General features: G+C 40.2%; 1 protein-coding gene across 4 annotated transcripts; it reads right to left on the reverse strand.

The window, feature by feature from the left end:
- Positions 1-4,092: 4,092 nt before the first annotated feature.
- On the reverse strand, positions 4,093-47,932 carry NAP1L1 (nucleosome assembly protein 1 like 1). 4 transcript variants are annotated; one of them, XM_078376930.1, is made up of 16 exons: positions 38,844-39,087; positions 38,147-38,305; positions 35,236-35,274; positions 31,613-31,701; positions 31,116-31,218; positions 20,499-20,640; positions 20,267-20,347; positions 19,483-19,608; positions 16,631-16,702; positions 14,326-14,465; positions 13,117-13,262; positions 11,935-11,954; positions 7,143-7,265; positions 5,117-5,149; positions 4,913-4,963; positions 4,093-4,793 (listed from the first exon to the last, which is right to left on the reverse strand). In XM_078376930.1, exons 3-16 carry the CDS (start codon positions 35,250-35,252, stop codon positions 4,758-4,760), a joined length of 1,179 nt encoding a protein of 392 aa, XP_078233056.1. In that variant the 5' UTR covers positions 35,253-35,274; positions 38,147-38,305; positions 38,844-39,087; the 3' UTR covers positions 4,093-4,757. The 4 variants fall into 4 exon arrangements, with proteins under 4 accessions (XP_078233056.1, XP_078233055.1, XP_020660000.3 ...); XM_078376929.1 differs by having other exon boundaries at positions 19,483-19,611; XM_020804341.3 differs by lacking the exons at positions 38,147-38,305; positions 38,844-39,087 and adding an exon at positions 47,771-47,932 and having other exon boundaries at positions 19,483-19,611.
- Between the last annotated feature and the right edge of the window lie 24,157 nt (positions 47,933-72,089).

Below are 72,089 nucleotides of genomic sequence, written 5' to 3' on the forward strand. Positions count from 1 at the left end.
ACACTCAGAGACCATTGAGGAGGAGGAGGAGGAGGAGGACGGATAGGTGGACAAATATGCTGTAAACCTTTTAAAAACATTTTCAACGTAGGGTGCGAAAACAAACGGGAGGAATCTGAACCCAGTGGTTGGTAAGAAATAATAGCTGAAATGTAAACCTTGAGGGTAGAAAACACTAAATTTTGGTCAAAGAGGTAACTTAAGTATTAGAGGAGAGTATCAATACTCATGTTTCTTGATCTTGTAAATCTTAGGAAGCTATTCCATTTGTATAAAAGCTTTGTGGATGGTTTCCTGGCTTTCTCCAACACTTCTTTAATCACGGGAGAATCCTCCACGCCGTAAGGTGGAGAGTCCATGTCCAGGTGACAAATCCTGCCTGCATTTTGTGTTACTAGATGTGACAACTTTGGAAGCTTGATGAACTCTGATGCCATTAACTTGAGAGTGGTAAACCATGGCTGTCGCGGCCACCACGGTGCGATCAGAATGGCGTTTGCGCGAACCTGACGGACTTTGATCAAGGTTCTTTGAATCAAAGGAATGGGGAGAAACAGGTAAAGTTCATCCACTCCACCATGAAGGTGTTTAACGTTGTCTGTGTTGCTACCATGGCGTGATGAGATTGAGCAACTACGAGCCAATTGTCGATATAAGGGTAGATGTGAATGCCCTGTAGATGAAGATGTGCTGCGATCAGTGCCATGCACTTTGTAAAAGTCCTTGGAGCCATAGAAAGCCCAAATGGAAGGGAACAGAATTGGTAAGCACAATTGTTGAAAAGGAATCTTAGGTACTTCTGATGAGACAGGTGAATTGAAATATTTATTTATTTATTTATTTAATTTATATGCCGCCCACTCTACCCAGAAATATGGAAATATGCATCCTGAAGATCGATTACGACAAACCATTGCCACCTGATAGTTGGAGACATGGAGAAGAAAGGACTGTAAGCAATAAATTCTGTGGGCGAGAACATCCAACTTCCTGCCCTCTTTGTTGGTGGGGGAGATGGAAGATTTGCCCCTGGATTTTGAAAAGTTGGACTCGACAATGATGGAGTTAGGTAAAGGACGCTTTGCCAGGAATTCGATGTTTGGACCATGCGTCCGATATATGTTTTCCATATGCCTGTACATCTATAGATTAGTAGGTGGTTTGTCCCAGGCATCCTTGATGAGATTTAAGATAGACAGGATTAAGGCAAGCCTGAGAGGTTGGGATTTCTCTCGATTGATGTCGTCAGGTGAAGGAGGCTCCTCAACCAGAAGTTTCAACGCAGCAGCCATGCAGGAAATGAGATTAGAATAGGAAGAAAAATCCTCCGAAGGCAAGGGAGAATGATTATGTATGGCATCAGGAAATGGAGTTGGGATGTTTGCCGGTGATTCCTCAGAGGAATCTGAGTCCATGTCAGGTTCAGAGTCAGATGACGACAGAGCAGATGAAGATTCGTTCTGTGTCATAGTCTGGAAGTGAGACGGGAACTGAACAGTTACAGTCGGGGTCGGTGCTGAGAAATTTTCCTTAGGCAGGTGTTTGGAATGAACAGAAGGTTTGGAATGAGAAGCTGACGCTGATCGCTTTCTTGGGGCGGTAAACGTCAAAACAGAGCCCAGTTTATCGGGCTGATGTTTCTTTGACGGAGGTGGCTGATCCGTACACAGTTGGGTCATCTGAGGATATTGCTGCATTTGAAGTGGCATTGGGAACGGAAAGAAATTTTCCATGCCGAACTGCTGGAAGTTTGGAAAAAATGTGAAGGGAAGAAAATGTCCCGATTGAAGCAGATTAGGTTGTGTCAATTAAGGTAAATTAGTCAGTGTCGAAACGTGCTTTCTTTTTTCTTTTCTCTTCCGTGGAGGAGGGGTGTTCATCTCTGATGGCTCGCTTTCAGATGCCCGCCCTGAGATAGGGCTCGAATGGGCCGTGGCCGGACTGGATTGGCATTCAAGTCCTCAGATGGCCTGTCGAGAGGGGAGGGCTACCGGGCAGGATGGGAACCTGAGCCGATGGGATATGCAGCTCATCCCCTTCGAAATTCGAATCTCCTCTGGAAGACACCTCTAAGATGGGAGGCGGAGATTTGTCTCTGTGAAGATCAGTGTGAGCTAATTTAACTTTTTAAGGTTTTTTAACATCTTACTTTTCCTTGATGTATGCATAAACGCCATCCCGGATTTGGATGAAGTTTTAGACTTGGTAGACCCTTGCCTGGAATGAGGGGAAGAGGTCAATTGACCGGGAGCAGCTGTTGAAGGGGGCTGGAACTCGACTGATCCTTCTCACAACTGAGCCAGCATTGGTGCAGAAGTCGCTGGGTGCATAGCCACTTCCCAGAGGTGTGAGCGCAGTCTCTGGAACCTGTGTTTCAGTGCAGGCTGATGGTACCTTGCTGTTATAGCTCACACACCTCTTAAAAAGAGCTGAAGAGGCCATAAATGGCGGGAAAGAAGGGAAAAAATGGTTAAGAGTCCCAGGGAAGGGGGAACCACACGCGGAGAACTAAAACGAAACGACTCACAGGGGATCGCAAATTACGAACAGGCATAATTGAAAAAGGAAGCAGGCAATAAAGGTTGAGAAAAGACTCAATGAATCGCTCTGTCTTTCCGAAGAACCTTTCAGCACAGTGGAAAAAACGAACTGAGGGAGTGCTGGATGGGAGGAGCATATACCTCATGGGGGATCATGCCACAAAAATTGTTACTATTTGCTCTAGAATATTCCGAGATCAGCGCAGGCACAGACATAACCGGTTTGTGTGCATTCACAGAGGCCACAAAGAAGTGGAAATTTTGTTTCATACAATTCTGTCATATCTCCCCTTCTTTTCCAATCTAAAAAGCCCCAAATGTTGTGATTTGTAGGTGATTTACTCCAGTTCTCCTTCAGAGATCTCACAGCTCATATCCCTTCATTGTGACAACTGCCCACTTATCTCCACCCTATTTTCTGCTCTTCAAATCAAAATAGTTGATATAAAAAGTTTACACACCCATTAAAATATCAAGTGTCTGTGATGTAAAAAAATGAGACAAAGATAAATAATTTCAGAACTTTTTCCACCTTTAATGAGACCTATGAACTGTGCAACTCAGTTGAACAACAAACTGGAATCTTTTAGGTGGAGGGGAAGTAAAAATAAAGAACTCAAATAATATGGTTGCATCTGCATGCACACCCTTAAACTAATACTTTGTCGAAGCACCTTTTGCTTTTATTATAGCAGTGTTTTTGGGCATGGGTCCATCAGTGTGGCACATCTTCACTTGGCAATATTTGCCCACTCTTCTTTGCAGAAATGCTCCAAATCTGTCAGATTGCAAAGGCGTCTCTCCTGTACACAGCCCTCTTCAGATCACCCCACAGATATTCAATCGCATTCAGGTCTGAGCTCTCGCTGGGCCATTTCAAAATGTTAATCTTCTTCTGGTGAAGCCATTCCTTTGTTGAATTGGATGTATGCTTTGGGTCATGGTCATGGTGAAAGATGAAGTTCCTCCTCATGTTCAGCTTTCTAGCAGAAACCTGAAGGTTTTGTGCCAATATCGACTAGTATTTGGAACTGTTCGTAATTCCCTTTACCTTATGGTTCCTGCCCCAGCTGAACAAAAACAGCCCCAAAGCATGATGCTGCCACCACCATGCTTCACTGTGGGTATGGTGTCCTTTTGGTGATGTGCGATGTTTTTGCACCAAACATAATTAGGGCCGAAAAGTTCAACCTTGGTTTCATCAGACCATAACACTTTTTCCCACATGCTTTTGGGAGACTTCAGGTGTGTTTTTGCAAAATATAGCCGGGCTTGGATGTTTTTCTTCATAAGAAAAGGCTTCCGTCTTGCCACTCTACTCCATAGCCCAGACATATGAAGAATACGGGAGATTGATGCTTTGGAAGCTCTCTGCGGACCATGGCTTCTGCTGTAGGATGTGAATTAGTGCAGGAAGACAACTGTGTGGATGTGTGTGTGTGCAGATATTCCTGATGGAGTGGTCCTGATCAGCAAAAGCTTCCCACTGTAATTAGGCTTGCTGTTACATATTTACAAAAGGATTTTTTTAAAAATACAAGTACACAAATGGTTTCTGAAAATACTAGGTTTATTCACACCCCAGTGATAAACAACCTTAATATGATGTCTCTAGTTTTTCTGTAGGTCACCATCACAAAATACAAAAACCTAGAGCATAAACAAGCAGACAGTTATGAATGTTCAATGTGGTCTTGATGGAATTTAATGGATTATATGGAAGTAGTCAAGTTCAAAGATGTATGTCATCTCCTAATTAGTACAAGTCACTGCCATTTCTATAACAAAGTAATGAAGGCACAGCTAGTGCAAGCAGACTGAAACCCATTTAAACTACTGGGCTGAAAAAGACTTTGGTTGGTTCTTCAGGAAAGGATCTTTTCTAAACAAATAGTGGTCTCCATCAACAGTTCTGATATCTTCACAGCTGCAGTCTAATAGCTACATGACAACAGACTTCACAAGAACCAAACTATATATAGCAATGAATTAACTATTCATGCTTTAGGGGTTTACTGCATTCTACATATTGGCAGAAAGGTACTATTAAAATGCTAGGTACAAGGAACCTACATTTTAAACTGGTTCTGTCAGTTTGTTTTAACAAAATCTTTACTTAATTCTACCAAGATACAAAACATAAGGCTGTTAAGTAACTAATAGTTGTATTTAGGCTATTACAGTGCAGATAATCCTCAAGGCCACATACACACTGTTTCACTGCTGCTTGCATTCTGCTGGGTTTTGATCCTTCTGTTAAAATAAAAACAACATGTCAGTATGAAAACTGCAAATGCACTGGAAGAATCGGTACATTACAGATAATCTCCTCTCAGTGCAGCTATCAGAGAGCATGCATATTGACTGCTTACCTTTGGGTCATAATCTGGATCATTTTCTTCATCTGCTTCTTCTTCTCCTTCCTGAAATAAAACAAATTACACACAGACAACTGATCAGCATTAAAAGTCTACTGGTTTATTAACATACTTGTGTAATACTCTAACCACTGAAATTAGTTAGCAGATCAGTCAGAATCTTGGATATTTTTGTCTCTAAATGACCACAAAACTTACCTCGTCATCAGCCTCCTCACCCTCTTCATCATACTGAAAAGAGCAAAGAAATAACATTAGCAATACAATAGCATCAAGATCTTCATCTTAAAAATTGCAATCTCTGGATGCGATTGATTTCCAGATAATGCTGATTACACCAAAAATACTAAGCAAAATATGGTAACTTGAAACCATTTTTGCAATATTCCCCTCACTAAGGGTGCAACCCTGTTCATATTTAATTGGGAGTAAGCTTTAAATGAATGTAGATGGGATCTATGTTTGAGTAACCTTGACAGGACTGTGCTGTAGGAGTACAACTTAGTTCTATAGCACTGCTGCATAAACTGGGTCAAAGTTTGGATAAAATAGTTGATCTTTAGACAGTACCCACTAAGACCCTCTATGGCTCTGATGGATGGAAAAGATGAATGACCGAAAAAGTGTTCAATACACTCAGGCGTTTCTGCTAAAAACAGCATTGTCTGTCTAAGCCTGATCAGATCAAATCTGTCTAACATAAGCAAGGTTGGCATGATATTTATAGGGGCTGTAATGCACTGACTAGGATTTAAGGTATTAAAACTCTCTTTAAAAAAAAGTTTTAAAAAAGTTGTTTAAATACAGTACTGTATATTATTTTGAATAGAGCGATTAAAATGCACAGAATCATGCAACTACAATAGGCTAGGAAAAATAAGTATATGTTTATTTTGGATATTCCAACAGAGTTTCTAAAGCAAACCTCAGAAAACAGTTTATACTTAGAAAAGGTTACAAGTATAATCTTTGGCCCGAATCTTTTTTCTTTTTCTTTCTTTTTTTGGGGGGGAGGGAGGAAAGTGGGCTAAGATGGGTATAAACATCTTCTGAAACTCTTTCGGAGTATGGGAAATCTAAGAATTTGCAAAGAAGAATAGGTTCTTACTTACGACAAGATTGCAAAAAGCTCTGTAGTGTGTACTTTGCATACATGTACAGTACACTGAGAGCTTTTCACCTCCTCTAATCAGTACTTTGAGCCCTCCCCCAAGCAGACTGACAACACTTTCTTTAGAGGACAGAATGCCTCATGAGAATGACTCCCACCAAATATAGCAAAAACATTATCTTACATGGCTATGTATCTTTAAAAAAGCTACCTCAATATTCATACCTATGAAAGTTCTTCAATATTTACCCATTTAAAAAATCTTCCACATTCCTTCCACATGACACAACAGCTGAAATGCTTAGCATGGAAGTTACCCTGGAGTAGGCTCATTAAATCAATGCAGATTTGGTGAATCAACATCTCCATAAGTTCCACTGATTCAATGAGCCTACTTTAGTGTGGCTTACTGTGCTAAACAGCAGGATTTCAGCCAATGAGCCCTAGTGTGTTTCAGCTCTTGTTGTTATATTTATTTATTTATTTAACCTATATGCCACCCACACTACCCAAAGGTCTATATGCCTTTAAACTGGAACCAACTTATAGTGAATATAATGTGAGATATTTAAGAAGTGGTTTTACCGGTTCTACATCCACAGTGAATTTCCATGGCTAAGTGGGGATTCCCAAGTCCCAATCCATCATTCTATCCACTACACCCCACTGGGTACTTTAGCCCCTAGTTTTGTATTCAGCACCGTTAATACAAAATGATGGGCCACTAGGGCTCAAATCTGTCTGAAATTTGTACTCTCCCACTGGAGTTTTCTCCTCTTGACTATTAAGGAGGAAGACAATTCACTTAGAACAAGATTTTAAAAACTGCCCTGAAGATAAACAGAATTTTGGACTGAATTTTGTACAATTAAGCACTGTTCTGTACACTAAATTACTTTGGTGAACTACAACTCCTGACCTATGTTTATGCTTGCTGGAGGATTCTGGGGGCTAGAGATTAAAAAAGCATATTTTCTATGCTTTGATTGTATGTAGATTTCAAATACAATTAATGAAACCAGTGCACTGAATTACAGCTTACTTTATGACCTTACATAAATCAAACCAGTACCCAAGATAATTTTGACACTACTGAAAACAATTACCACTTACATCATCATCATCATCTTCAATGGCTTCTCCTGTGAAATACAGTACTGATCGTGGAACTATGCGCTCCCGTAGAAAATGACCAATTTCAAAATCAGCAGCAAGAACTGCTTCAGCATCATCATCCTGCACAAGTACATAAATTCATAAACATATGAATTTGTATTTTAAATAAAATGGTATTATTTTATCATACAACTTCATTTACTGCCAGATTGTCTCAATTAGTCTGTACCTGTGGCTGTGGAATACTATAATCAACTCTGTAAGTCTCTTATTAGCCTCCGAAGTAAGTGCTGAATTCTAAAGCTCAATAGCTGTTGGTCTGAACACTTAGAATGCCATCTGAATTCATGTAACACAATCACAAAACTGCATGGCTAGCAATCCACAAGTGGCCATTTTACAGGTGTGCAGCTACACCAACATCATTTGACACTGCAAATGGTGTAGCTTCACAGGAGTTTTCATTTATCCAGCTGTCCACATATGCTCATGTATAGCAAAAGCAAGAGCTACGACACTAATTGGAGGCACATTTTCATAAGGCCATACAAAGACAGAGGAACTCTTGTTGACAATCTAGACCAGTGATGGTGAACTAATGGCACGTGTGCCACAACTGGGATGCAGAGCCCTCTCTGTGGGCATGAGAGCCATTTGGCTAGTGGCTAATCTAGTACTGTGATAGCACCGACCCTGCCTTGGCTTCTCCCCCATTGCTGAGCTCTCTGCGTCCCACTGTGTTTATGAGTTGCCGCCTTCCCCTTTAAGCCACGCCACTTTTTCTCTTGGCTCCATTCTGGCCGGGGCTGCTTGCTTCCCTCTGAGGAATCAAGAGAGTGAAGAAGAAGATGCTGCCATTTTGTCTGTGTGTGAGCGACTAAGGGGAGGGTGACAGGGATTTCTAGCAAGTTAAAGCTCCTGGCCAGCCAGACCTGAGAAAACCTGAAACCTACTACACTTCTGACTCCTCCATCCCGGGATCTCTGCTGCCTCCATCAGGACAACCACCTCTCCTCCGCCTCCTTGTTCCTGCACAACAAGATGTGAAGCAGAGACTCCTGGAACTTGGCTTCATCCTCCTTGTCCTGGCTCCCTTTTTTCATTTTGTAGTTTATAATTACTTTTAAATTTCCTGTTTTACTGTTCTTCTGTGATTCTTTTATATTTTTGGACTTTTACAGACTACAGAAAAATAATTCAAAGTTTTAAGCAACCCTGCTATTTTAATAATACAGTATATACCGGAGAGTTAACAGTGATCCACAATTAACTAGCTAAATACAGTGGTGCCTCGCATAGCGATGTTAACTGGTTCCAAAAAAAACATCGCTATGTGAAACCATCGCTATGCGAAACACCATTTCCCATAGGAATGCATTGGAAACCGGTTAATCCATTCCAATTGGAACGGATTGCCGTCGTTAAGCGAAAAAACCCATAGGAAACATCGCTAAGCGAAACAATGTATCCTCCATTGGAATGTATTGAAGCTGACTCAATACATTGTAATGGCTTTGCGAAGTCAATTTTTGCAATTTTAAATGTGTCATACAAGGGTCAAAAATGGTTTTAAATGCTTGGATTAGCTTCTGCACCCTCTAAAACGGATGCAAAAGTTAATTTGGCTTTGATCTGACTTTTCATTAATTTATGGTGAATTTTTTCCCCCCAACTTTTGACAGCTGTCAAAATCTGACAGCTCCATTATTTCCTATGGGGGAAGAAAAAATTCACAAAAAATTAATGAAGACTCAGCAACTGTTCTAAATTCTTGGGTTCGTTAGAGAACCCCCTAAGTTGTGTGCAAACCTGATTTGGCTTTGATCTGACTTTTCGTTAATTTTTTGTAAATTGTTTTCTCCCCCATAGGAAAGCATGGAGCTGTCAGATTTTGACAGGTCCATTGGTTCCTATGGGCCAAAAAAAAAAATTCACAAAAAATTAACGAAAAGTCAGATCAAAGCCAAATCAGGTTTGCACATGACTTAAGGGGTCCTCTAACGAATCCAAGCATTTAGAACCGTTTTTGACCCTTCTAAGACACTTTTTTAATTGGAAAAAAAACATCGTTAAGTGAAGCAGGGGACCTAAAATCGCATTCGTTATGCGAAGCATGGTCCCAAACTTCGCTAAGCGAAAATCGCCCATAGGAAACATCGTTATGCGATGCATATTATTTTCTAAAAAACACATCGTTATGCGAATTCATCGCTAAACGAGGCAATCGTTAAGCGAGGCACCACTGTAATATTTGTTAGTTCTGTATTTATTTAACAAATAATTGACCAAATTAAAAGTTCTAATTGACAAAATGGGCAGGGTAAATTTGTGATAATTGTGTATCCAGCTCAAGCCCTGTCAATATGGAATCAAAGCTTTGTTAATGTCCTGTCCTTGACTGCTCTACTCAGCTCTTGCAAGCTGCCCAAAGTTTTAGTTATTGGGTGTTTCAGTAATGAAATAAATAAGTGAACAAACAGAACAACATATGGAATCAAAGAAAAGTCTTTCAGAGTATTAACTTACTTACAGAAGCTTACACTCTAATTTCCAGTTTCACAAAAAGTTCAATAAACAGATTACCCAAGAAACTGAGGTGCTGTGTCCTAAGGAAAACTAATAGTACTGTAGGATTATTTTGTTACTGTTGTGTACTGTCAGGTTGCTTTTGACGTATGGTGAACCTATGAATAAATTATTTCCAAAATGATCTGTCCTCAACTGCCCAGCTCAGCTCTTGTAAACTCAAGCCTGTGGCTCTCTTTATCTCGTGCTTGGTCTGCCTCTTTTCCTGTTGCCTTCCACCTTTCCCAGCATTATGGTCTTTTCCAGAGAATCCAACCTTCTCATGATGTGCCCAAGTAGGACAACCTTAGTTTCATCATTTTTGCCTCAGATATAGTGATAGTGACTCAGTATTCATGTTTTATTGCAGTGTTGGCACTTTGAAATAAATACAGTTGTGTTCAAAATTATTCAACCCCCACTGAAATTGAATGTTTTGGCCATTTTGACATTGATTTTGATCATTCAGTCATCTTGCTTACATTTACATGAAAGAGGCACTTGTAGGTCAGAGAAATATAACCTTAAGTTTATAATGAAATAACCACAAATGTCTTTTCTGTGCTCACATCATTATTAGTTTTTATTCAACCCCCAAGTGACATTCAATCTTAGTACTTAGTACAACATCCTTTTACAGTTATAACAGCTTTTAAACGTGAAGCACAGCTTGACACAAGTGTCTTGCAGCGATCTACGGGTATCTTCGCCCATTCTTCATGGGCAAAAGCCTCCAGTTCAGTCAAATTCTTAGGCTTGCGCACTGCAACTGCTTTCTTTAAGTCCCACCAGAGGTTCTCAATCGGATTTAAGTCTGGTGACTGCGATGGCCACTCCAAAATGTTCCAGCCTTTCCTCTGCAACCATGCTCTAGTGGACTTGGAGGTATGCTTGGGATCATTGTCCTGTTGAAAGGTCCAACGTCTCCCAAGCCTCAGGTGTGTGACGGACTGCATCACATTTTCATCCAATATCTCCTGGTACTGAAGAGAATTCATGGTACCTTGTACACGCTGAATCTTCCCTGTACCTGCAGAAGCAAAACAGCCCCAAAGCATTATTGACCCTCCGCCATGCTTCACAGTAGGCAAGGTGTTCTTTTCGTCATATGCCTTGTTCTTCCTCCTCCAAACATAGCGTTGATCCATGGGCCCAAACAGTTCTAATTTTGTTTCATCAGTCCACAGAACACTATCCCACAACTTTTGTGGTTTGCCCACATGACTTTTGGCATACTGCAGTCGACTCTTCTTATTCTTGGGAGACAGCAAGGGGGTGCGCCTGGGGGTTCTGGCATGGAGACCTTCATTACGCAGTGTGCGCCTTATTGTCTGAGCTGAAACTTCTATACCCACATCTGACAAATCTTTTTTCAGTTCCTCAGCAGTCACACGGGGACTTTTCACCACTCTACGCTTTAGGTAGCGCACAGCAGTCGAAGTCAGCATCTTCTTTCTTCCACGACCAGGTAGCATTTCAACAGTGCCCTTTGCCTTGAATTTGCGAATGATGCTTCCTATGGTGTCTCTTGGTATGTTTAACTTCTTTGCAATCTTCTTATAGCCATTGCCCTTCCTGTGAAGACAAATCACCTCTTCTCTTGTCTTCCTGGACCATTCTCTTGACTTCACCATGTTTGTAACCACACCAGTAAATGTCTAGAAGGAGCTGAGTATCACAGTCATTTTAAAGCTGCCTAATTGGTGCTTATTATGCTTGATTGGTGCTCGGTGACATCCACAGGTGTTTTCAATACCTGATCGAAAACACCTGAATGAACCTCTCTTCATCAGAGTGGTAGTCTTTAAGGGGTTGAATAATTGTGGCAATGAAGAAACCACAAAAGAAACATTTACTACTGTATTACATAAACAATTGATGTTATTTTAGTTGCATTTGGTTCTTTGAAACGTCCTTGTAGGATTTCATTCTGAATACAATTCCAAATGTACACTATAGTCCCTAAACCCCTTTACAGCATTGGGGGTTGAATAATTTTGAACACAACTGTAAGTTGTTTTTGTGTTGCAGTTTGGGCACTCGGGCTCAGAATGGTTCGCCATCACTGATCTAGACTATTAATTGAGTTAATTTCAACAAAGTGACAATACTTTTTGTTACTTTTGAAATACACCATTTCCACTGTATTTAATAATGCATAGAATTCAAAATATCCCAAGTTAGCATGTATCACTAAGAAAATAAACTTGAGGAAAGGACTTACCAAATCTCCACTTTCAGGAACTGTAAAGAAAGAATTAAGTAGGAAGTTTATATAAAGAAAAAAGTATTATTTTATCACATTTAAAAAAAAAAAAAAATCAAGCACCCAGATTTTCATTTTATGCTAACAAGGGTCTGGAGGTCCTAAATTACTGCTTGAACACATTTATAAACCAAGGCTTAACACAAAGCTTGGTAGCTGAGCAGACATTTGTGTGCATCCAGAGTTTTGGTACCATCAGTTTTGCAAGTCTGTGGGAAGCTATTCCAAGACTAGGAATACAGAGAAACAGCTGTGAGTGTTATGCACATGTAGCTCGTTTCCTATTTTTGGGTGGTATTGCCTCTACAGCCTATTTGTTCAGTGAACAGCATGATGACCAAGATACTTGAAGACTGCCAGTTACAAAAGTCTTAATGGTACTGGAAACTCTGGATACACACAAATGTATGTCTAATTACTAAGCTACCATCCCAGTCACAAAAACCCGTGAGCTTCCTGTGAAAAATCTTGAGGCAAGAATGGCCCAATACCCCAAAAATCACCTCATCAAAGCACATGTATCTCGTTTCATACTCTCTTGCTGAATTATGTCCAAGAAGACTGGTTTTTGTTAAGAGGACTCTTAAGTAAATCAAGTAGCCAAGAACCTTTTCACGGATCCTTTTCACCTGTCTGAGTTAAGTTGTTTACCTGCTTCTCATACACACTCTGAGTCCAGTTCAGTAAGCACCAGCCCTTTTGTACTTAACAGAGCAGATTACTCCACTATTCCTCTATCAAGGCACTTACTATGGACCAACTCTGTACTGAAACTCTTGGAATTGCCCAGGATCTACTTCACTGGTAGCCATATTTGGTCTTCCTTTTTTCCCCGGTGCTTTCAGCTTTTTCTGGCATTATTGTCTTTTCCAGAGAATCCTGTCTTCTCATGACTTCATCATTTTTTTACTCCAGAGATAGTTCAGTTTGATTTGCTCCAAAACCCACTTGTTTGTGTTTCTCTACTCTAGCACCATATTTCAAACAGATCAATGTTTTCCTATCAGCTTTCTTTACTGTACAATTTTCACACTCCTAAGAGATATTGTATTGTATGTCATCTGTATTGTAAGCAACACTGGCAGCTCTTGTAGCTGATAGGTATACTATAAATACTCCAAATAAGTAAAATAAATTTACCTTCAGGAGGACTGAAAAAATTGAAGAAAGAATCATTGGAAACTGTTTTTGTCACCGTTCTAACAGTTCCACGCCCCTTGTGTTTTTGCTTCTTTTTGATGGTTTTCAAAGTAACATTCTTCCCCTTTTTCCAGTCTATCTGGCACCTAGAGGAAAATTCTGTCATCAAACCAATCATATACTTAAACATATATCCTAACCAGTTACAATATTGTCAGATTTAACTGAAATGTGCTATCATGAGGGTTGAATCTAAAAACAGTAATTGAACTGCCTGGATAACAAAGGTATCTCAAAGACCATAGACAGCAAACTTGAATGAAATAAAAGACCTATACTTCTTTCTTTCAAACATGATTTGAAAATAGTTCTCCATTGTGGAAATTCTCATCATAGGATTAAATATATGCAACAAGCAATATAGCATATTTCAGCAAGAATTGCACTCACTAAGTGAGTAAGATGAAAATACAAGTCTAAGTATGTCAGAGCAATAGTATTTGTGGAAAGTCACTTACTTGTGAAAGTCATACACATCCCTGTTTTATAAGTGGTACTGTGCATCTGTGCAAATCATAAAACCATGACCAGTACCTCTTTTGTGTATGCATATTATGGAAGCAATCCAATGTGCACATATAAGGCATCAACATAGTTACATAGTTACAGATGAGAAGGGTTTGAAATTATTATTTTTAATTAAAAAGAATATTGCAAGGGTTTTAAATCTAGCTGGCCTTTAAGTCATGGTAAAAATGTTAGAATCTACTTGTGCTTTAGCTTAAATCTACTTGTGTTTTAGTTTATATCAGAGTTTAGCCTAGTCTCAAAAATCTAAAAAGGGAGGAGAGCATTTTAGTGGCACAAGTTGCCACTAAATTTTAGTGGCACAAGATGATGGTGTCATGAGCTTCTACCACAAGAAGTTATGATAACAAGATTTGGGCCATCATTTTTAATTGAATATTTAACACTTTTTACTGCTCAAAATCACCATTTTCACCACCATTAATTCAACAGATTTTGCACCATTTTCCTTTTTAGTGTGGTTCTTTAAAAATTATTTTTATTGACATGGTTATCTCGTGTCAATATAGTTTCAAATGATAAACTATAAACAAATGTGTATATAAAACAAGCAGGCTGTACATTCAACAGTAATAATTACATAAATCTAGCTTCTAAAATATATTAGAAGTTCACACTTACCCTGTACAACCCATAATTTCTGGTCCATCGAAGGAGAAAGGATCAGATTCATCAGGTTCTGATCTCATTCTATATGTTTTTGTCAGAACGTCATTCGTGAAATACTCATTAGGTTCGAAGTGAAATTCTAATGTAAAAGTCTTTTAGAAAATTACAAAAATTAGTTTACAATAGATACTGCACAATTCACCTTAATAACAAATCTTATACTCAAAGCATATTAACAAACTCACTCCACTGCTCTGCTAATAAACTATTAATGGCCCTGTGATTCTTTCCATCTCCAAACCTCTGGATGTCACTGGACTGCAGCTTTCATCATTCGCAGTCACCAAGAGATGCATTGGGAGCTAGTATTCTAAGCAATAGCACTGAAATACAATGCTATCTACATACAGTAAGTAGGAAACCCGTGGTCCTCCATGTGTGGCTGGACCCCAATGCCCTTCAGCCCCAGCTACCATCACCAATGCTCAGAGATGACGGTGAACTGGGCTTCAACATCCAGAAGACCATAGATATCCCACCAATGATCTAGACAATGTTCTGCTGCATCTCAAAACCCATGTCACACATTTACATATATTAAAAAAAGGAACAGTATTTTTACACATGGACAGTTACTTCACTTTTACTCATTTTTCACAGGACTTGCACTACTGACATTTACTTTCATACAGGACAACTTTCACCAACACAAGCAATACGGTGATAAAGAACTGAAAAGAGAAAACTTTACAAAGGAGTCCTTAAGGGATCCCCATGCAGTCATATTTATTAATCAGAGGTAATACAGACACCTTCTGGGGTCAGGAGTCAGCTATGCGACTGCAGGCTTGAGTAGGCAAAGAATCCTTGTAAATGCAAGGAATATCATTAGCCATAGTTGGATTCACCGTGGCAATCACTAATGGCCTAGATAATTGAGAATGCCACTACTGATAGTTTTTTTTAAAAAATCAATGTTTTTTTGATGTAGTCAGTTTACATATTCAACTAAAAAGCAAACTTTTTTTGCAGCATCACAAATCAAAATGCTAGATATACGTGACACAGTCCTTAGTTTTAGCAAGCAATTCTGACCCATGTAATAAATGTTTGTGGCTACAAGTACAAAATAAATAGCAAAATGTGCAAATACTATGTTTGATTAACTGAAACACACATTTTAGGGAATGTTTATATGTAGTCTTTATAGAATGTTTTAGAGTAACTCACATTACAACACAGGGTCATTAATGGGGGAATTTAAGTCTGTCGAAGTATCCTTAATGTCAGGTTAAGAAAATATATGAGGGAGTGTTTTCAAATATACATCCTGTTGTTTGGCTCATGTGATTATCTAATGCACTAGTTCTTAACCTTGGGTTACTCAGGAGTTTTGGACTGCAACTCCCAGAAGCTGTCCTGACTGGGGTTTCTGGGAGTTGCAGTTCAAAAGCATCCGAGTAACAAAGGTTAAGAACCACTGATCTAATGTGAAGAAAATGCTTCATATTCACTTGAGCCAGGATAATGGAAAATCTGGAATGTTCCTCATGAGAACAGCTTCCACAGGAATGAAAACTTCTATTGGTATGAGACTCTGAATTAGGTTGACAAGACCTTTCTCTGGCAAAATTAACATGACAAGATGTTTAGACAGCCTAAACTTGTTTGACCCTCTTATTCAGCTTTTGATTACAGGTTTATGGACTGCTTTCCTTCATCAACTCAAAATAAAAAACTCAAATACTGTTATGTTTATGATAATAGTTCTGTTATCCATTACCCAAATAAGTCTGAGGAGATTTCTGGGTAAACTAGAAAACACTTCCCATCTGTTTTTATTATGGCAGAGAGGTTGGTTTAAAGATACTCCCTTAGGCCCCTGGAAGACTTCAGCAGCAAAAACAGGGTCATTTTTGGCAAATAAGTTTTTTCAAACCTCATGGGGGAGGTCTGGGATCACCTTGGGGGCCCAAAAATACTAAAGAGGGAGGGATACATTCTCCCTCTTGTTGCCCTAGGATACTCAGTGGTGGTAATGCATTTACCATATATACAATTGTCTATATATAACAGCAGGCTGTACATTACTTGCTGACAGATTAAACTATATCCATCATACATAAATTTTCCAACTTTATATTATCAAGCTCAGAAAAAAAAATTCCTAAGGACACCTGCTGTGGATTGTTACTGAAATAACGTGTGAGAGGTCCTCCAAGAACATGGTGTTACTTCTATGCTAAAACAGCAGATGTACACAGAATATTATTCAACCATCTCAATATTATAATTCCGACCAAAGTCTAAAACTTACCATGGGCTGCCCTGCTTCTGAAAACTTCACTTTAATGTCTTTCAAATGTTTCAGAATAGGTTCATCATGTTCCTACGAAATAAAGCTGTCATTAACACTCTTCATATCTAATGAATATAATATAGTTATAAAATAGAGAAAACAAAAGTACAGTGGTGCCTCAACTTCCAACCGTCCCTACTTCCGACCAATTCAAGTTACGAACAGCTCTGGTCGCAAAATTTTGCTTCTACGTGCGATCGAAGCTTCCACTTACAAACAGAAAAAGGCAGGGGGAAAAGGCGGGAAATTCAAATTGCTTACTGTAGGTGGCGAAAGAGGCTGCTGCTTCTTTGTAGCTCTTTCGCCCCGACAGTGTGTGTATGATCCGAGGAGGCTGCCTGCTAAGGTATGGTGCTGCTTTATGCTTTTTAAAAACTGTTCTTGGTATTTTTGCATTTTGGCTGGGGGGGTTATGTTTCTGTGCTGTGATGGGTCTTGGGAGGGTTGTTTGTTTTTTGGTTCCCCCCATTTCCGAGGGGCGTTTGTGGTTGCTTTTTGGAGTGTTTTTTCCCATTTCTGATGGGTTTGGGGGGTTGTTTTTTGGTCCCCCCCCCCATTTCCGATGGGTCTTGGAGGGTTTGGTTGCTTTCTGGGGGGTTTTCCTCCATTTTCGATGTGTCTTGCATGCTTCCGTTGCTTTTTGATTTGTTCTCATTGCATTATTGATCTGCTCCCTTTGATTTCTTTGCTTTTGCAATGGTCCTGCATGCTTCCCTTGCTTTTCCTTTGCTTTCTGTGCATTTCCGACCTTGTCTATTCATTCTCTGTGCATTTCCAATCTGCTCCATTTTTTCTGTGTTTTTGCAATGGGTCCTGCATGCTTCCCTTGTTTTTCCTTTGCATATCCGACCTTGTCCCTCTGTTCTCTGCGCACATTTCCAATCTGCTCCGTTTGTTTTCTGTGCTTTTGCAATGGGTCCTGCATGCTTCCCTTGCCTTTTCCTTTGCATTTCTGTCCTTGTCCCTTTGTTCTCTGCACACATTTCCAATCTGCTTCATTTGTTTTCTGTGCTTTTGCAATGGGTCCTGCATGGTTCCCTTGCTTCCCCCCCCCCCTTTGGCCAGAAGGGATTAATCGTGTTTCTAATGAGTCTTGCAGTGATTTCCTATGGGAAATGGTGCTTCGACTTACAACCATTTAGAGTTACGACCATCATTCTTGAACGGATTAATGTCATAAGTCGAGGCACCACTGTATAACATAGAAAAATGGAATAGGACACCAAGTATCTAGGGCAAGTATAATATTTCTCTGATTCCGTTTACCCGGTGGTGGTAATGCATTTACCATATAAGTATCCCCATAAAACTGGAGTCTGCAAAGTACAGCCCGCAGGCCACATCCGGCCCGCCTTGCCTTTTTATCCGCCCCATACATGCGGGTGTATGCACGCACGTGTACTTCTGGCCCTCGAAAATATGGAAAATTATGTGTCCTTCACACTGAAAAATTTGGAGACCCCTGCTATAAACCATAAGAACAGCCTTATACAGAAATGCAATACATAACTTATGCCCAACAGTACATATACTCTGCAATTCTATGCAAATGCAGTATAGTTGTGGCATTTGCCCCTAGTCCCCCTTGGTTATTGTCCAACCACAGAGCACTTGAAGGCAAACCAAACTCCTCTTCACACGCTACCACCAGTTGATTACTAAATCAACATACTTTTCTAAAGAAAGATGAAGGTCCATTCATCAATGTCTTTTTAAATAAAACAGATTTACTGATTACAGATGTTTTGGTAATAATTCATATGTATCTTCTTCAGGTTTCTAAATCATCAATAACAATCTTCTATTTGATCTTACAGTTACTATACACTCTTGTGACTAATCACACCCCAGATCTCCCAAATATCACTCTCTCACTCCAATCTCATCTCTCCTTGACTCTCCACTCTGACTCTGACTCTGACTTCTCTATGCTCAGACTGACTCTGACTCTCTCTCAGGCTCTGCCTTTTTTTAACTCTCTCTGCTCTTCCTCTCAACATTAGCCTACAACATGAATAATGCATGACTATTTAACATAATAAGGGTGAATGCCACAATGGTATTGGGTGAAATGTTTGTCATAGCTCTGCTCACAATGTGTTAAAAGAACCACTAAGTAAAACTGATTGACAGTGGGCTCAGAATGCACCAAATCTATTATTTTGCACTTGTTAACCTGTAGAACTCCCTGCTAATGATGTAGCAATGGCCGCTATTTAAGACAGCTTAAACAGAGGATTAGCTGGCTAAATAGCTCAGTCGTTTAGGAATCTGGTGGAAGAGCCGAAGGTTGGGAGTTTGATTCTCAACTGTGCCTCGAGGGAGAAAAGCCAGCCTATGTGGCCTTGGGTGCCTCCAGAAAAAGGGAATGGTAAACCACTTCTGGGTATCGTCTATCTAGAAAACCATGAGAAGGGTTGCTATAAGTCAAAATTAACTTGATGGCATACAATTATTATTAAACAGAATATTAATATGTTCCCGAAGAATAGACTTATCAACTACTAGTAGTTACTGGATCTGACAAAAGTTTTCACGATTAAATGCAGTAAGAAGTAATGTGGAATGGCCTGCTTTTGAGTCTCCCAAGGACATTAACTGGTGGAATACTGCTGGAAACAGAACATAGAACTAAATATATCCTCAGTGTGATGTAGGAGAATTGTGTCATTCTGCTATAGTAGAGAATTTATATCACCAAGAAAGGGATCACTCATGCCTAACAGGCATGACTAGTAATCTATCATTGTATTTCAGAAAGTAGATTATAGCCAAAACATTCAGGAACTTAAAAGCTTATTTTTTTTTACCTGAACCATATCACTGAGCAAGTCAACGTTCTTGAATACTGTCAGCCAAAATTCAGGAATTCCTTTAGGATCATCTTTTTCTTGGTCTTTTTTCTCCTCTTCCAGCTTGGCTTTCTCTTTCATTTCCTCCTTGTTAAAATTAAGAAGTTACTCTTTCTAATATTTGAGCGCTGCACACTAATCAAGAAATTTAGTGTTATACTAGTAACATAATGAACGGGAAAACATTCAATTACAAACTACATTATTAGGCACTCCTATATTTAAAGTATCTACTCTTTCATTAAGAGTTGCTCAGAAACTCAACAAAAATCAAAATAGGATGTTAGAGTTCAAAACTGTATTATTATTGTTTAAGCTATGTCCAATGAAGGGTAATGATTTCCTCCCTTTTATCCCATAATTGTTTGATTTGCAATAATTTTTTGTAGAAACCGTTGAACAGAAGAGGGAAGTCTTCAATTATCAAAAATCTCCACTGAGGAAAGACATTACTGGCAGAGGGAGATTTTTAATAATTAAATAATTCCTTTTACTGTTGGTGGCTCCCACAGCTTCCACGAACTGCAGATTACTTGCAAGTCAGACAAACTGCATGACCCTGCCCAGTGATGCCATCACCTTTTCACAAATGTCAACACAATTTTGGCCAAAGTATGATTTACACATTACACAATTTGTTTGTATTTATTACTGAAACAAATTTACTCCCAGCTACTGAAGCACAGATATACAAAGTGTTTTCTGGTGCTGTTGCTGTTTTAAAGCATGTTTAGGTACTCACTGAAATTTCTTCTTCAACATCTGTTTTCCACTCACATTCTTCTTCTGTAGGTTCATAAACTGCATTGATGATTTCACTTCTCTAGAAAATCAAAGCATTGTTCTTTCAAGTTACCATAACAAATTGCTCATATTTGTGGATTAAAAAAATACAAAATGACTGATTCAATGGGAATTCTGCCCCACTTGTCACTTTCAAACACAAAGCAATAGAGGTACAGTACATGAATTACCTTGTCAAACAACGGCTGATAAAGAGCAGCATATTTTCTTTCCAGTTCATGAACTTCTTCGTAGAACTTTGCTTCTATCTGTGCACATTTAACTTGAAGATTCTTGAGTGCATTTACACGTCTCTTAACGACTTTAGGTAAGCTGGGGGCAGAAATATTACACAGTTATATTAATCGGGCAACTTCTGAAAAACAACTTCCTTCAAGTACTTTTTACATTCAGGACTAACAGTTGGGCACAACTTCCACCCACTGAACACTCTATACAACAGCCTTATACTAGTATCTAACTACTAACTGAGATTTCAGCATCATTTTAGAAAACTAAAAAGTAAAACCAGGCAACAAACAACAATCTTCCTATAAAAACATCTGAAGAGAATTCCATGCAGATCAAATATTAGTAGCCTTTTTGTTATCATTCACTGATGTCAATAAATAGGTGAGTGGCACATTGATGTGGGCCTCTAGGTCCCCTGGCTTCAAGACACAATTTGTCTGACTGTAAAACCATTGATAGTTTTTGTGTGCTGATTTTTGAAAATCCTCTTTTCTTAAGTAATTCAGCAGACATTAATGTAATAGTACTTTCTCACCATGACAGAGCACAGAGATAAAGACACATTACAGCATTTTGAGCTATAAATCCTAGTAACTGAAGAGTATCTTAGACAGAACCCAATTTGTGACTTCGTTCTTCCCTCTCATTGACCTGCTTGGCATTATAACATTTAAGCACTTGCTAAGTATTCATTCCATGCCAACTGTGCACAGCTCATAAGTCACCACAAAAATTTGCTATGGCTATACAAACACAACAAGCACAGGGAGAAGAATAACATAATCAATTCCTTAATGCCTCGAACACTGCTGTTCCATCACTGGAAGAGTGTCCAAGAGCAAAACTGTAGAATATCATATGGTATTGACATTTCAGACTTGTTATATTTTTCTTGCAGACAGGATAATCTGTAGTCTTTGAAAGACAAAAAAAGAACCCCATATGCATGCATGTGTGTGCATGCAACACACATACAAACAAGATAATTGAAGTAAAATATCTTATACTTTACTTAAAAATGTAAAAATCCACTGTAAAGACCTATAACTATCTCTTCCTATTACTGTTCTGAAGTATGCCTTCTGAGGATTTAAGGAGAATTAACACATTATGTCATTTAACAATGACACTTTCACAGCTTAATCTGGCATGAATCAGTAGACAGAGTTTACTGTAGCCAAATTTAAAGCTACCTGAAAGCAAGAAGTGGTACGATTTACATGTGTTTCAGCATATGAGCTACACAGATAAGAGAACAGCAATGTTTCAGAAAGAAATACTTTGGGGGGGGGAAGGAAAAATGCAAAGCAACACTAGTGGCAAAGAAAGAGTAACATGAGAACAAGTAAAATGAATTCAAGATTGGTTTTATTGATATCCCATTTCTGTAAGCACTGTCTGTACACAACTGAAGATCCCCTTTAGACCTAACATATCCTTGTGAAAGGTAGTCCAGGATGCCTGCTTGGTCAAGCATCATAAAAGTCGAATTGCTCACTCTACAGTTATAATCTATGCAGTCAGACTGAAAAAGATCCTAATCACAAAAGCAGGACATTTCATTAAATAACTATCTGGATCCCAAGCTTCTCATATTATGCAGTTTCTGGATAATAATTTGGAGGGTGAAATATTTTAAAACATGAAGTCCAAGTGAGAGGCGAAACCTGCACTAAAAGAAACTAACAACTGGGACTTCTGGCTTGATGTTGTGATGAGAGAGCAGGAGAAGGACGGAGCTCCATCCCCTGGGCTGAATTCCGACGTGTATGTGACCCCTCAGGATGAAATGGGGGAGAAGCCATTAGACACTAATTAGACATTTAATTATACTTCAGAGAAAGACGTTTGGTGTTACTTTGGCATTAGAAACTTAAGAAAACTCGCTCTTAAAATTATTAGCTAAACAACTCTGGGAGTTAAACTTGTTATGTTATGGCACAGCCTCTACAGCATTGGCAAAAAGCCCAAAACAATGACCATGAATACTCTATGGAAGTTTTTACTTCCTTTTGTTTGTTTGTTTGTTTGGAGGACTGACTGAAAAATAGACAAATTAACCCTAGAAAGTCTAATCTGCCAAAATGGAATTTTTAAACTGTATCCTGGGTTCTGAACTTGACTGGAGCACAGGCCAGGATAGAATCAATACTGGAATGGACTGTCTCTGGGGCTGATTACAAAAGACATCAGAACATAAATATAAACATCGAGTGAACTATTTGGTGAGCAAGTGTCATTGAGCCTCCAAGCAAGGGAAACTCTTTACATCTGAGACTGGATTTAAGTTAAACCCTAAAGGTGATCAATCTATTAAAGTGGACCTATGGAAGCAAGTATTGATGGAATTGGACTGATTACTTTAAGCAACTGGACAACTTTCAAATGGAATACAATTATTTGTTATCTGGGACATAATGCTACAACAAGGAAAATTATGGGATGAAACAAAATCTATTCTTCAAGCAATTTTAGTAATAGTGAGATTCCAAAATGAAGAGGCGGAATTATTCAATGAGCAGCTAAGGAAGGACTATAATCAACAGGAGACAGGGAATAATGAACAAGAAAATGAGAGGGTGGTGGATGATGTATGCCAATCAAAGAAGGGACTGGAGGAAATTAGAGGAGAAAATCTAGGAGCTCTACTTCTAACCCCAGAGGCGAGGAGAGTTTTAGGTGTGCCAAGGGAAGATAAGGGGACAGAACAAACAGATTTAAGGAAAATTGCCTGGAAGATCTATTGGAGATAGATCAAGTGCATAAATTGATCTCAGATGGTATAAGGGACAGCAGAATTTTTAGAGCGCTAGGAACAAGAACTGGGAAAAGACAAACAAGAAAAGGAGTTACTTAGAACACTGGTTCTTAACCTTGGGTTACTCAGGAGTTTTGGACTGCAACTCCCAGAAGCCTTCACCACCATCTGTGCTGACTGGGGTTTCTGGGAGTTGCAGTTCAAAAGCATCCGAGTAACAAAGGTTAAGAACCACTGACTTAGAAGATGTAAAGGAAAATTATTAAGGTGGCATTCAACATTGAAAGCATGTATACACCTAACCTCTGGAATTGTAAGGGGACACATCTTATATGTTAGAAAAGTGAATGAAACTGAAATAAGGGATCACTAATCAGGGTAAAGGCATAACATGGTGGTTCTTAAGGTAAATTGAAGCTACATGTAAGAAAGAGGTAAAACAAATAGTACTTAATTAACGTGTTTCCCTGAAAATAAGACATCAGGGGAAGTTTTACATTTCTTTCATGTACAACAATCTACTTTTATTCAAATACAGTCATGTAATCTTCTGGTTGCGGCACAAAGCTGCACTATGGTGGAGGACAGGGGTTTCACTTAACTGGTACTTATTTTGGGGGTAGGACTTATATTACGAGCATCCTGAAAAAACACACTACAGCTTATTTTCAGGTTAGGTCTTATTTTTGAGAAACAGGATAACATATTAGATATTGCTATAGACATGATAGGAAATGTGAAGACAGAAATGGCTAAATAATTATATAAAGAAAATCTATATAAAATGCTTTAGATAACATTTATTATGTGTTAGGAATCCATTTAGTTATTACTAGTATAAAATACAAAGTTGGTTGGTTAAATTGCCTCCAAATTAGATAGATTTGAAACCAGAATTGCTTTTATTAGGTATTTTATTAGAGGATTTTGAGAACATTGTATACTATGAGAGCATTATTATAATAATAACCAATATTGTACACTAAAATACACACGATTGCTTCATATGCTTAAAAGATGTAAAGACTTTGAAGGGACAACTAAGAAGACACCAAGACACAAAAACAAATAATAATAAGCAACCCATGTAACACGATGTTTAACAAGCATGAACTGAATGTAGATATATTGAAAAACTAATAAAATGTTAAATAAAAAAAGAAACTGACAACTGACAAAATGAAAACGCGTTTTTCTGTAAAGACTATCTAAACAAAGATGAGCAATATCTACCAAATAAATAAAGTTATTTTTTCTTACGCACAGCAATATCAGTCCATGGACTATCATATGACTAGGTGGGAGAGCTTCTGTCTTGCAGGTTCGTTGAAGGAGGTTGGGGTGCAGGGAGGAACTCCTGACCAGGATGTTTGTTTGTTTTGTAATTTTGTTGGTTGGGTCCCATTTCAGTTTTCTGTAGGTGGTGGGGTCTAGAAGTTCCCTGATTTTGTCCTTGTATTCTTCTGTTTCCATGGTTACTGTGGTGTTGCCCTTGTCTGCTGGCAGAATGATGATGTCCGGATCTGAGTTTAGGGACTTGATCGCATTTCTCTCCTTTCTTGTTATGTTGCTTTTGGGGGGTTTTGCTTTCCGTAGGATCCTAGTCACTTCACCTCTTATTTCCTCTGCTTTTTCTTCTGGAAGATGATATAATGCTGATTCCACATTGGCAATGATATCTTCCACAGGAATTTTACTGGGTGTGAATGCAAAATTTCCTCCTTTGGCTAAGACCGAGGTTTCTTCTGGGGAGAGTTGGCGTTCAGATAGGTTGTTGTTGATGATGATGTGCGAGGTGTCTAATGTAGGTTTCTATTGGCTTGTTTGGCATTTGTTGAATTTCTGTCTTTGTCTGGCTGTGTGGTTCACCATTTCTTTTTCTTTCTGTAGGAGAGGTTATCGATCTTGTCCCAATCTTGACTCCTCATTTTTTTTGGCTGATGTTGATGTGTAGGAATAGTAGTTCTTTGTCTGTGGAGCCTAGTTTTTTGCGGGTTGTGTGGATTCCAGGCGGTCATAGATGCGGCTAGCCTGAGGGGAAATGAAGGTCCTTTTTGTCCTGAGGAAGGCTGGTATGGTTTTTGTCTCTGCAGCGTAGTAGAAATGTTAAGGAACACAGTAGGTGTGCTCTTTTGCTTTGGAGTGTTTCTAGTCTCCGAGTCTGTCTGACGGTTTCCTCCCCGTAGAGGCGTTCAATATATTCTCGAAGGCTTTCACGGCCGGGATCTGATAGTTGTTGTGGGTTTTTTGGGTTCTTTGGCCGTGTTCCGAAGGTTGTTCAGAGACTGGCGAAACGGCAGGAAGAACAACCTTCAGAACACAGCCAAAGAACCCCAAAAAAACCACAACAACCATCAGATCCAGGCCGTGAAAGCCTTCGAGAATACAAAATCAACAATCTTTATAGCAAATGAGCAATCTCTATTTCTTCAACAGAACCATATTAAACTTCAGTCAGGTCTATGTCAGAGAACTCAAAATTACTATGCTTGCCTCAAAATTAAGTACCTATGCATCAAAAAGGCCAATTCAAATTACCAGAGCTTGGAAAAGGTACTCTGAAGCATCTGACAAATAACTTTTCTATATTTATTAACCCAAAAGAGAAAATTTTCTAAATTGTTCCATCACTCACTCAATAATGATGCATGCCATAACAAAAGTTCAGTTTTTCAGACATTAATGGTAGTTAACAGTGGTCTTTCTTGTGTGTGTGACCATTCTCCTGTTAACAGGAGCAATATAGTACAGTATAAGCAGTTCAGGGCTCTGCATTGGAGAAACTAAATTGCCACTAAACAGGAGAATGGCCCAGCACAGGAGGGGGAATGGCGGAGGACCACAATCAGCAGTGTTCTTCATTTGAAGGACAAAGGACACTCATTTGATGACCAAGATGTACTCATTTTGGACAGAGAAGATAGATGGTTTGAGAGGGGTCAGGGAGGCTATACATGTGCATATAGAAAATCCCTCACTCAACAGGGATGGAGGCCTTAGATACAATTTGTCTATTTATCATGTTTTCTTTTCATCTTTCCCCAGAAAGATTAGGACCACACACACCAGAAAGACCACTGTTAACGACCGTTAACAACCCATGACAATGGGTACAGAAGGACTGCAGAAGTGGGATTATCCCTCACCCCCAGTCCTTTGTCCTTCTAAGGAGCCTATTCACACCAGAGGGAAGTGAAACCATGTGGAGAGATATCCTAATAACTCTCCTCATACTGAAGAAGCTACCTGGAGGAGCAGCAAAAGATTTCAACCAAATAAGAAAAAGTCCAATTGCCATGACTCAACTTCAAAATAACCACACCTGGATGACTTCACCTGGATATCTTCACAGATATATTGGCTAAAATGTTGCAGTTATACAAACATTGTAACTTTTAGACACAAATTCCTGTAAATTAAGATGTTTACTAGGTATGCAATAGACAATGTCTATAGAGATTTCATAACTTATAGTAATTTACTTCCGAAGGTTATGCCATTCATGTAACTTAGCAACAGGATTTCAGCTATTATTTCTTGCATCAATGTTTTCATTCTAATTCAAGTTAAAGATTGAGAAGCTTCAAAACAGACAGATGATAGTAACGAGATTAAGAAACCTGAAGAGAGATCTGCTTAAATGAACTGTCTAATAATAATTTAAGAAAAGATTAGTGGTAGTTGACGAGCTCATGAACAACTTCAGAAGGGGAGAAACAGTGCTTCTCTGGAACCAGTTATACTAATGAATACCTTGTATATTCTATGCATAGTCTTGCACCTAATCTGACCTTTTTGTTCTTATCCAGATCCCTAGGTGATATCAATTAAGAGACACAAAGACCTGCAGAATGTTTTAAAATCAAGCAGGCATGCAAGCATTAAACCAAATTCAAAATGTTACTCTTGTTAATTTAGTTTGCTTCATTTGACATGCACGTTATACTTATGGGTTAGTTACTGTACTTAAAACAATCAAAACCTTGCTTTATTATAATCTTCACAAATAGTGTATCTCAATAGTGCAACACAATGAAACTCTGTAAGGACTTACTGATCTTGGGTTAAGGACCTTGCAGATAAGTTAAAATAATGCTGTGTGAGAAAAGAAAGCATATTCACAGCCCATCTAAGACAGAACATGTCCAGTAATTTGGTCGGGCAAGTTACATTTTCCATACTAATGCACACAGCAATTCCCAATGGACTTTTTGTTCAGAAAAGCAAGGAGACACAGTCTTAAAAGACTGACATTTTGGTACACCATCTGGGAAGAAGGGAGGCGTATATATTTTTTGTCTTCTATTCCTCCTCCTAATTGCCCCCCTCGTTGCTTTCCCATTTAATTCAGTATGTGTATCTGTTGGGAAGTGGTATAAATCTGGCACCCTACACATCAGAAGGAAGAGCATCTAACCACTGATCTGACTATAGGTCAGAGGAAAAAGCACATCAGGGGTTCTGAATTCTGAAATGTTTCCCCTCCAAAACAACTCCCCCCCAAACCTTACTGTGTATTAGTTCTATTAAAACTTGACCTGAGTAGTTTATGGGTGGTTTTGTTAGTCTCCTGCTTCTCAGATACTCCTGAAGCATATGGCATTTGAAAATGTATATCCCACTTTCACACATAATTCTATTATCAGTAAAATGTACACAAAAACTGAAAGTGTACTGTGAAAGTTAGTACTACTCAATCTGCTTTTCCAGATTGAGGATCTTGTTACAACAGTGACTAGTACCGTATTTGCTGGCGTAGAAGACAACTTTTTGCCCTGAAAAACATGCCTCCAAGTGGGGGGGGGGGGGTCGTCTTATACACCGGGTGCACCCAGAGCAGCACGTAGCGCAAGGAGGAAAGAGGAGAGGTGAACGAGGAAGAGGAGGAAGAGGCAGCGGGCAGCTCTGGCTCTCAGGCACCGAATGGCCCAGCAGGAAGCAGCATGGAGAGGCGAGCCCAGCCCGGGAAGTGGGCGGAGCTCGGTCCCCACCGGCTCAGTCACTTCCTCGCAGTTGCCCTCGCGGAAAGCAGCAGCAGCAGCAGCAGCAGCAGCACCGCCTCCTTCTTCCCCGTGACCTACCACCATGTTGCCCGGGCAGAAATAAGCTGGCAAGCAAACGATGCCTGCGACAAGCCAGTGCCACCCCGCTCGTCGGCAGCGCCGCTGCCGCCGCGCCGGGCTCCTGAGGAGACTTCTGGAGGCCGGGCGAGCAAGCAGGCTCTGGCCTCTGCCTTGGGCTACCAGCTGGTAGCCCACCCCAGAAACTTGCTTTCCTTCTCCTCCCTCTTTGGCCCCTCCGACAGGGTAAAAGGCAGAGGGAGGGGGTAGTCTTATATAATAATAATAATAATAATAATAATAATAATAATAATATGGCGAGTATATAACGAACGCTGTATTTTGAGTGGAAATGTTGGGGTCGTCTTATACACCGGCAAATACAGTATTCTATAAGTGCTGTTCTCAACCTCCCTGAAACAAGTGATGGGCAGCACTGCCTTTAGTCAAAATTCTTACTACTGTGCCAAACCTCTGTGCAGGATGTATATTAGAAAAGGGAAGGGGATATAGCTGCTAATCTATGGGCTCTATGTAACTCATGCTGTACTCTATTCTGATCTTGACCTCTCATCCTGATGCTGTATTAATTCCATCCTATTTGGCACTCTGTAAGAAACCACACTCCCCTCATTCCTTACTTTTCCATCAGCAAAGGGAAGGAGAAGAACTCTTTGTTGGAAGTGCTGCTTCAAGGTGTCTCATATGCCTTGAAGTGGCACCTCACAAACCTCCTCCAATGAAATAGAGAAAATAGGACAAAATAGTGGTATCTGAAAGAATGCATAGTTATAGGAAAGGGTTAAGGTCGCAATGATGTTACATTAAGACCACAACCATTCTATTCTCTCTTGTAAGATATTTATGAAAGAGAGGGTATATAAGATGCATCTGCCCATGCTAGTTTATGCCTCCACAAAGCAAAGTCACTCAATAAGAAAAAGGCTCCCTCAATCTGTACCTTGTGCTGCGTAATAGAACAAACATGGCTTTCCTGTGATGCCAACATAAACTGAAACTTGGCACTGATTTATGAACACATGTTCACATACAGTCCATAGTAACTACAGTACAATGATGGGGGGGGGCACATTCCCACCCAACTGCAGCAAAAAAGAGCAGGAAATGAACACATAGCAATCTGCTTCTGAACATGTAATATGCCATACATAACTTATTTTCAAACAGAACAATATCAGATTTAAAGGCAAAGTAGCATCTACTTCCACCATGCAGGTTCAGGGCTGGGGGCCAAACCCCTTGGTTGGGCTGCACCCACCACTGATGTAAATCTGATATACTGGAACCACACAATACAAATGAGCTATGCATTTTCAGCAATGTGGCCAATCAGTTGTTCAGCCTTCATTCTTATAGATTCATGTTATCAATAAAATTATTTTTACCCATTTTTAAACTAGAACTTTTTCAAGACCATAAAGCTACCTGTGACAAATCAGGTCAAGCATGAGGCAGTACAGTACAGCAAAATGAGCACCACAGTGAAAGTGTATGATCTTCTATAAAATGTCAAGAAGTAATTTTATGAAATCCTGCTGCGCAGCTACAATTGCGTAACTCAGCATTATGCAAGTAGTAGCTCTAATCACGGCAAGGTGGAAGTGCTATTCAAGAAGAATTTCTGCAAGTTCACTGAGCCATGAGCATTGAGTCCTTGGGAGCTAGATCAAGCCAAATATACTTCCTCCCCTGCCAATCTGAACTCCTTTTTCTTGTGCCTTTCCTCAGTCTGTTATCAGATTGGTGCTACTTTATAGCTAATTGGAAATGGGAGTGGGGACAGAGGAGGAGAATGCAGCATTTTAAATGACTGTGATGTATGGGGACCCTTTTCCAAGGTGCTCTAGGTATGGAATACTCAGACATGGTTTACTGCTTCCTTCTTCTGGGGACACCCTGGGACTGCACAACTTGCCCAAGACTACACAGGCTCGTTCTCCTTCAACACACAGTAGGAAATCCAAACTCCCAACCTCTATTTCCGCAGGCAGATACCTCACTCACAAAATCCTTTTCTCCTACCATCTCACCATTCTTAATACTGCCTAGAGGAAAGTTTCTAAAAAGTGCACAGCCTACTACCTCTCAGTCCCACAGCATGCAAAAGCAGACACAACTCTGAGCAAGCACATGCACACACACACCTTCTCTTTCCACTTCTCCCCGGCTCAGCCTCCGAAATGCTAAGAATCAGCTTTGCAAGACCCTTCTAATTCTTACTCTGCCTTCTTTCCATTAAAAAAAATTGAATTAAAAATTGCATAGTCCTTCTTGCCTGGGCATAATGTCCAGCAAATTTATGCAGGCATGAGCCAACATTATGCATTTACAAATTGGATTCCAGACAATATGTTTAATGCCTAAAAGCCCTATACAGATTGCTTAACCCACTCCTCGCCTCAAAGACAGAAGTTAGATCTATCATTATATAACTGCATTCTGTCCTCCCAACACAGGTCATTGCAATCATACATGTGTAAATCCAAAGAAGTTCAATAATGACTCTCAAACAAGTTTTTTGAGTTTTTCTGAAACATCAATTATTTCCACCTTTCTGAAGCAGATTGCCCTGCCCTGAATTTAACCTAGTATCATTATTTTAATCCTAAACCTTGTATTTCACTTAATATTTTCCTAAATAATTATAATTTGACATAATGCCTACAATTTTATTTATCAAATTTAAAAATTTAAAAACCAGAAAAAGTGTACTGTACCTTTCTATATAACCTGTGGGTGTACCAACCAGACCATCAAGTCTTTCCTGAAGAGCTGCAAGAATCTGAGGATTCTGCATCATTTGTACAGTCAGCTGACGTGCTTTACAAAACAAGAAGCAACACAAAAAAATTAACCAGTGAGGACACAATTAACTCCACATTAGCACAATATAGCAAAACTAGTGCATTTTTAAATCTGCAATTCCATGCACCCTTCCTTGAAATGAGGCCCACCAAACACAGTCCACTGGGACTTCCAAGTAAAGAGGCGTAAGATTGTACTGCAGATCATTTTATTCCAAGGAAGATGATGAAACTGGCAGTAAGAAAGATGACACTTGGAATTTACAAGCAGCTTACTCTGTCTGGAAGCATTTAAGGCATGTATTACATAGAATATTTACCAAAAGATTTCAGAAAAAAATGGAACAGCACAGCTCATATTTACCTGCAGAATAAAGTTCAATGATCTTGCCTCAACAGTGTACTCTTACCTTTGCTGTTAGCATCCTCCCCAGATTCTTCTTCTTCAACTTCTTCAACATCTTCCATGTCTTGCTGATCAAGCTCGGTCTGTTCTTTGCTATTAAAATCCAAGTCCAACCATGAGTTTGGATCTTACAAACAAATAATTTTAGTATACAAGTTCTTCCCTCCAGATGTTAACAATATTCTAGTTTAAAATATTGCCCAGAAGCTAGTCTTTCGAACCAGTTCATTAATGCATGACCCACAGGGATTTTTTTTCTGCAGCATTACTGGCATGGACACTAGCTCCTTGATATCTCTGTTCCAGGGATGTTGGCAAGTCTTTAGGTCTGAGTCCAAGTCTTTGGTGCCAAGTCCCAAGCCCCAAGTATGAGTCCCTATTAAAAACAAGCTTTTTTATCCAGAAAAAGAGAGGTGGGAGGTGTGTTTCAAGTTGCGAGTTGAATCCAAGCCATGGGGGGGGGGAACCTGAGTTGAGCCCAACTCAAGTCACTAGTGCGACTTAAGTCCAACTTGATGATGAGTCCTACAACATGAATCCCGATCCCTGCTCTGTTCCATCCTGGTCTAATTCATAAAGTATGAGAGAAACCCATCAGTTGCATTGTCATTCCCTTGTGTTTTTACTTAAGCATTTGCTGGGCTTGAAAAATCCACTTGTCCACTTGTCTGTGATGAGTGAAAAAATGCTGCTTAACGAGCCACAGCTCCCTCCGTCCCTCCTTACCCTCTGTCCTCTCTATCTGATCCTGCAGTCCTCCCCTCCCCCTTTCCATTCCAAAAGGAAAAACAGCCCTCTAGTCGCGAGAAGAGAGTTTGACCGGCACATAGATATATAGCTCTGCAGGAGAATGTAGAGTAGTCCCATGCTGGAGAATATGGAGATTCCCTGGTCCCAATTTCAACCGAACGACCTGGCTCCTTAAGAGGCCAAGCGCTTTTGCTTTCAGTTTTATTTTTGCTGGAGACATTCAAAAGAAAGGCACTCAAAATACAAGCTTCATGACCCCACAGGCACGCAGGTAATAAAGCAACCAAAGTCTGAGGGTATACTTATTTTGGGTTTGTAGGCACTGTTATGTAGAAAGTGCCTAGTTTAAATTTTAATTTAAGTTTAAACATAAATTGCAAGGCTATAGTCCAGTCATGCTGAGTGGTGAAATTTCTGACTGACTGGTGAGACATTCTAAAAAATTTAAAGCCCTGAGCATTTGAGTATATGTCTGAAAACTAGTACTAGTGTTCACACCCATTTCACTGTCATGCAATGAAGCTTTGGATAATTTCAAATTATATGCATTTTAATTGAAGGTGTTGGTGTGCAGTATACAGGAAACAGTGCTTGGATAAACTTTTATAATTTAAAAAATAATCCTAACAAGCATCTTTTATCATCTAAACCAACAGGAAGCAATAAGAAGTGATAAAAATGACAATTTTCTGACTCTCTTTTTAAGATATAACATACCTATATATTACATGTTTCAAAATTTACACTATCATAATATTGACCTGAGGTGACAGTTTTGGTTTAAAAGGTATCTGAAGAAATAGACTGCAATCCATGTTTCGCTTTTGCTCTTGAAACAGACCAACATGGCTACCTCTCTGAAAACAATTCTGCCTCATTAGTTGGAAAGAGTGCAATGTAACGAGGCCAAGGGACAAAGTATTATGAGAATGATAAACAAAACTGAAATCAAACCTCTACAAGTTTGATTTTTATCTTCTCATTTAGTAAAAACATGTATGTCCTGTACAGACCTCCTCCAATTCAACTTCCATTTTGACACCTGAATTGAAAATGGATTCATGCATGTATTCCTTTAAATATTTTTATTGCTTACATTTTTCCTTTTGTACTACCTTGCACTTAGCACTAACAGCAACTGCAAATGATAAAAGAAGCAGGACAACACTGTCATTGTGATTATCATTACTGATCACAATAAAATCAGGACAAGGTGAGATTCAACATGATTGGCCTCTGACAAGTTAAATCCTCAAAATGAACACTAAAACTGGAGCCTGACAGACATTCTACTAGCAACGTGACAGGATTTAAGGCTGTAATATTCTATAGTCTGCATTCTGCATTGATGTGCACTGGCCTGCGTGTTACATCTACTGAATACTCTTCCACATACACATGTGAACACTATTTGACTCCCTTTATGCATTCGTCTGAAAACTTTTTAAGGGACAAAGGCCAACATATTCAATTACTATTAGCCATGCTGAATCCCTAAGATATGGTGGAAAACAAATAAAAAATAAAGTAAGATGAAGACTGCATTTGACATTACAGTAAATGTTCTATATTAGAGATGGACACAAACCTCAGTTTGGAGTTTTGTGCCAGTTCATACACATGGCACCACACATACTGCATGTTCCCTTCTCCCACCTGCCTGACTGGATGCCCTACGCACCCGATGACACACAAATCTCTCCTCCTGCTGCTCAGCTATTCTACCAGTCTCTGGCAGGAATACAAGCTTCTGTGTCCTGCCTCTCTGGCTAATCATCCACTCAGACAAGGAGGCAGGTCTGGCAAACCTGTACTCCAGCCAGGGACTAGCTGGAAAGCTGAAGAGAAGAAGAGGAGCATGTGCCGGCTGGTGAGTGGGTCATTGGCCAGGGAGGCAGGGAAAGGGAACCAAGGTTAATGCCCATCTCTATACTATATTTGACAGTCCAGTTCACAAACCAGATTACGCCAAATGCATTCTGAGCAAAACAATTAAAAACCAATACTGTGGACTATTTTGAGAATTGTTAGATTAAGAAAACACACAAAGATTCTGCTCAAAAATATATTTGAGTAATACAAGACTATTTACTGTGAGTTAACACAGCAAAATCCCATGCTAGAATCTAGATCCTTCAGCCTACATGAACTGTGCAAAATTATGAAAATTCACATTTTTTAAAAATTCTGTATGCAGAAAAAAAAAAACATCAACAAGGTGAACTCCCAAATGTGATCAAGCTATAATCACTAAACAGTGCTTTTCCACAGTCACAAAGACCAGACACTTACTAGCAGTTTTTGTTACTCAGTTGAAGAAGCAGCACATACCTGTTTCTTCAAAACATATTAAAACTGAAATGCAATGCAGACAAACAGGCAGCTTATGAAGAGTAGGCACTCCCTTAAAATTTTAGGGCAGGGCACCTATCCTGCTTGGTCAACAAACCACCCTTCAATGCAATGACTCCACAGAAAGTTCATATGTGAAAAGTCCAATACACATAATTTTGAGAGGTAGCAACAGTACAGGTCAGAAACCCGTACATATGGATCCACAAAGGAGCTGCTAAAATTGTATCAGCTGCATGGTGGAGAGAGAAATGGTGTTCCTCCATCACATGAAAGCTGTTACTCCCAATTACATCTGAATAAAATCCAAAATTTTGCATGTATTACTCATAAACCTACAAGCCTATTTTTCAAACTGTAAGGCTGAGATTTTTTTTATGAAGATCAAAATTCTTTGGACCCAGAATCATGTATGAGCAAGCCACACCTGAAAGTCTGATTAAGTCACTAGATGAACTTTGCTATACAGTACACAGCCCTTCCAAAAGATATATTACTTTAGCCAAAGTTAAAGAACACACTTACTTGTCAATGTCTGCCATCTTCCCAGACCTCAAAGAACCTCTAGAACAGAACAGAAACAAATGTTTTATATTTATTGACACTAATAATTATGTTAGAACCAATTATACCTTTTTATTACACAACTGGAAGACACGTATTGTTGCCACTGCACCAATATTCAGGATTTGGCATACTAACACACTTCATTTGCTTACATTACCATGAACATATAAAAAAAAGCTGTGACAACATAAGGTGTATACAACAGTGCACATCACGGCTGGCTGAATGACATTATGACTAATAAGCACTATGAATCCAAAACATAGTACCTTGTACATTGGTGTGAGAAATTACTGCATAACATCAAGCCATGAAGATAGAGAAGTCATTGTTTGAATCAGATTCTGCTTTCACTACACTCAACACAAACCCTGTATAACTCAATTTTCATTTCATGTGCAAGAGAAAGCAAATTATATATGCCTTTATTATTCTTTTGACATGGGGAATCCAATACCAACTATGGAGTAGGCCAAGAATAGTAGTGTTTAAGTCAGGGGTCTCAAACATGCGGCCCATGGGCCATTTGCGGCCCATTGAACGAGTTTGTGGCCCCCGCCTTGCCTGACCCCCCAAAGTGTCCACACATGCTCTGCTATCAAGAGAAAAAAAAAAGCCTTGCCTCGCTCACTGGCTCTCTCCCAAGTCAGCGCCTCTTGCACCCTCCACCCAGAACTGCAGCCTGCCAGCCAGCCCACCTGTCCGCCGGCTGGCAGGCTGCAGTTCCGGATGGAGGGTGCAAGAGGCGCTGTCTTGGGGGAGAGCCGGTGAGCGAGTCGTGCTGATGCCCGTTTCCCCCAAGCCGCCGCCAAGCAATGCCTGAGAGCGGAGCTCGCTCCTGGCCCGTCCTCGAAGAGCGCCTCCAAGCCGCCAACAGTGCTGGCACTGGCGCCGCCTCTTCCAAGGAAGCGGCTCTCTGGCTCTCTACTCTCTCAGCACCCCCAGGAACCTGCCCGGCCAGCAGCCGCCTCAGCACCCAGCGATGCTTCCTCCTCCTCCTGTTCGTCCTGCTACAGCTGCCTCAGCTCTGGAGACTGCCTGGGCTCGCGTTGCAAAGTTTACTCCTCTGTTGTGGTGGGGGTAGCTGCTGCTGACTGCACTTTTTGAGGGGCCCTCAGAGGAAGGCTGCTTGACTTCTGTGTTTGTGTGTGTGCGTATGCACACGCACCTACGGAGGCCCCCGCCTCATTCTGTTTAATTTCGTGGGTACCGATGGAGGCTTTTCTCCTTTGGCAAGACGATTCTGTAAGGGTTTTGAAAGAAAATTAAGTCGTGCCCTCCTCCCCCCAGCTAGGGGGTCACCGGCGCTCCCTCCCTTCTCCACTTCTTTGTCCTCCTGCTGCTACTAGTAGTGGTAGTGAAGAAGGAGCCGGAGGGAGTCGTGGCTGGCAACGAGGGCTTGTGCGCCCCTCCTCCTCCTCGGAGCCCCAGCCAGGCTAAGAAAACTCCTGAGCGCCTTCCTTGGGCTCTTGCTCTGCTTGGTGGAAAATCTGATGCGGCCCAGCCTCACTCAGACTCTGCCACCAGCGGCCCCCAGGTAAACTGAGTTTGAGAACCCTGGTTTAAGTGATTTTTGACATTAAGTGACTTTTGATATAAACCAAGGCTGCACTTGAACAAAACCTTAAGACCTGGTTCTTTCAGAAGGCCTTCCTTCCTGTCATCACCCAATCTATTCTTTGCCATCTTGAATTATATTAATACTGTTGCTTTTATTTTAAATTGCTGTTACTTTTATGTATTGCTGTTAGCCACCCAGAGTAGACTTTGGTCTAGATGGACAGGATTGAAATAAATAACTAAATAACTAAAATCATAGCAAATTTGAGGACAGTACCACTATTTCAGACTGTCATGAACAGTCTATGAGTCCAAGGTTGCTCCTCATTGCATAGACTTGTATTTAAGTCTCTCATGTCCAAACCAAATCTCTAAACATACAACCAAACTGGAACTTTTGTATTCCATGTACTCAGAGTGTGCTATCACAATACACAAACCTGTTTCCTCACTTGAATACTTTTATAATGAATTTTTAAAAATCGACCTCCTTTAAAGATTTTTGCATCCTTGCTGTACTTGTTCTTAATTCTGTTGCTTTAAGATCATCAATTTCAGCATCACAGAACTCACTATGAGCTAAGCTGCTTGTACAGTGGTGCCCCGCATAGCGAGGTTAATCCGTTCCGGATTAACCCTCGCTATGCGGAATCGTCGCTAAACGGGTAGGGGAAACGTATTGAAACGCATTAAACTTAGTTTAATGCGTTCCAATACCTTGCTTACTTACCCGTTCAGCGAGGATTCCCCTTGCCGGCAGCCATTTTCGCACCCTCGCTAAGCGAGGGCAGGGCGCGAAAACGGCTGCCGGCAGCCATTTCCGGGCTTCCGGCGGCCATTTTGGAACCGCCGATCAGCTGTTCGGCGGCTCCAAAATGGCCGCCGCAATAACCGATCTTCGCAATGCGGGTTTTCCCCATTGTGAAGATCGGGTATGTTTCCGTATAGCGATCCCGAAAAAGGGATCGCTATACGGAAACATCGCTATACGGTGCACTCGCTAAGCGAGGCACCACTGTATATAGAACAATGTTCTTAGAAACATATCTCATATGACTACATTTCTCTAAGAAACTTGTGATTCATAAGCACCACAAAATGGGCTTCCTAATCACACCCAGGTTTATGAGTCTAAGCAGCACTCTGGTGTTTGATGAAATCAACTCGAACTTCCAACAGCGCTGGGCAAATAAAGGTGACCTATGTCCATACAATTTCAAAAGTCAAGAGTGTAAGTTTGGTTTCTCACTATAACCTCTCCTGTACCATACATACATAGTGCCATGAATACCGAACAATGAAAACTCACAGTCACAACCAAACAGATTTTTTAAGACTGGATTTTATTTCTTCAAAGTGTTTCCAAGCAGCATCAAATTAAGAGCTTCATTGTCATCTTCCAATGTATTGCCCTTGCTCTCTGCCATTCACAGATGTGGAACTTTCATCTGACACAAGTATGCTGAATCTGTTATCACAAAACATAATGCAGCTGATCAGACAGGGTTTCCCTCCCATGAATGCCACTCAGCAGTTGTGTCATACTTGTGTGCTGCACCTGGAATGGAAAACACAAATACATTACCAGTCTCTACAAATGTTGGCCACAGTTACCATGTCCTTCAGTTCTCTTATCAATGCATTGCCTTTTTTCATGCCAGCATAATATGTGACTTTTATCCTTGATTAAAGAAGTAGAGATAAGGAGTACATTGGGCCCATCCAAAATAGCATGCCATAACTTTGCACATTTTTTGACAAATTTATTTATTTATTTATTTATTTATTTATTTATTTATTTATTTATTTTATTGTATTGTATTTATACCCCGCCTATCTAGTCATTTCGACCACTCTAGGCGGCTTACAACATAAGGAAAACAGAGTAAGAAAAGGGAAATAGGAATCAGGAAGTTTAGGTGTACTCATAATTTAAGGAAAATCTTAAAACTAGCAATAGGTGATAAAAAATATGAGTAAACACATAATTTTTGAGCGCCTCATACCTGTGTTTATTGATGTTGAATCCTTGGCTGGACTGAAGCTGCAGGTCTTATTCCTTGGTTGCACTCCTCTCTAGACGTTGGCGGTGAAGGCTAAAGCCTACTGCACTCTTCTGCACTGTCCTTCTGTATTGTCCAGAGGACTGCTTCAATCTCTTTTTCCTTTTCCAAAATCCCTCAAAATGTTCCATATGGTAGCTCATTAGGTACAGAAAAGGATAATTCTGTGGATCTAACTGGGGCTAGCACGCAGATGTCTACATTGTAGAAAATTAATGTAATATATATCACATAACATTTTTAGATGTATATTTGCCATTTCACACAATGTACTAAAATGTGGTGCTAGGGAATGAGAACCAGGGTGAGGTGGGGGAGTTTGTTTCACTTGTATATCAATATCGTGCTATAACCTCATAAGGTTCAGTGACACTAATTCTTCAAATGATCCACAACCATATTTTATGGATGCAGACATCACAGTTCATGAAAGAAACAGGAGTTCCTTTGGCTTTTTAAATTTCATTTACGAATAAGAATTTCATCAGCAAAATGGCCACACATTCAATCCAGCACAACAGAGCACAAAGAAATCCTAAGTGCCAAAAGTGAAATCCAGCATGTTGAGAAATATATAATCAGCAGAATGACCATTCTACTACTAGTTCTATGGGAGGAAGCTAGCAGCCATTCTAGAAAATTACTTCCACGAATTTATGCCAAACTAGTCAACTTACTTTATTCCAACTCATGTCTTCGTCATCTAAAACAAAAGTGCCTTCAGTGACTCTCCTACACAGGTAGTTATAGAACTGTATTATCTACTAAGAAAATCTTGCTGCTTCCAGTTTCACACACACTGGCTTTGTATTTCCATTAAACAGACACACAATATTAAGTATTGCAGAAAGCACGGAGATCAACCAGTACATTCCATATGTTAATTTCAGTATAACCTCACTGTCAACAATTCTATCCCCAACCATGTGTAATGTGTGTGTGTGTACACACACACACACACACACACACACACACACACACACACACACACACACACATCTGAAATCTTGCATCTGATAAAATGGTTAACAGTCAATGAAAGCTCACGCTATATTAACTCTGAAAATCCTTCGGGCCGGTCCAGGACCTATTCACCCATTCATTCATTCATTCAATACTGCAGCAAACACCTCCTGAAATCACTGTATTTTTCCGTGTATAAGATGCCCCCATGTATAAGACGCCCCCCACTTTTCTAACCCAAAATTAAGAAATCTAAGTGGGGCTTAGCATTCATTCATAGGCATCCTTCAGTCTCGAGACTATGGTAACGTACTCTGTATGGAGGACTTGGAAGGGGCTTAGCAAATGTAGGGTAAAAAGGATCAAAGTGCTGCAGGATGGCTTTGATCCCTGCTTTCCCCCTTTCTACTAAGCCCCGTGTGGCTTAGCAAAAGGAGGGGGAAAGGGATCAAAGCAATTCCACGACTGCAGTCATTTTGATCCCTTTCCCCCTTATACAGCTATGGGAGTGCTTTGATCCTTCCCCCCTCTTTTTGCTAAGCCCCATGGGACTTAGCAAGCAGAGGGGAAAGCAGGGATCAATGTGATCCTGCAGCACTTTGATCCCTGCTTTCCTTTTGCTAAGACTTAGCAAGTGGAGGGGAAAGCAGGGATCAATGCCTTGCAGGATCACTTTGGTCCCTGCTTTCCCCTCCACTTGTTGTTTTCTCCTCAGCTTACTTCCGTGTATAAGACAACCTTCAATTTTTAGTCTAAAGATTTTAGACAAAAGTATAGTCTTATACATGGAAAAATACGGTATGTAACAAAATGCATTTTGTTACATCGAATTAAAATAGTTACATTTTAAAATCACTGTGTGAATGAAATGCTGATATATGCTATATCTAGGAGTGTGTTTATACCAGACTAATAAATTAAGTTATGATTTTGGTTTTTGTCTTTTGGAGAGAAAGCTGTCACATGCTTTTGCATAGACTCTATAAAAATTAAAATCTGTTACACAGATTAAAAGTAGTTAGCAATGGCAGACTTGCTAGGAACCAACTGAATTAGTTACGCAATCGTCAAAATCACCTTATGCCACTACACAAATGGAGTCAAATTACCTCTAATTAAGAAATCACCTTGGAAATTTTTAGTTGCACACTGAGTCACACAGCTCAGCACACAACAGATAATGCCTACATCTTGAGGCAACTCGCCACAGTTGTGCCATTTGTGTTACACCAGCATAACCAGGCAAGATGATTTTGGTTACTGTGTTTCAACTCTGATTTCTTAACTATGGGGTACCTTTTTCCCTCACATTTCAATCTGTGTGTACATATGTGTATGAATGAGTACACATATGTATACACATGCACTCAGACTGAAACATGAGGGGAACCAATTTTTAATCTGCTTGCTCCTGACTTCTGGAGATAAGGAAGCCTAGCAGTCAACCCATTAACTGTATCTTAAATAAGACATGGCAAAAGCCAATTAAAATTCAAGTGGATCTTTATAGGGTATGAGGACTGATTTTTCCCTGAAAAATCAAAGATGTGTGCAGAGAACACAGTACTACCATAAAAGACACAAACAACACATTAATGTGGATCAAGGACCACAAAAGGATTGTACAAAAGATAAGCTATATTAGTGCTAGTGCCAGCAACCACCATTTTCTTTTTAAATGAAAAGACTAAAAGACTAAAAGAAGAGAAATAAGGTAAGGCACATAAATATACTAAATATATTGAACTAGTTCTTACAAACTGCAGTTAAAGGGTGATAACTAGACTGGAAACTTATGGAAACTAGGTGTAAGGTTCAGTTAACTTTGAGAAATGTACACACTCACCAAGAATACATTGTTTTACTAACTGCCACCACTGCCATATTTCCCCAGCCACAATCCATTCCCCCAAAAGATTCTTCAATATCCATTAACCTTCCAATCCTGAGGTTTCTGTTACTGCCATTCTACATTTAATCACTGCAGAGCAAGACATTTAATATCTCGTTGTAAGTTTCTATTAGAATTCCCCATCATGTATTTTTCACTTCAGGATTAGGATAATAGCAGCAGTGATATTCACAAGACCTTCATCTGTGATTCTAGAACAAGTCTCTGCTTTAATTTATTGCTTAGATCTGGCATCAAGCAGCCAGACACTTACTGTTAATGCCAGGTCTCACTGTATCACCAGACAGTGCCATCAGGTTTCACCAAGACAGTAAGGACAGCCAACAGTTCAATCCCAAAGCTCAAATTCTCTTTTCTTAAGCACAATTAAGACAAGTATGATGTAAATGAAGTTCACAGCAGGTCCTCAAAAACAGCCACACTTCATTCTGACTTCTCAACTAAAATGACAGGTATGATTATTAGCCAACAGAATGCTGCCTTCAGCACAATTCCTGTCCCTTGCAGCAAATTCATGAAACCTGTGCAGATGAAAGACAGCATTTATACTTATTTTTACAGTCAAAATTATTGATACGGGCTCTTCATAATATCATGAGCATTAACCAACCTGCACTGTGCAAATAGCAACTGTGGCAAAACTGAACCTTTTTTTTCGTAAAGCAAGTGCAAAGTGGTAAGATACATGTAGACCGCAAACACTTTTAAATCTTAGTGCTGTCTGCCTTCAGACCCTGGGTACTGAATTTAAAACAAAGTTGGTTTTCAGACTAAAAACTGATCCTGGTAAACATTTACTGCTTAAAGAGCTAAGACTATCTACTTCAAACAAATGCAAAGCAGTGATTCAGAAATTGGTATTAATATGCTAAGCTAAAATTTGGTAACATCGTTAATTCATACTATCATTGTATTCCATCATGCATTCAGAACACTGAAACAAGAAATGTTTTGTTTATCTGAGCATCTTTTCTGTGTGCAGGGAAGGGCAAAAGAAGAAGATAATCTCTAGATATCACACCGTTTCCAGCATTAAAAAGTCATGACAAACTGAATGGAGGAAGATTAATAAAGAAATTACTGCTCTTTGGCTGATCTCAAAAGATTACCAAGTACTGTACAAAGATGTTCAGAGTCTGCTAATAAGAACCAGTGTGATGCAGAGGTGTGTTGAACTAGGATTCAAAACAGCTGGTTTTAAATCCCCATTCAGCTATAAAATTCACTAGATAACTTTCACAAGTCACACTCTTTCATTGTTGACTTAACTCACAGGACCTTTGTGAGGATGAACTTGGGAGAACTGCCATGTATGCTTATACTGAGCCCACTAGAAGGGCAAGAGAAAACTGAAAATATAAAGCTTGCAACTCTGGAATACACCAGTCAGCCATCAAAGCAATACTGGTTAACATTAGGAATAAGACTTTCATATTTAATGCACTTTCACCCCCACAATTTCACAGGACCCACCAAGCTGAATCATGAGAGTGAAGACCCAAAGCAGCATGAGGTAGAGCAAGCCCTCTATCTGCATTCAGTTTCCGTGCTGGTCCTCCAATAAGCAAAGAATAAAATGCCACACTACACTGTAGGAGTTGTAAGGTTCCCTGGAACTTGCAAAGGTGCCTGGGACGGTGAGTTCTGACAGACGCTGCCTCCACAATATATGAAGACCGCCTTTTTTGGAATTTGCCAACTCTGGCACTTTTATAAGTCTTAGGTAATCTCTCAATTACCACAGTCCAATGAAGTGTTTTTCTCTCTGCTCATTAGAAGACTGGCTGAAAACTGAATGCAGCTAGAGGGGTTGTTCTACCTGCTGCTACTTTGGATTTTTACTCCTATAATTCAGCCAGGAGAGTACCTACCAAATTATGGGAGTGAAAGCCAATTAAATATGAAAGTCCCATCCCTAGTTAAGACCATGTACAACAATACTCTGAATGACATATGACTTTGTTCTCTGTGGCAAGTGGATTTTTACAAATAAAGTCTGGCCATGGTAGCCTACACTGAAAAAAACAATTGTACTGTCTTAATAGAAGGTATTTTGTATTATTCATATGTATTTCTATTTTTTGATATGCCAATTTAAACTTCTTTTCCTAAATTTGTCGGCTAGCACTTCAACATAACACGTCAACATAAAGCTATTTAAAGAATACCACCCAAATTTGAAATTTATAGCATCACCGCAAAATGTCAGTTTCTGAAGCCACGATAAAAGAACTTCTTTGGGGGGAGGAGTCTTGAGAAATGCTAAATACACCCTTCTCAAAACTAAAATTTTATTTTTTGTTTCAAGTATATGAAGCATTTTGCATACAAAAAAATCACATGATACTCATATCTTTATTCAAACTTACTGTCAGACATAATTTCCCCCCTTCTCAGATACCAAGATACAGATGTTTTGATAGCATAAGGTGCAGAACCAGTAAAATATACATCAATTCTATATGAAAACACTGGTTTATGTTGTTAAAGCAGTGAAATTTAGATGTGATATAAAAATAAATTTTGCATATTTTTTGGGGGGTATACATTTTTGTTTTACCTGGGAAGTGTACCTACAGCATAACAATTTCCAGAAATTCTGCCTCTCAAACTCATTACTTCAAGGAGCAGAATCTTTAATATTTCATTACAATTCGTTATAACATACAATTTTGTGTCTAGTTGACTGGACAGCTCAGTTCTCTAATGTACACCCCAGGAGAGCAAGCCTGTGTGGCCATGGGCAAGCTACATAGACCCAGGATGGCCCCCCTCCCAAAGGGAATAGTTAATGACTTCTGAGTACTTTCTACCTAGAAAACCCTGAAAAGGGTTGCTGTAAGTCAGAATTGATCTGATGGCACATAGTTATTTTGTGTCCGAAGTCCAGTGTTATCCAGTCAAATCCACACTGCAGGCCTCTTTCCTCAGATACACCTATGCAGAACTTCTATACTATCCAAACCCTCATGAAGTGACTAGTCATGAAACCTTCCTTTCTTAATGTCTCCCAATATACAGAAGGTGTGCATTCACACCACAGAGGAAGGGAATGTGGCTTTAACATTTCCAAAGGAGATCCATTCATACAGGAAACTGCATCCACAAAGAACTGTATCAAAATCAATGATTTTGACATTATTTAAATACATGAATTACTATGAATGACCTAACTAGAGATGGCCGCAAATGGCTGCTTCAGCAGTTCACTGCTCAGCCAAACAGGTGTTTGCCACTTCAAAGCCCTGCCTCCTCTGGTAAGTGCCCATCCAGGAGGCAGCAGCCTAGCTTCCCTGTCCCATGTCCTCCAGGTACTGCCTCTGAGTGGGTGCCAGTCAGAAGAGGTGGGGTTTTGAAGCATTAAACAGCTGATACATGAACCAGCATGAACTGCCAAACCAGCAGTTTGTGCACATCTCTAGAACATATACCTGACTACTTGCACTTTCAATACAAACCATTACTTGTTGCTCTGAAGCATAACTCCCATCTTCTTCAGAAGGATGGTGCACACCTTTTACTTCCTGAATCATGAGCTCACCTAATTCCAACTATTCTCTGCTGACAACTAGGATAACACATCAGTTATGTCCATGCTCTTAACTACTTCTATTAACTAATCACTAATGGGTACCCTTCAGAAACGAGACAAATATGATTCTGAAAATACAGAACAAAGTACTTACTCGAACCCACCACCAGCCTACAAAATATTTACAGCAATTTACACAAGTACAAACTTTGTTGTAAGATTGCAACGTTTAATACTATTGATAACATACAAGATGCAAGATCCCGGATGTTTCCAAACAAGATTTTTATCTGCAACCACCCTGCCTCAAACATAGAACTTTACAGGGGAACTGGACAAAAGGTCCCCTGTAACACTGACCTGTTCTTCCCCACCTTTCTCTGTACTAGAGAAATTCTTCCAAGAGGAAAAGGCTGAATAGGTGCATAATGGCTTTTTGTTGATAGTATTAGCTGTCCTTCTAGCAGCAGCCTAAGTCAAGTATGCAATAGGCAACACATAAGACTTCTGGTTTTTAAAATCTCTTATTTATGAACTATTCATTGCTCAGTGAAAAGATGAACTGATCAAAGGTGAACATGAGATCTTGAATGCCACTAAGAATTTTAAGCCAATTTAAAAGTCATTATCTGTTCAGGAATTACAATTCTAGAGAAACTGGAGAACCAACATCTCCAAGTCATTCTGCAAGAATGCTTGGGGCCTTCCCAGCACTTATCTGACCATCTGCACCATTAAATAATGCAGGTAGATGGCAAACATGTTTTGGAAATCTTAGTTTCAAAAGCAAGCTCTTACTCTTAACTCACATTACACATCTTTCCAGAAGTAAGGCCTATTATTCTACCCACATTATGAAATCCTGTTTCCATCTTTTACTTGGATTGTCTCTCCCCCAACATCTCTATGTATTAATATATTCGCGAAGGCTCTATGTATTACCCCTTTGTCTCCCCTTGAAAAAGGAGAGAAGTGCCAAGCACCATCATAGCGAGGTACCCTTGTCAGTTCAAAGTTAAGCAGTCAACACTGCTTCCTCAGTCCTTTTTCAAACTGCCCACCACATGAAGCTTGGCCTCCCAGTTAAAGTGCAACCCCTCCCAAACAGCTGTAACAAAAGGTAGTAAGACTTCTGTGTACCCGTAAAATGCTAATAAAGTGTATGTATTTTTTTTTCATTCTTGGAAACCTTTATTGGCATTATATGATACAAGGGAGTACATAGCACAGTTACATTCCAGTTCCAGGTAAAGGGAGGGGCAGGCAAGGGGTTGTAATAGGTTAGGTGTATGTATATATTTGTAATGTTTGGCATTGCCTTATCCATCCAGTGCGTCAGAAACAACAGATAGTCGTCATGCTGACCTGAACCCTTAAAAACGAGTTTAAACTCTTATTTTTCTCTCCCCAAGACCGCCCCCCCCCCTCGCAGCACCTATGGCTGCCCTTCGCCAACTCCGTATTCTTTCGGTCTCCAAGCAGAGCAAAAACGGAGCCCAGAAGAAGGGAAACGGAGCCCAGCCACCGTTGATGACCAGAGGAACAGCCCTACTGATTCCAAGAGGGCCGGGGAGGAGCCTTTCACAACCCCACCTAAAAGTATTCTCAAAACTGACCCATGTGGCCTTGAATCTTCCTCAGCGAACGTGGGGGTCGGAACATCATCATAAGCCTTCCCGCCACAAGCCTTCCCCCTCCAAGCCCTGCCTAAGAACAGGCGTCTCCCCCCCCCCAGAATAAGGCCCTCCATTACAAAGACGACCTGTCGGATTGCCCGCATTTTTTCTAGCCGACCCAGTACATAGTTTTCGAAGAGATTTTTTTTAAAATCACCCTATTTGCCAGATTCCGAGGAAGCGGCCGAGGCCGCTCAAACCCGCCTCTTCCCCACGTGTTTTGTTTGCACTTCAAGCCGGGCCAGGCTAGGCCAAGCCAACTCAGAGCTGCCCTCCCGGCCACTGGCTCGCCCGGAGGCAAGAGTGACCTGGAAGGGGACGTGAGAGCGGCGCGCGCGCGCGCGCGCACACACACACACACACACACACACACACACACACACACACACACACACACACACACACACACACACACACACACACACACACACACACACACACACACACACACACACACACACACACACACACACACACACACACACACACCCTTCACCGTCCGTCCAGCAGCCACTGCTCCAGAGGGCGACATGTTTCCCACACGCCCAAAAAAGAATGAGAGAGGCAAGGCTAGGAAAGGGCACCGCCTCTACCCGCTTCCCTTCCTCCCATCCCGCGCCTCGACGTCTTAGATTCCCCCCAACGATAAGGCTGAGCTCTCCTAGGGAGCGCTCGTTAGCGCTCCCCGCCGCCGCCGCCGCCGCCAACCCTCTGCCGATCGTCCCACCCTCCCTCCTTCTTTCCCTCCGTCCTTCCCTTCCAGCAGCCACGCGCCCTGATTCTGTACCTGCGCGAGGCCGGGTCTCGCAGTGAGTGACTCAGGAGAGAAAGAGGGGAGCGCCGCGCGGCTGGCGGTAAAAAGACCCAAGCTCCCGCCGCTCGCGCTCATATAGAATGAACGTCACCACGTAACATTTCCCCCACCCCTCTCCTCTCCTCCCGGCCCCCCGCGCTCCTTTCCCGCGCGCCCCTGTCTCTAGGCAACCCCCGAGCACGCGCGCCGGCCTCGGCGCGGCGAGTTTCCTGCCTGGCGACGAGCAATCGGGAGAGCTCGCTTCTCTTTTTGCCCGCCAATCAACCCGCCAACCAAGTTCTGGCCAACCAGCGCCTCTGACGGGGCCGTCCGGGCCGTGCACGGACTGGCCACGTGCTCCCCGGATTCCCTGGAACAAACAACAGTGCTCGCGCGCGCGCGCTGAGAACTGGGAGGAGGGAAGATGACAGCAGCCAGTTGGCAAGAGAAGGGAGCCAAGAGGAGGGTGGGGCGAAGTGGAGTCCTGAGGCGCCATGCGGCTCGGCGAGGCTGGTTTTTTTTTGCAGCCTCCGGTTCCGTCAGGTTCCTCCTATACTCCCCCGCCCCATGGCTTTCATGGGGCGGAGTAGGGGGGGAATCACTTGGGGACTTCCGCTAGTAACAATTCAGTTGAAGTGCCTTTTAAATTGGTTGCGGGCCATCCATGAGTCTTTGAACAGCAAAATGGCAGTCTCCCAACTTGAAGTGGACTCCCAGACACTTCTGGTTTCTTCTCTCTCTTGCCTTTTTTCCCCTTTCCTCATTTTCAGTGATCAGTGCAGCCCTTGGGGAATCCTGGTGGCAGCAAATTGGCCTCGGCTGCCAAAAGCGCCTGTAGAGCAGTGCTTCCACGTAATATTGTTGGGTTGTGCATGTGGTTGCACATATACCTACGTGTAGTCTTGTATCACAGTCGACAAAACAGAATATGTCACAAATCAATTTGAGTTAAATCATTTTCTGATTTCCAATCACATATGCTGTTGTGATGGAAGTCGCTGATTTCGCCTGCATCTGTTTTTTTAGAATTTTATGTATTAATACTGTAATAGGCCTAACTGAAATCCAGCCAGCTTTTCTCCACTGGACAAGTAAATACTCAGGAGTAAATTCCAGTTTCATCAACAGAGCTTACTCATCTCAAGTAAATATGCAGGGATCTATTAGATCCCTGCAAGAATAAGATAAGTAACAATAAGACTATTACAGAGCTCTACTGAGTGCCATAGAAATTAGGCACATACCTAGTCTGGTTTTTATAGGCAACACCATACCTTTAGAGCTATTCAGTATTGCTCACAATCATAATGGCCAGTGCCACACACAAAACTAAAATTTCTGAAGATGTTGTGGGCTCTTTGACATAGCCACAACTACTGTTTCAACTTCAGTTCCGCACAGAAATCCTCAACAGGATACTGACCAATGTCTAATCTGAAACTTGACCCATCTCAGTTTATTGTTTCAGATTGGCATGACCAAACAGTGTGGGAGCACTTTCACTTATAGATCATATGCATGTTTACCTGGAAGTAAACTCTTACAGGTAACACAGTAGAAATTAATTATGAGTAAGCATGAGTAAGACTGATCTGTGCATTACAATGGAGAGAAAAATGTACCACACTTGTCGTCGTTCAAAACAGAATACTGTGGTTGGGGAGAGTCCTGCCTCTCCAGTTGAGGAGGAGTCTGCACACCATCTGAACATCTTCCTTTAAAAATTAGTCTCAGCCACTTTTTTTAACAGTTTGAGATTTTTTTCTTAACTAATCATTTGATTCTGCAATTACACTGCCTAATCTCTTCTTACTTTGTCCTTTAACAATCAACAACTATAAAGTACATATACAAAGGTTTTCAACTTGCAAGTGTTAAAATAAGACCATTCCCCCCCCCCATCTGATGAATGAAATTTTCATTTAGTGAGTGAAGTGATATAGCTGGCTACATGACCGTTATATAGGAGTAGAGAACATGTGCCCCACAAGATGCTGAATTACCATCATGGCTTATGATTGACTTGGCTAGATTGGAGTCTTGGCAACTGGAGTCCAAAAAACAAAAGCAATAATTTTCCCACCCCTGGTTTATATGGACTATTTAGATTGTTTTGAATCTTCCATCATAGGGTAAGTGGTGATAGATAGCACCAGCCTTGAGCTGGAACACTGATGACTTGATAGTAGATTCCTGGGGTCTGGAAGAAAGTTTATTGTGTGCATGCAGAGACATGATATCATGAGACATGATATTTTCATTTTCCTTCAGCAAGGTTCTCTGTAATTGTTTCTTACTTGCTTGCTTGCTGATATTTTTCATCAGGAAACAGGCTAAGTGAAAGCATGATGGAGATTGTTGAACTATCACATGGCAAGGAATTCATTTCACTGCACAAGTTTAAATCAGGTTCCTGCCCATCCTTGCTTTTTGCACTCGATTCTCTTCTGTTGGTGAAAAGAGAGCAGATTTCCCCACAGGGAACACAGCAGCAAAGTGGAGAAACAAAGTATACAAAACCTTTGAAACTGGATGACAGAATTAAAAAAAGGATGTACAGTAATGTGAGGAAAAATGAATAGCTGAAATGTGATAATACACCTTTACGACAAAAATAGATTTCCTTAAAATTAGTTTCTCACTAGTTTTTGAGCTCAGCAGGGACAAATTGCAATTCTTGCCTTAAGAAAACTGAATCTGCTTATGCAGAAGAGAGCAGTATCTACACACACGCCCCTAGAAATTGGCATAAACAATATGCTTTAGTAGTTGTGCATAACAGAGAACCAGTGTGATATAGTGAATAGAGTGCTGGACTAGGACTCAAGGTATAAAATATGATTGCATGTCATTAAGTCAGTTCTGACTTATGATAACGCTTTCCAGGATTATCAGAGGATACTCAGAAGTGGTTTACCCTTATTTTCTTCTGGGGGTTTTCCTGGGACTCTGGAGCTTGCTCACGGTTATACAGGTTGGGTGTTCCTCAGGAGGCACAGGGTTCTAATTTCTATTTGCCATTCACCGGGTGGGGCGGGGAATAGCAAAAATCATTCTATGAATGTGTCAGGTACTATATCTAGAAAACTCTATTAGGGTCACCATAAATTGGAAGTGACTTGACAGTGCATAATAACACACCAGTATAGAAGAATGACTCAATAGGTAACACAATCTTCCATTAACTTCTCTCACAAACAATGGACAACTATGTTACATTACTATTTATTTATTTATTTTAAGGTCTTTTAAGTCTTAGAGTATTTTCTTGAGACCCTCTAAAGCCAAAGCCTTTTCAAGGTTTTTTTTTCCAAGATGTCACATTTCTTATAAATATAATAAATAAACACAAATTCCTGGTTTTATTTTCATGATGGATCAAAGAAATGAAGGGTTTGGAAACCATCAGACGGAAAATCATACTAATCTCCTGCATTCATAAATACAAGAGATTATTAGGAGTCCCTTTCTAATGGCTCTCAAATTCTTCATTTCCTTGATCCACGATGAAAATAAAACCAGGAATTTGAGTTTATTCATAATAATTACATGATATATAACCAGGAATTTGGGTTTATTCATAATAATTATGTCATAATTATATTAATTGAAATACAGTATATTTCATCTGAGTGGTCAAGGCTGTGTCACGGTGTCTTATGTGCCTGCTGCTCACATGCTAAGTGTGCATGGGCAACTTCAGGGTCTCTGCTCTCTGTCATTTTGAATATTGATCCTTAAACTGAATTTCAACTTGGCACACACTTTCAAATAGAGGATTGTTCTCCATTAATGTGAACATATGTTCACCTTAACCAACATGTTCACTGGATGACAGTAGAAGTCAAAAGCCAAATTATCTCTGCCCTGCCCTTCTTACAACTTGTACGCCTTGAGGTAGTCACAGGGCTGCAAGCCATTAGCCCAGTGCAGTATCTGGAATAGCTTCATGAAGGGGAGGGAGGGGAATGATAATTGGCAGGAAAGAGGGTAGAAAAAGAGAACATCGATAGTCAATTTAAAGATACTACATGCCGCATCATTGGGCTTGGGGAATTTCTGTGTCAAATTTACTGGGACAGATTTAGATACAAATGTCAGTTCTAGATGACAGCATATCGACTGAAAGAAAATTGCTGCACAAATTTGTTTTTTCTGTCGTACTACTCAGCCTGAATAAAATGGTCTAAGCTAAACCGTAATCTTTACTTTATAACAAGATCAATAAGGACATAATCCCAGCACTGTCCAACTGACTGCAGTTGGAACTGTAGATGCTCTTCATTTTAAAAATCAAAAATAAAGGATTAATATGGTGCTGAAGCAAATGCAACATAAAAAAACAGACTCATATAGCACAATTTAATGCTAGCATGATGATAGCAGAAAGGGCGAGGATTATCTCTTCCCTCTTGCAACTGGAGTAGGCCCATTGAATCAGTGGGGATTTGGTGAGCCAACCTCTCCATAAGTTCCATTGATTCAATAGACTGACTTCAGATGCTATTTGCTACTGAATTTCAACCTTTAAGGTTAATTGATATGCAATAGGTATGACAAGAAATAGTGTAATATTTATCTGGTGGCTATGCAGAAAAGGTAATGTGGACCCATGAAAGTGAAGTACTGTATACTGGGGATGATTAATATGTTTCCTAGGGTGTGGGAATGGATTGCAATGTTTTTCCCCTCTTGGCAAAACTGAAGTGTGTAGCAATAACAGTTTTTAGACCATTGGTTCTTAACCTTGGGTTACTCAGGAGTTTTGGGCTGCAACTCCCAGAAGCCTTCACCACCAGCTGTCCTGACTGGGGTTTCTGGGAGTTGCAGTTCAAAAGCATCCGAGTAACAAAGGTTAAGAACCACTGGACTATAAGTTCAGATGGGCTGGTTGCATATAGAAAAGATGACACAATTGAAAATACTGGTAACTTACGCATTTGCCTTGTCAGTTAATATTACCCATGATGTCATGAGTAATATTAGCTAGACAGTATGAAAATTGTGTGACAATAATCCAGAGATCAGTCACGGTGAATGCACAGTTTAACAAAAAGCATCACCTTTCCTCAGGTACAAAATGTAGCTCATCTGTCAATAACAAAACACAGTGTCTCTGCAACAGAAGAATGACCTCAAGATAGAAGGCATTAGGCTATGTACAATAAGTGAGTAAGCAAATTCACATTGTTTCAGCTATTTTTATACAAGAATCACAAACACAATTCCATTAGGTTCACTGTAGTTACATTAGATTTAACAGTAATATTTTGGGATGGGATTGGAAGATGCAGGAAAATTGTGTGTAGGCATCCTTCAGTCTTGAGAGACTATGGTAATGTGCTCTGAATACAGGTCTTGGAACAATGTCTATTGTGGCTGAGAAGGCCAATTTGAGAGTGACAATCCCTTCTACACTGAAGACAGATACAATCTGTCCCCTGTCCAGCTCCCTGATTTTGCTGGTTTGGGGACTGTCTTTTTTCCTCAGCCTGCTGGACAAGGATCTCTTCAAATTGGGAGAGGCTGTGCTGCAACGCCTCCAGGCTGAACGCTCAGATGTCAAGGTTTCCCATCTGTTGATGTCCATTCCTAAGGCCTTCAGATCCCGCTTGCAGATATCCTTGTATCGCAGCTGTGGTCTTCCTCTGGGGCACTTTCCCTGCACTAATTCTCCATACAGTAGATATTTTGGAATCTGACCATCATCCATTCTCACAACATGCCCAAGCCAGCGTAGACGTCACTGTTTCAGTAATGTATACATGCTAACAATTCCAGCTCGTTCTAGGACTACTCTGTTTGGAACTTTGTCCTGACAGGTGATACCAAGAGTGTGTCAGAGACCACGCATATGGGACATGTTCAGCTTCCTCTCCTGTCATGCACAAAGGGTCCACTGCAGTACAGTCCACTGCACTACAGTACTCAGAACACAGGCTCTATAGACCTGGATCTTGGTATATGCCATCAGCTTCTCTTTGTGAGTCTATAGAATATGGTAGCTCTTTGCCAATGTGTTTGTCCAGCTCAACATCTAGAGAGAGTGTGTCAGAGATTGTTGAGCCAAGGTGCACAAATTCATGAACAACCTCCAATTCTTGTGTTGAGATGGTAATAGAGGGAGGTGAGTATACGCCCTGGCCCATAGCTTGTGTTTTCTTCAGGCTAATTGTTAATCCAAAGTCTTGGGTAACAACAGCTGCATCATCGGCGAAGAGGAAGTCCCACATGCATTTCAGCTGGACTTTGGTCTTCACTCTCAATCTAGAGAGATTAAAGAGCTTTCCATCTGATCTAGTCCGGAGATAGACACCTTCTGTTGCAGTTCCAAAGATGTGCTTCAGCATGACAGCAAAAAAGATCCCAAACAGGATCTCAGACAAAGCCCTATTTCACTCCGCTTTGGATGTCAAAGGGATCTGATGTTGAGCCATCAAAAACTACAGTGCCCTTCATTTCCTCATGATGTAAAGGAAACAAGGTGGACATCCAATCTTGGGAAGTACGTATTTTAAAAAGGCCGTCCCTGCTAACCAAATCAAAGGCCTTTGTAAGATCTATGAAGGCCATGAAGAGTGACTGTCGTTGGTCCCTACATTTCTGGAAAATTATTCCCCCATTAAAATTGTTTCTGTGTGTTTGACATTAAATAGATTTATGGTATAGCACATTACATCATGTATCAGGAAATTCAGTAAGACTTCTCTAGGCAGTGTGTATAGGGTTGCAGCCCTAAGCTTTTTTCAGTTTTGATTTTTGCTGTTGATTAAGTGAAGGCACATTATGCATAATTTTGAAAACAGAAAATGCTTTTGAGAATATGGTTACATGATAACAACTGCTGTTTTGTATGTTCACATGCAGGTCAAGATGGGCAAGGGCACAAAGCTTATTGGCACAGGGCCAAACTGCTGTAGATAGCCCATCATTAGAAGCTGAAAACTGCTATTGCTCTGGAGACATGAGTCAGGCTCACCTTCGTGACTAAGCAATGATGCATTGACATGAAGCTTGTGCTTTCCTCTCAGGAACCAATCATAAATCAAGTTAATCAGCAAACTCTAGGAAGTGTGAAAAAGTGCTGCTGTGAAATGTTTTTACCTGTTAAGGAATTTCCTCTTCTCATGACAGATTATCTATAATGTACTATTATGTATACCCTGTTTCACAGTGTCTGCACATAAGTAGGCAGAAAGGCAAGCAAGTGATCTGTTGGTTGGGAGCTCTTCCACAGCCAGTCCTCACTCACCAGTCCCTCCTCATGTGGTAAATAAAATAAAACAAAATAAAGCCAGCAAAGGAACTGAGCGTGCTTGTGTACAAGAAGACACGCAAGCAAGTGGTTAGTTCTTGGTCAATTGATGGTTGGTCAAACCAGGGCTAGCAGATAGTAAATTCTGCAACTTTGATAGCATTAAAAGCAAGAACTATATTTTCACACAGTCCCACAGAGTGAATAATGCAGGTTGAATCAGAGCAGCAGGTGCCAGGGCCAGCCCTAACATTGGGCAGGGTGAGACAACTGCTTTGGAACATTTGGGGTATCACAAAATGGCAGCAAGTTATTGCATAATTTCATTTGTTGTTACTGTAGTTGTCATTTAGCTTGTTATTATTTGTATTGCAAGGGATGGCAAGATGCTTGTGGAGTTTTCTGCCTTGTTTGCAAAAATAATTTGGTTAGATTTGATATGCACCTTGAGTGGCATGATTTTGGGCTCCCCCTTGCTGATTTGACTGATGCAACTAAATGTCTTAATGGGTGGCTGTTTTCAGCTATATTTGCTTCTCACCAGCAAATTGCTTTATTTTTGTTTGCTTACCACAACAAGCCACTAGCTGAACAGAAGATCCTTAAGACTGTATCATTTACCTGAGAGAGAAAGTTTGCTGAGCTTGGTTTTCCAGCTTATAATCAGGAAGAAAGTTCACCTTTTAAAACTTGCTGGATCAGTTTCTATCTTTATCCATAGCTTATCAAATGCCTCTTCTTTTCCTTGTTCTCTCTGATGTAGGAACTCTTAGTGTATCATGTGCTGCTAGCATAAATTATTAATTGCTGTTATAATCAGACAGGCTCTATTCTTGAAATTTGATTAATTTGCTGTCTTTTTTGTTTCATTCTTTTAACTATGAACTGCAATGCACTGTAATCTCAGCCCTCCCAGCAGCCCGGTTATTCCAGGGCATGTGCGGCTTGTTATTCTCTCAGCTCTATTTAGATTAGTGCTCTGTTTTCATCCTAACTGCAGAAAATGCATTTGCGTAGCCTGGATCTACAGTATATATTTCTCAACATCCAAAGTTAGTTAAAATATGTATTATTTATTTTAAAGATTTATGTCCCGATGTTTGATCTAATTTCGGCAAAAAATAGCTGTTTTGTGGCACTTTGAAGATTGACAGATGTTATTGTGGCACAAGCTTTTGTGGAAAACAGCAACAGATGAGGTGATCTGTGGTCCAGAAAAGCTTGTGTTGTAATAAAATGTGTTGGACTGGAATCCTGTTGCACGGCAGTGGATCATGACACTGCTGATATTGTTCCTGATATTGCATGGCATGAGCAGAGACTGCACACTGGAAGTAAGGGGGCTTCCAGTATCTCACACAAAGAGATACTGGATACCTCCTTGTGCAAGCTCCCAAAAGGTGCAATAGATCACTGCCCCAGCAGTTTGGTGGAAGAGGATCCAGGCCATTGTCTTTAAGATGCCACATATAGAGATGGGCACAAAATAAAAAAACAAATTGCAAAATTCATCAAAAATCACTAATTTATTGATTTGTATTTATCCAAATCAATGCCCCAACAAATACATTTTTTTGATTCATTGATTCATTGAGCTATAAAACAGCCCCCCCCCCAAGCACCTTCAGAAACCAAAATTCATAAACTTGTTATTTGTTGTTCATCAACCCTGATGAATGACGAATCAAAACAAATCACAATTTTTCCAATTTGTGCCCATCGCTGGTCACAACACTTTCTGGTGCTTTGGTTCTGACTGATCCTTAAAATCTTCCAACTGAACAAGCTATTGAAGTGGATACAAAGCTATGTGGTTGTCTCTTGGTAGTGGAAAATTTATATTGTATCTCATAGAAAGATATAAATTACAGCTAGGTTGAAGATTTGGGGTGTTTGTTTTCCAAAAATTTTGCATAAGTTTAATTATCATTTTGATTTTCTAGTAAGCTACTAATAAAGTGTCCAGTTTGAGATAACAGATTCTTTTGTATAGAAAGTTATTCTCAAATGTAGAAAGATTATGTCTCTATACTTAGCTTTCCTTTATTTCTTAAAATGTATTAATAATCATTGTCTGCCTTTCCACTCCTGCTTCATATGATTGGCTGCTCATGCAGAAAGGCACAGACATAATGGTATGATGTTATTTATTGTTTGCATTTTTATTCAGTGTTACAAATGAGGGAGCAACTACTGTAGATGGTTTTTTGTCCCAGTGTTTGTGCCATGTCCCTCGCTGTTCTTATTTTGATATTTATTCTATAGACTACATACCATCAATGCTAATCACTAGTAGAGCCAATCATTTTACATGCATATGTAGTATATCCTGTTGAGACAGCAAAGCTTGTGCTTTTTGTAGCATCACCACTTGCATTACTTTTTCTTCCTTTTCTTTTGTGTGATTGTGTTTATGGCTGTTGTTCGGTGAGTCAAGATGACACCCCTGATGATGCACAGAGTGGGGTGGGGTGTCAGAATGTGCTCTACTCCTTCTGCCTGCTTCTGCTTACACTAAGGACTACAACTGCAATATAATTTATAATTTTAAAAATTCTCATAGTTTAATGTTATAATGCTAAATGATACAGCACTAATTCAAATGTTTATCTTGCCATTTCAGCACTATTTCACTCGCTAAACATTTAGAAAAGAATGGATTTGAATGATAACAAAAGAGGTAGGTAAGAGAGTGCTGATAAAGAGGGTTGGGTTATGTATGGACACTTTAAGTGCACATTCCCAGGATAATTAAACATTTCTGTGTGAATTGTGGCAGTGACTGAAATGCAAGGGTGCAGTATCGAGATGTTTACACCAAACCAGGACAAATTTCTACTGTAATCCTTATCTGTGTGGTAACACCCTGAGCGTGTTCTCATGGAAGTATGCCTGTCAGCTTAATTCGGAATTAGTAATTAATCATAAAGTGTTCAGAAAATAACACCTCCATTTTCCAATAATTATTTTTGTGTTTGTAATGCATCTGATGTCATATAGTTGTGCCTTACTGCTTCTCTGCAGCTCTAAGATGATGATGATGATCCCTGCAAACTGTACCTCTCAGTACCAACCATGGCAGAGAATCAGAAATGCAACCAGAATTCAACCTGGGAATTAGAAGGCTTTAGATCTATTTGGAGAACAATGACCATAGAAAGTGTTTGTTACAAACAGTTGAGCAATTGGCCTAAATAAAAGAGATATTTATCAAATGAAAGTGAATGCTGATACCTGTGCATGGAATCATTTTACCTTTTAAGCCACGAAAGTTGGAGTAAAATGTTGCTCAGTTCATAATGAATCAGACTCCTATAATGGACAAATCTATACTTCTAATTATGCATTCAAAATATTCAGTGACATCACTAGAAGATATGATGATGCAATACAGTCAGGCAACAATTCTATGTTTATGAAAGATATTTTATCCTACTCTTCTTGATGAAGGTCAATGTACTGCATATGCTTTTCCCCCCACCCATTTTATTCTCTCTAAAACCTTGTCAGACATGTGAAAGTAGCTGCCCAAAGTCATTGTGTGAGCTTTATGGCTGGAGGGGGATCTTCCCAAGCCATAACCTCTAACATTTTAACTACTATATCAGCAATAGGCAAAGTGCAGCCTGTGAGCTGCATGTAGAGTCCCCAGGGACATTTCTGCAGTTTCTGCTTCCTTAAAGTTCCCTAATGAACTCTTGTTGAAGAGCAACCCTGACCACTGCTTTGTATTTGAGTGAGAAATGGTTAACTGATGGAAAAAGGAGTCAGCCTCTGGAAGTTTCCCTTGTTTTGTGTCCCTTTGTGAATAATAGTGAGCACAAGAGGGTATCCTGTACACCATCTTGACTGCTGCCATTGATTTTGTCCACGTTCAGGCTGCCCTTTGCTGTGTAAAACTTGGTTCGTTTTTCCTGCTGGCAAAAGGGGCATTATATTGTGAAGCAATAGTGGGCCATTTCCTGGTATTTTGAATTGTGGATACAGAAACACAATATCCACATTCATCAAATGGAGGGTTTTTCTGATGAATCAAATCAAAAAAAATTATTGTCATTGTAAGTCTATACATAGTATATACATACAATGAAATTCACACAGACACTCAGAGACCAGACCCACATGCACACACATAAAAAATCCCCAAACACTCCCCACCCACTAAAAATCCTCCCCCTAAAAATACAAACATCTACACCGGGGGTTAAGAACTGGGGCAGTCTGTCTCTCTGTCTGTCATTTGTATCCAACTTTTCCTCCAATGAGCTGCAGGTGGGTATGCATGGCTTTTCTTGTCCCCACTTCACAACCATTCTGTGAAATAAGTCAGGATAGGTGTGTGTAACTGGTTCAAGATTATCTAGTACGTTTCATAGCCCACTGTTGATTTGAGCTCTGCTTTCCTGAGTCTTGATTCTGCACTCTAACTACTCCATCGCTGTCAGCTTTGCACGCCCTGTTCCAAAGTTCATAATCAAGAGATGCAGAAAAATTACTGTGACAGTTAATCTGCAACAATTCAGAAAGAGAGTCAGATTCAAGAGACTGAACTAGAGCAGTGACCTGTTTTTCCATCTGTGTTATACACCTTATCAATGGACGTAGTAAGATTTCTTTTAAAAATGTGTGTTACACATGACTGAAATTGTTCACACATTAAGATATTCCTCATTTAATTGTTAGAACATATAGTCTTGACAGGAATAGAGGAAGGAATTGGATGTTACTTAGCAGCCCTAGCCAATGCATTAGAAATGTCAAGGAAAGCTTTTTTTTTTTCTAACTTTGGTTATCAGATGCCTGTGCTGATAACAAATACGCAGCACAAATCTATTTCTGTAGCCATGGAGAGAAGCTAAGCAAGCTGTAGCCAGTGGCCAACCAAGATGGCAAACGCTACGTATCAATGATATCTCTGTTTATTTTTCAGCCATCTCTAAGGTTGGTTTTAAATCAAGCATATCCTCTTCCTCAAGATGACAAAAGAGTAAGGTGAAAATGTTCTGCTTCTATATCCTGACAGAATTAATTTCAAATATCCATTGATTTCAACAGAATGTTTACCTTCTTCTGGGGTGCCCTTGGCATCTTGCCCAAGGTCACACAGGCTGGCCCTTCTGAGGGACACAGTGGGGAACTGAACTAACAACCTGTAGCTCTGCAGTCAGCTATCTAAACCATTAAGCTATCAAGCCAGCTTCTACTTGATGCTAAATGAGTGCAGGGTTTTTCAGGGCTTGCATCTAAACCCTACTTTTCATAACGTTAAAAAAATCACCATCTTTTTCAGAAATATTTTTAAAATGTACAATTTTTTAAAAAGTGCTTCTCTCCTAGTTTTGTTATACTTGTTGTTTGGTTGTGATTTAGCTTACAACCAGGAACAAACACCCACATCTCATCTTTTTAAGAAACCAGCATCTTGAAAAAAATATTCCTTGATCTAGAAGAAGTCTGGATAAAATCTTTATTTTTATGAGCTTCTCTGCTACATGTTTTTTAAAAAAATCTTTTTCAATGCTGGTTTAATGCTGATTGACAGCTTTCATCCCAGAAACTTTTGCCATCGAAATGCTATCATTCTACATAAGAAAAGTAAAAACAAACATGCATCTTTACATAATTGCAAAATAAAATAAAATTACAAAGTATTCAAAAGTGCCACAAGAATGGCAACGGAATTGCAACATTTTCAGATAATATTAATAAGAATTGGAATGTGAAAGATGGTCATGATTGACAGATTGACAGATTAAATATTTAATATCTTTCTGTCATCTAAGTTTGTGTTTTGGGGGGGGAGGGAGGCCAGTTTTAAAGGGCAAAACAGAGCTTCCAACAGAGAGCGGCCAGGAGATTCAGGAAGAAAGCCAGGGAAATGCCCTTGCTGCCCACTAACATCTACTGCCTGAGATAGATCCCATATTTGTAGGGGTGGCTCTAAGAAAATGGCTATGCGACACAGAAAAGAGGATGTAGGCATACTGGAAGAATCAAGAGAATATTAGGATTGCAAGTGACTTTTGTAGTTTTATAAGAGTCCTGTATTCACTTTAGAGCCGGATATGGATAACAGCATGTTTGGATAATGATTTACAACTGCAAAGCAGTGAATTAGGACAAGTATGTTCCATTTCCCAAACATGAGAATGGCTTCTGTAGAAGCTGCCTGTGCAAGCTGTCCAACTGCACCTAGAAGGCTAGAGAGGCCCATTTAACGGGACAAAAACATAAGAGAGGGCTTTGTTTCTGAAAGTTCCAACTGCTCAGTTTATACAATATTTGAAATTCAAATGTACAATGAAGGGATTGGCAAATCCCATTGGTTCCATGTTGGAAACAATTTGAATGATTTAATTTCCTGGACCTTTGCTAGCTCTGTTATTCCAGAGTTGCACATGTACTCTGTAAAGGTGAACGAAAGATGTAAAAGGGAAATGAGGTCACTGCCTGTCTTCGTTGGTCTGTGAGATTAAAATGTCTTTTTAAGAGAAAGAAAAAAGAAGGGTGTTCGAGGCAAGCTGTGAGGAGTTCACCCTTCTGTGTTATCAGCTCATTAAAGCACAACAATTCACAACCAATGAATTTTGACAAGTGTCTGGAGATGGCATGGAATAAGAGGATTTGTTCTCTGAGAGTTATCCTCAGGCTGCTGAGAATCCATAGAACTGAAAATAAGAAAAGAGAAGGTGCTTGCATAACTTTTGGGGCAAAGTTTTAGGTTCTGAAAGTGGCTTTCTTTGCTATTGACCCAGTTCACATACAGAAGCTGGCTAGATCGGCAAGCCTAGTAACTGAAAAATGGCCCCCACCAAACTGATGGCAGTGGTTTGGAAGCCCCAGAAGGCAGTACGGCATACACTGCTCTCTCATTTAACAAGAAGAGGAGAGTTTAGAGTTAAAACTGAGAGGCTTGCACCACTGTCCCTTCCAGCATCTCCTGCTGGATACAATCCTGTCACTCTGCCTAAAGGAAGGGCCTGTTCTGGGTTTTAACGATTGCCAGTAGAAGATAAGCTGCATATCTCTGACTACAAACAATTCACGAGAAACAGCTAGAAAGCTACTACTGCTGCCCCCTAATACTCTGGTTGTCTCTCTGTCTAAAATACGAGATGAATCGACTCCCTACTAAAGTCACCACAAGCTTGAGTTTGTAAGAGAAGAACAAGGCTGTTGAGGACAGGACATTTTGGAGATTGCTCATTCATAGGGTCACCCTAAGTTGGAGAAGACTTGATGGCACGTAATAACAGCCAGACACACTTACACAGGCATTCATCTCATGAATCTAGCAAGGCGTCATGCTAAGCCACACACACTGCATATCAACCACAATTATGTAGCAGCACAGCAACAGCAATCATCGTGGATTCTCCTCCATAGATGCCAACTAGCACAAGGCTGATGTGGCCTAAGTTTTTTCCTTTAATACATTGGTAATATATTTTTATTCTTAAGAACAGTGGTATTTTAAGAGTTGTATTCTCTGATATTTTTTTAAAATGTGCATTTGCATTTTTCAAATGATATTCAAGCATTTTGAAACATAATGTATAACATGATTTACTTTCTGCCTGTAACCTAGGTTTTGCTTTTGAAAACATTTTTGTTTACAACTTCTCATAGTTGTAAGAATTTTGTAAGGCAATCACATTTGTAGCCTTTCACAAGTTGCAAGGATGGAATTTGTTTAAGTATTTGTTTCTACAGTGTTTATATAGCTGTAAGACTTTTGTATTTTTACAGCACCTTTGAAGTATTTTCTGCTTATGGAAACTAGAAGCAAGGTTGATAAATAAAACTTGTACAATTAGACAAGCTAGTGTCGCCTGGAATCAATGAAACAATGAAAAGACTTATACCTTGATACCCAGATGAATTTTGACATGATTGTCAATGATTGTCCAGTTTCCTTCTGAAATTAACCATTAATTGGGATAAATGCCAGCTATAATGGAAACAGTTTTCTGATTTTTCCCTAGAGCAGTGATTCCCAACCTTGGGTGGCACAGGTGCACTTAGACTGTGTTTCCCAGAAACCCTGGCCAGCACAGCTGCTGCTGAAGGCTTCTGGGAGTTATAGCCGAAGAGCACCCAGGTTACCAAAGATTGGAAACCACTGACCTAGCAGTCTATAAAGTTGTGCAGAGCTCTCAAGGAGGAAGTTAAGGTGTCAGAATCCCTGATCTGACATATTCAACAAACAAACAGCAAGGTACAGTGGTGCCCCGCCTGACGCTTACCCCGCATGACGTCGAAATCTCTTTACGATGAGGTTTTTGCGATCACTATTGTGATCGCAAAATGATGGTTCTAATGGGGGTTTTTCGCTTGCCGTTGATTAGGAGCCTGCTTCGTGAACCATTTGTTCGCTAAACAATGATTTTTCCGGCTCCACAAAATGGCTCCCCTTCATAAAATGGCTTCCCTCCCTTCGCAAAATGGCTGTTTTCCGGACCCCTGCTTCGGAAGACAGCAATTTTAAACAGCTGATCGGCGGTTCTCTATGGGCAATCTTCACTGGACGATGAGGTATTTCCCCATTGGAACACATTGACCGGTTTTCAATGCATTCCAATTTTTTTTTGGCTTGACGACGATTTCGCTTAACAGCGATTTTCCTGGAACGGATTATCGTCGTCAAGCGGGGCACTACTGTAATTCATGTATGTCTGGAGAAAAGAGGAACTCTGCTATGATACTCAGATGTTTGTGTTATTTAATGATTTTTCTTTTCTGTGTGTGTCTGTGCTGTCAAGTCAGAACTGTTTTATATTGACCTTCACAGGGTTTTCAAGTAAGTGTGATATTTGAGTGGTTTTACCAGTTCTACTTGCCAGTGAGTTTCCATACTGGAGTAGAAATTTGAACTCTTTTCTCCAGAATCCTAGTCTGTCATTTTATCCACTAAACCACACAGGGAATCCCATTTCTAGTCAAGAATTATCTCCAATGTCTGTTTCTGGCCTCAGATTGAGAGAATTCAGGTCTATTTTCATAACATTTGTTTGTGTTTAGCTTTACAGAAATGTATGCAAGCAAGCAAGCAATACATAAGCAATAGATAAATAAGTGAATAAATGCATATTTGAATAACTTCAGTAAAAGCTACGCTCTTTTCATGGCTACTATTAAATGACTTACAAAGGCATGTGTGTATGCGTGGATCAAGCATCTGTCAAATGACCAAATTTTTGAAATTGTAAATAGACAATAGCTAAGGAAGCAAAAGACAGATGGAAGCTAGACTTCCCTCTACAGCTTATAAAAAGCTCTAATCCATAGTCACAAGAGCCATAGTAGGTAAGTATATTTACATTAAGCACAGTTTTTGAGCCTGAATTTGACGGAATTATGATCTCATTCCAGTATGCCATTATCCAGCTGTGACACTGGTGATCAAAATGAATTCATAGAGTGGTCACAAAGGATTTTACATTTCTCTTTCATGCATTAATAATCATTATGAGAGGCAAGAACTTGTTGTTATGAACCAATACAGTGATGCATGTGTTTTATTCAAAAAATAATTTACTGTAACATATTATTTGCATTGATCGTAATTTTGTAAAATTCACACACTTACTGATTACTTCAATTCTTACACTTTCTTTGTAGACAACAAGAAGAAAATATAGATATGATTTTATAAGAGTTCTTCCTTTTTTCTACCTACTGTAGTAATAGTGACTGCCATTGGCCAGTGTCCTGTTGCTAATCCCCACTAGATACATTAACTCAATGGGATTTACCTAAGTATTGATTTATTATTCAGCTATTGATTCAGTGGGTCTACTCTTAGTTGAGACTAACAATAGGATACTGACCTTTGTCTCTAAAATTGTTCCCTTCTTGGATGGAGGAACAATTGGATGTAGAGGGCAATGCTAAGTTCTGTAGCCCACATGCTTCATATGGTTTTTACAGCGAAAAGCCTTTTGCACCGTCTGGCGTTGTCAACTGTATACAGCAGAGGGCCAAACCCTACATTTTCTGCAAAAGAATGCAATAACGTATTATATGCAGAATTGCTGTCTCTCAATCCATTTCTCAGAAGCTGTCAATTTTTATTCAGCAAATAATGTCACTTCTAGATGTGCATTTTACAGTCTGTATTTAATCATTTGTATTTAATGTGGTGACTTTATTCACTGTGTACTGTGTTTTTTTAAATAACTTTTGATATTAGATAGACTAATAAATGGATATGTAGGTGGAGGATAGCTCAGTGGTTTAGGTATTTTGCTGCAGAACCTGAGGTTGGGCATTTGATTCTCCACTGTGCCTCCTGTGAGTAAAGCCACCCAGTGTGGCCTTGGGCAAAGTGCACAGTCCCAGAAGAAGATAATGGTAAACCACTTCTGAGTATTCTCTACCTGGAAAATCTTGAAAGGGTCAGCTTTAGTCAGAATTGACTTGATAGCACATGAATATTATTATTGACTCAGCTAGCTAACAGAAGTGGAAACGTCCTTGAAAATGTTACACAGAGAATCAGAAAGCCCTGCTGAATGGGGTAAGCAGTTAGCTCCCAAAATCAAAGAGAAAGGTTATTGTGGATGGAGATCTTCTGCTAGCAGAAGGATCCTAGATTCAAGCCACAATAAATTTAAAAAAATAATTGACAGAAAGCAGGAGAAATAGCCATTAAAAGTAAACAAAAACAAGCAAAAACTTTTATCAGAACAGGCAAATTACAATCTAGATGACTTAACGTTGCAACTACACAGTGGTGAGAGGGAACAGTTTGATTTGTTGTGATTTACACCAGTGTAAATTAGGTTTCCACAGGATAAATTACAGTAGCCATCCAACAACAATTTGCAGGAGCACAGGCAAAGAATTGTTTGCAGGGAGATCCAACAACAGAAGCTGCCTTAAGCTGCTAATAAATTGCTGACAATTATATTTTTCTCTTTTCAAAAAATTGTTTCCCTAAATGGCCTCGTGATAATGTGATCCAGAGGTGAGTTAAAACTTTTTTAAAGAACCAGTTTGGGAACAAGGGGCATTTGGGTGAGGGGAATTGACCCCCCCCTCGCGCGCGTGCGAGCATCCCTTTGCATCAGATCTGCTGGCTGAACAAAAAACGACGATTCTCTACTCAGAAAAGATGATCCCACAAGGGGCTGCCCTGTATTGAGCTTTACCTTGCGTAGTCCCTATGTTTTAATTCAAATTCACCTGTTCCCAATTAGAGGCAAACTGTGCAGTAAATGGCTAGTGTAGTTGCCTCCTTAACGTCTCTCTCTCTCTCTCTCTCTTTCTCTCTCCCTCTCTCTCTCTCTCTCTCTCTCTCTCTCTGTGTCTTTGAAAGGGTACACATTTTTGTCTGTAATAGTTATGTATAAATATATCCCCACAAAACCAAGAGAGTGGTACTCAAGAACATGAAACTATGCACTTTCTCTAACAACATGTTATGCAAAAAACATGGAAAGGGAATCTTGAGTGATAGTGACCGTTCACCATAAAATCGAGTTTGGTCTTAAGCAACATGGTTTAGAAGTGTCACTCTTTCCTTTTCTTTATGGGATCAATAAACAGTCGCGCTGCTTTTACCCTCCAGGATTTGGGCAACGTTTCTTTTCAAAGAAATAAATAAGGAGAATTTGGTAAAGTTACTCTTTGTGACTGCACCTTCTAGAATCCTTTAGTCAGTGACCTTCCATCCTAGCTGGGAGATTCTGTGAGTGGTAGTTGCCAATAGATTCAGGAGAATCCTCCAACCACCCCATAGTACTGATTTGACAACCCAAAAAAAGCACTCTAGATAAAAAAAACATTAAAACTAAACTTCTTCAGCATGTTCAAGGAATGTTTGAAGGGGTGCTTCACAGGTTAGCTTTGTTGCCCCCCACTAGAGTATTTGGAGTGCTTTGAGGGTTCAACAATTAAAAAGCAGCTATCCTGTCTTTTTCTTTAGTAAATTTTCTCTGTGATGAGGGAAAAGGCAGATGAAACAAAAAGCAAATCCAGATGGGCTAGAAATTTAATGTTGTGTAGATCCCCATGAAATTCAGTGAAGGGAACATGTCAAGGCCATGATAAAAATGTGGCCTAGAAGCACTCATGTTTTTGAGGTGCTTTTTGATTAGGGACTCTTTGGTTCTGATACTGAGGTCCTACAAATTTCTTCTTTCTCATTTGGGTTTACCAGAAAAGTTGATACACTTTGTTAAGGGTTTACTGGCAGCTCAATGATCCTGTTGTTAGAAAGGAAAAGTGTATCTGTGGGGAACACAGCAGTAGTTAAGAATACTGTACTTCCCACAAATGACCTGAAATCTTCCACTAAAAACTGCACTGCGTATTTGTTTGTGAAGGCCACAACCCCAGCATTTGAGAATCTAATGCAGAGTCTTTGCAATAGATTTTGCAAGGACCATAAAGCTCTCTCAGGTTTCTGAAAGAGTCCTTCCACCAAACCGCTGGTTTAGGGTGTTTTCAAAGGTCACTTCCACTGTCAGAATTATGAGGAGATTTGAAAAATCATCAGACATTAATCTTACTTTTATCTCCTTGGAAATAGATTTAACAGATGCACCATTCCTCTTCCAACTGTTAACATTAAAAGATGTCGACAGAGCTCCACCATAGGCACAATTTAGCCTGCAGCATTTTTCAGCTGCCTCCGCAGACTGTGTGGATGCGGCATTTGCAACACTTTTGCCAGCAGAGGAAAAATCCGGATTGCTCCTCTGATGTTTTGGGCAAATGTTGTCAAGAAAAAAGGTGGGCTCAAGAAATTCAGTACCTCAAAATTAGGCCTGCCGGCCTGCCCCAAATATCTAATCATTCCTCAGACACAAGCAGTACAACACAGCTAGATGGACAGCATGCATGTGTGTGCTTGTGATTTCACAAACAGTGGTTTTATGGTATATTTTTTTCTTTGCAAGGATTCAATAGCTTATTCTTTGACATTTGCCTGAGCTCTTTGTATTTTTAATGAATGATGCTTTATGGGTTGCTTTAAAAAATCAATTGAACTATTGTGGGAATTTCCCCACGCTGTTTCTTTTTCTGCTTTTCATTAAAAGAGGGAAGTTCTTTACATACTGCAAGCTTGATGCAGAGTGTAAAGAACTTCCCTCTTTTAATAACATAAGCAAATATTGGCAAATTTGGGCATGAGATATTACTAGGACTTCATTGCTAGCAAGAGTTTATGAGACTGCAAAATTACAACTGAGAGAAAGAGAGTTGCAATAGATAGACTGTGCAGGTCAGTGGTGCTGCTGACTCCAGTTTCACCGATATGATGAATCCGTTCCAGGTTTCAATCTGAACTTTATAATGGCTATCCAAAGTGCTGAACCCTATGCCCCAAAGAGTTCAGTACCGTGGGTATCTCCTGTAAAGTTTATATTAAAACCCCAAACAGACCCATCTCCCCTATGAAACTGGAGTTGGGAATTGGCCTTTTCCATGTAGTTATACCATATTTTGCATCATTCCTCAACCTTGACTATGTTGGATAGGGCTAATGGGAAGTAGAGTCCAGCAACATCTGGAAGGCCACAAGTTGCATGTCTATGACAAAGGCTATTCAAGAAAAGCTGTTTGTATTTCCCTTGTGGTCCTGCAGCTGCTAGAGAAAGATCCCAATATTCATGCTTTTAGTTTCAATCTCACATGTAAACAAAACAACAACTCTTAAGTATGTAGCAATTCTAGGCCAGGCTACAATCGTTTTCATTTTAAATAGGAGAACTTACATAATCATATTGTCAATACCATAAATAGAATTTATCAAGTTACAAAACAGAAGAGAGCAGAGGGACAGTTTATACTTGCATGAATTCTCACATTTAATTGGCTAGCGTTGTCATGATCTGTCTCTGCCTTTGAAGAGACTCACAAGTCAATTCTGTATAATATTTTCATGCACGTTAAAACCAGTTGCCTTACAGAGTGAATAGCAACCAGGCAGGAATGAACCAAGTTGTCATTACGGCTGAACCAAAAGTAGACATTTCCTATCCGCTAACAGCCCAGTCCATTATCAGGCTATATTGATATATTTAGAGAAGGAATAAGTGCTCACATACTGTGCAAGCAATCGCTGTTGCACTGCAGTAGCTCTGAAAATTAATGATCAGTGTAGGTGGTGCATCACCGCAACAACCACACAAATCGTTATGTCTCACCTCCTATGCATTAGCATATTTTCAGATCTCAGGGACAAGCCACATTTTCTATTCACCTCTGTTGTTGTTGCTTTCTAAATAATGAAAACCCAGCACTTAGAGAGGTGGGTTGGACAGAGGAATGAAGAAAAAGGAGAGTTTAGCCCTCTCCTCACCAACTATTTTGCAAATTTTCCTACCCTGCTATTCATCCCAACAACTAATGGGATAATCTTTCCAATTATATCCCATTCAATAAATATCCCTCCCAGCAAATATCTCTAGAAGCCAACCTTGCAGCAACATCAGTTTTAATTTTTCAGATTGTCTCCAAAGGTGGTGCCCCCATTGTAAAAATATTACAGTCATCCAAACAAGAAGTTATCAGAGGATGAATTACAATGGCATGGATTATAATGGCAATATTATTTATGTCCAGGAATAATCACACATAGTTTCTATGACATGAATTGGCTTTGGCCATCTTTGGATGGTGTCTGTCCAACACGACGCATAATATACTTGCTTAGGAGCTCAGACAGGGAACGCACAATACCTAGCTCACTCCCTCACACATGCATGGAGAAATATGTTCCTAATTCCTGTGACATCACAAGGCCCCACACCATGACTTGACAAAGACTCACCCCAGGCATTGGGCCCCAGATATAATGAGGGGATGGGGAAGATAATCCCGTGACAGCCCCTGACAAACAAGACAACACTTCAAAACCATTCCAGAAAAATTATTTTATTGGTTTTGGAAAAGAGGCTAAATGGGTATCCTTAGAGAAAATGGCCTGGTTCAGCTCCAGCAGGACGCCTGCCTTTTGGTCCCTTGCTTCCTCCTGGGGAAGAGGAAGCTTCGGGCCCTGCAAGGGAAAGAGAGAGAAAAATTCAATTAAGGGGGCGAGCTCGTCCACTGCCGTCAACCAGCTTCAACCCAGGCGTATCCACTGACCATTCCGAAGTTCCGCCTGCCAACATCCACTGGCTTCCACCAGGAATATCCACCCCATTCAACATACTGTATCCACTCTGCTTCTGAAGCAAGCCTCCACCAGCTCCCAAGTGCTTGGGTCACACTCACGCCCTGGTGACATGCCCATGGAACACCAGCCAACCCATTCACACACACACACAAACCAGCCATCCCCCAACACACACACACCTTAACTCCACCAGCCATTCACACACGTTCGAACTTCCATCCACCGATATCCACTAAGCTTCCACCAGCTGGTTTCAGGAAGCTAACATCTCCCAGCTTCAGCCGCCAACCTCTGCCAACCTCTGCCTTGTGGCCTCAGCTTTCTCATGCAGATTCCACCAGCTTCTGTCTGCCAACATCCACCGACTTCCCCCCGGTCCATCGCTGCCATCAGCCAGCTTTAAGCCACGGATCTCTGCCAGCCTCAAGCTGTTAACTCGGCAGCCCACTTAGCAAGTTCATCTGCCTTTGAGAGAGAACTTGTCTTGGGCAGAAGGGCTGGGTCACCTGCAGCCACTGCCGCTCTCTCTGCTGGACTGCCCTCCGGCCACTGGCCTCCCTTCTGGTCTCCTGCCCTGCCCAGCAAGCCCCTTTTATCTGCCAGCAGAGAGGTGGGTCTCTGTGAGGTCACAAAGACCCAGGTGAGTGGGGTTGGGTTCCCAAGGCAGCAGCAGCAGCACCCTTGGGATTGGCTGAGTCCTGAAGATGATGTCAACAGTCCCTCTGATCTTGTGATTCACCCACAAAAGCTTGCATTTTGCATAATTTTTTAAAATATTTTTTAAAATAGTGGCCTATAAATGTATCCCTTGTCACCAGTCCTTCTGATTGTTAAATCTGTATTTCTGAGAATTCTCGGCAAGTTAAATTTATCTCAGCATTTACTTCTGTCATACTATCGTAGCACCATTGGGAGTGTCCTAACCTATGGCATTCTGGCATGGTTTGGGAGTAGCTCTGTAGCGGACAAAAAAGCTCTACAGAGAACCATTAAAATTGCCCAGAATATCATCGGGCTCCAGCTACCAACCCTGGATGACATCTTCACATCCCGCTGTCTAAGGAAATCACACAGCATCCTGAGAGACTCTTCCCATCCTGCTTATAACTTTTTTGAACTGTTACCATCTGGCAGAAGATATAGAACAATTAAGACTCGGACCACACGTTTTCTCAATAGTTTTTATCCCAGAGCTATAATTGCAATTAATAATGAGCTTAAAGACCACCAGTAATGAATAATTAGTTGGACTGTGTTACTTGGCCTGCGGTGTAGATGTTTGTATTTTTAGTGGGGGACTTTTAGTGGGTGGGGAGTGTTTGGGGAATTTTATGTGTGTGCATGTGTCTGGTCTCTGGGTGTCTGTGAATTTCGTTGTATGGGTATACTGTGTATATACTTACAATGGCAATAAATTATTATTATTAATAATATTATTAATATTATTATTATTATTATTATTATTATTAATATTATTATTATTATTATTATTATTATTATTATTATTATTATTATTATTATTATTATTATTATTATTATTATTATTATTATTATTATTATTATTATCGTCATCGTCATCGTCATCGTCATCGTCATCGTCATCGTCATCGTCATCATCATCATCTGGCCTTCTGATAGGATTCTAGGCTGGTGCTCCAAAAAGGTATCTTCCAGCATGCAAATCTTAGCACAGGTCAGGCTTTTGCCCATCAAAGCAAGAATACAGGAAGCTTCTCTGCATGTCTTATAAGTCGGCAGCAAATTCAGTGCGTTAGGCCCCAATGAAAACGAAAGAGCACAACTATGGCTCTCTCTTAAACTGAGAGAAATCAAGGCTTGCATTCACCTGAAACACTAGGCCAGTGATGGCGAACCCATGGCACGTGTGCCACAGCTGGCATACACAGCCCTCTCTGTGGACACACGAGCCA

Source organism: Pogona vitticeps, chromosome 5 (genome assembly GCF_051106095.1).
Source record: "Pogona vitticeps strain Pit_001003342236 chromosome 5, PviZW2.1, whole genome shotgun sequence".
Taxonomy (NCBI): domain Eukaryota; kingdom Metazoa; phylum Chordata; class Lepidosauria; order Squamata; family Agamidae; genus Pogona; species Pogona vitticeps.

Coding starts and splice junctions, on each gene's coding strand:
- NAP1L1 (XM_020804341.3), bottom strand. Junction 14,466..16,630: donor CAGAAGCAGGGCAGCCCATG/GTAAGTTTTAGA, acceptor ATTTTCTAAAAG/ACTTTTACATTAGAATTTCA. Junction 4,794..4,912: donor ATCCAGATTATGACCCAAAG/GTAAGCAGTCAA, acceptor TTATTTTAACAG/AAGGATCAAAACCCAGCAGA.